We start from the raw sequence: 72,089 nt of genomic DNA, 5'->3' as shown, positions 1-72,089 counted from the left end.
AAAAATGGGTTTGCTAAAATGATGCGTAGCCTCACCAGAGCAAAGCTGCACAAGTCTAAAGACCATGTACTGTGTGTTGCGGAGTAATAATAATAATAATATGAACTTGGATTATGCCTCGTAGTCAACCACTCAGAACAAACAGCATGATCATCGTCTTTCTCAGCATCACGGCATATGCTTTGGTGTCAGGTAACATCTGTTCATTTATTTAGGTTTTCAAGCCGTTTCATCACCACTTAAACTTCACTTCTTCAGATTAATAGGTATCAACCACCTTTAGAGATACTTACAGTCAGGCTGATAAAGTTTTCCTGACATTCAAATAAAATGTGCTGTTTTACAAATAAATGAGCCAAGATGGCTTGTAATGCCATGTAAACGTTATGCTGTGAAATGTCTCTTCAGTGCCACTATATTCTTCTATTAGGAGAGCTGCGAGGGTAAAGCATGTGACCGTAACGTGCTGAACATGGATCACATACACAACCTGTTGATTTCTGCTCCACAGGTTCCTCTCTGAGGGACCAAGTTCACCAGACTCCAGCTGACATGGTCCTGGACAACAACACAGCACAAACACCCACCATCACCTGTCGACACACTATTGATGGCTACAATGTAATTCTTTGGTACAAACAACTGAAGAATGGAACGATGCAATACCTGGGATACATGAATGTGAACACCGAAAGGGCCGAACCTGGACTCTCTGTTAAACTGGAAGGGAGTGCAAATAAAGACCAAAACTGTTCACTAATAATTGAAGACATCAGGCTGGACAGCAGTGGGGTTTATTTCTGTGCTGCTAGTCTACACAGTGCTCTGCAACACTGTTCTGCAATACAAAAACCTGCTCCGTACATTCTCACATCTCTGGATTGTAGCAAACGACGCCTCACACCTGCATTAAGATGTTATCACCAATAACCCTCTTCCTTCTCATTCGCTGCCAACACACAACTGGTAGATAGATTAAGATGGCAGGTTTCCTTTCTGCATCACAGCAACACTTCCTGTTTATAGTCACCAACCACAGCATCATTATATCTCTCATAGGACCACATTAGGCTTCATCACTGTTGTTTGAGAGGTAAACCATTCTCATATCTGAATACAAAAACAAGCTGTCATTCACCCAGTTCTGCTGGTACTTCTGTCTTATAGCAACAACACATTTCATGCCAAAGTGCAACACATAGAAACATGAAAAGTTGTGAAAAATAACAAGGACTCCAGCACAACATTTCTGCATGTAGCTCCTCATCATGACTTTTCTTTGGGAAGTTATTGGATATTTGTCAACCGTTGCTTGTTTGCACCAATGCATCTAGATTCAGAATCCACATACAGGATTCTTAATGGTGGTCTGGTTAACAACACTTCTATGGCATGACAAGAGCAGAGAAAAGCTTTCAGCAAGTTTCTGGTTTGGTTTTATAAGAGTCCTACAATTTTGTTTTGTTTTTTTTCATCATCATCATCAGGTCGAGTATCCTCGGATGGCTCTGACCCTCTCACGCCACCCGTCTCTATCCTGCAGAGCAGCTGGAAGATCCTCAGATGGATGGTTTTATAAGAGTCCTACTGTTTTGTTTTGTTTTCTTTTTGGTTGTCTAAAATGATTTGCTCATCTGAAGGCTCTTTGTTGAGTAGTCTAATTCTTCATGAAGTGTTATCACGATGATGATGTTACATGGAAAAGCCTATGCTTAATGACAATGAAATCCCATCCGTTTATCTGTACTAACTAGTCGGATGTGTAGCTGAGGAGAAAATGGGCTTTAGGTGAGATGACGGTGATATGACGTCACTCTGTAAGATAGCCAGGTGTTCAAAATGCTGATAAACAGGATAGAGATTAAATGAGTTTACTAAAATATTCTGCATACACCGGATTAAACCACGGCTCGACTTTCACAATGTTTCCATAGAAATGATGAGAGTGTGAACTTGGACCACTCAGAACAAACACCATGATCATGGTTTTATTCAGCTTGACTGCCTTTGCTTTGGTTCCAGGTACCGGTGTAATATAATTTACATTTTCAAGCCAGTTTCTAATTAACTGCACTGAACATTTCTACATTCATATTAACTACAACCTTTAATATTCCAGCCAGGCCCCAGATTTCCTTGGACATGCAATTAAAAATACATGAATAATTTGACATTCAAAGAAAACCAGAATATTTTTTAATGTCATTCTCTATCTAGCTGCAAGAAATCTTATAAGGTTCTCAGTGACTCAGTGTTTGACTTTGTGGAAATCAGAAGAACCAGAGGGCGGCCGAGGATAAAAACCCTCTGACAGTTGCAGCCTACTGCGGATGTGGAGTCATCTAGTTTGGTTAACATGTTTAGTAAGGGAGTTTCTCATAGTATAGACTGACAGCTTGGTGTATAACATGGAGGCCGTCTCCCTACCCTGCTGTATTGCTCCCAAGCTCTCCTCTCCTAAATATGTGAAGCACAATAATCACAATGAAGTTAATGAGACATGTAAGAGTGAGGAGTATTTACTTATTGGGGGAGATTTTAACTGTACTGAGGACAGCATGTTAGACAGGACCAGCCTCAAGCTGCCTCTCCCAGTCATCTGGTTCATCTTATTGAGGCTCCTGAATTGTGTGATGGATGGAGAGGTTTTCATAACAAACAGAGACAATACACCGGGACACATGTTAAGCATAACTTGATATCTAGGGCCAGGCTTGATCGTTTTCATTGTTTTAAACATCAGTTTAATGTATTCAAAAGTTGTGTTATCAGCCCTGCTGGTTTTTCTGATCCCTCACTAGTAATGGTTTCTGTCTTTATAAAATGTGTAAAACCCAATAGTGTTTATTGGCATTTTAGCACGGCCCCACTTGAGGATAAAAACTTCCAAGGACGAGTTTGTTTGTTTTTGGACAAAACCAGCAAGGTAAAAAATCTGATTTTGTGTCTGTGCAACAGTGGTGGGATATTGGAAAAGTCCAAATAACACAACTGTGTCAACACTACACTCTGTATGTCACACAAACCTTAATGAGTTCAGTGATTACTCTAGAGTCTGAAGTAGAGGACCTCCAAGACTTAGCTGAGGCCACAGGAGACCAGCACCATACTGAGGCACTCGCAGTGAAAGGGTCTCGTTTAAACACCCTGCTGGGTGTTTCAGCTCAGGGGGCTTTGGTCAGGTCCCGCTTTCCCATGTAGCCCAGATGGATGACCCATCACACTTTTTCTTTGGCCTGGAGCGTAAGAATGGACAGAAGAGGTTCACTCACAGATTAAACAGACAGAAAGCGGGAATCCTGGGGTGGGTTTTGATACAAAATGAAATGCATTAATTCAGTGTAGCCTAGCAATCCAAATGCATTCATGTACATATTCCTTGATCAATCTATGAAATTAAAAGTTGTGTGTAAACTGCGTGGTAGAAAGAAATGTCATGTCCTTTCAAACTCAATGAAATTGTTAATGTTACTTTGATTGCTCGTCACCATTTTGTTGGAGGCTTTCGGCAACCTCCATAATGTTCCTTCCTTTGCACAGGTGCAGGGATAGCAGCTATGGGATTCGGATAATCAGGTGTAGGCTGTCCATTCACAAAATGCTAAAATATAGTAACATTTGATAGTTAAGAGCGTGCATACCTTCGCAACCAATGTTACCAGCTAGTTTCTTTTATGTGCTAAATTTGCTATGATACTTCCCCTTTCTCTGAACTAGCTAGCTAGCAGCGCTATCGGCGTCTGTATAAGAGACTAGGGTTGTCAGATGTAATGTTAGCTGGCAACTTCTCTACATTTGAAAAGATGTTGCTGATTGAGATGATGGAAGAGTTTGGGGCACTGAGATGATAACATAACTCATAACATACAAAGTTAGGTATAAGGTTTGGTGGAACCGGACTAAAATGTAATGAGCATTGTTAGTACTAGATAGCTAACCTAGCTAGCAAGGCTAGCTAACGTTAGCAAGCTTACCTTGGAGAGAACAAATGTGTTTTTGTTTATCCTCGATGGATTCAGCTGTGAGTGAGGTCGTCCACACTGTTTGATCCACATTGGACATTTTTCCTCTTGTGTTTTAGGCTTAGGAAAAGCCCAAAATACGACCCCACCCTCCAAACTTTTAGGATATCTGCTGTCTGATTTGCAGGTACCGTAAGCACATCGCTTCGGCATTTCCTCGATAGCTTGCCAGGCCTCCCCTGCTTAGTAACGGTTACTAACGTAGCATTGGACAGTGGCTGTTCTAGGGCGGGGCTTAGCGAAGGGTCAATTGGCCAGCTACAAACTGGGGAGAAAAAGGGGGAAAAGTGGAAGGGACAAAAAAGAAAGAAAAAACAATTACAATTCCTACAAAAAGAAAAAAACTGGGCATACAAAAACAACAATTCTCTTCCAGTAACTCCAGAGCAATATGGAAAAAAACTTAAGGAAATGACAGATTATAAAAAAAGCCCCTGCTCCCCTCCAGTTAATGACCATAACATCCTAAATAAATTAAATTAAATACGTTTTATGCAAGGTTTGAAAAACCTATTCCACCAGCCATCCCCCCTACTCCTACTTCAATGTCAACCTTCTGCATCCAGGAGGATGAGGTGACAGCAACATTCAAAAAGCTGAACATTAGGAAAGCAGCAGGGCCAGACAGCATCAGTGCTGCTTTGTTGAGCCACTGTGCAGCACAATTGGCCGCAATATTTTCCACCATATTTAACACCTCTCTAAGTCAATGTACAGTCCCACAGTGCTTCAAACTCTCTACCGTCATTCCTGTGCCAAAGTCCTCCAAGATCACCTGCCTCAATGACTTCAGACCGGTTGCCCTAACATCTGTGCCCATGGAAGCATTTGAGCGCATCATTTTGTCACACTTGAAATCTTGCACCTCCCCAGTGATGGACCCATATCAATTCACCTATCAAGCCAACCGGTCTGTCGAGGATGCAGTTAGCATAACCCTGCACCATGCCCTGCAACACCTGGAATCACCAAACACCTACGCACGCATCCTGTTCATAGACTTTAGTTCCGCCTTCAACTCCACCAACCCACTCAAACTCTTTACATACTCTTGGATATGAACATCGACCCCACCATATGCCACTGGATTCGGAGCTTCCTGTGGAACAGGCCACAGAGGGTGAAGGTTAATAACCTAACATCACACCCTCTTACCCTCAGTACAGGTGCTCCTCAGGGCTCTGTTCTCTCCCCCTGGCTCTGCTCACTTTACACCACCCACCTCACATCCACGGATAGCGCTGTGAAAATAATAAAATACGCAGACAACAGAACCATTGTAGGCCTCATCTCCATTTATCAAAGAGTATGCTAAAGGCGTGTAAAAAAGTCTCCAACATGAAGGAGCTTCAGAATGATGTTATAAAAGAATGTGGGTGTATTTTTAAAGATTTTTCCTCAAACAAAGCTTAAGTAAAAATTACACACCTTTTTCATGGAATTGCAGAAAGTCAAACTGTCCCTCAACCTCCTCCAACTTCACGTACTTCTGTTGTTGGCTGTTCTTCACCTGGACCAGCATTTTTACTGGGACGTGCAAGAAAGAAAGGGGGAAAAATACAAATTAAAAAAAAAAAAGTGGACAACTACAGACACGTGTAACGCGTGTGCGTGATGGCACACAGTAGTTGCGGTCACGTTGACTTTGAAGCGCCATGAAAGAAACACACAGCGCGACCCTTCAGCTCCAGCAAAACCAAGATTTCTACAGTAAAAACACAGCTTTGCTTTTCCACAGCCATGAGCTTGACGGCAACTGTTGTTCCATCGTCACTGAAGAAGCTGGAGACGGTTTTACTAGCTAATGGCTAGCAAGTGTAACCGGTTATTTTCTTGCCCGGTGCGGGATTCGACACGAGGTGTACTGCACCACAAGGCGACGTCACTAACCGCTCGGCTAAAAGGGTCAGACCCGTTAGCTAGGGGCTAACGTGTCTTATTAATAGTTTACATTAGCTAGCTAGCTGACGTTTGCTAGCCTTGAAGATACGGCTGCATGGAGATAATGTGTGTATAGCTAGACTAGAGTCGACTACTCTGAATAAATGTTAGCTGGCTAGTTTTCTCAAATGTATCGAACCGCTTTGTTTTATTTAAGGTGTTTGTGAATTAATGTAATGTGGTGGACACGTATTGGGGACAGAATTCAACCCAGGAACTAAGGGTTAAGTCATGGTTGCCCTGGCAGGTTAACGCAGGGTTAAGTTATGGTTGTCCAGCCAGTTTTCTGATTATTCTTGCCACCTCCGCTCAGTCGAGCTGTGGTTTGGTTGCTCTCTGATTTACCGTGGATTAAAGAAAGTTGCCTACACGGCTAAAGTGTGAACCTACGGTCTTCTCCGTTCCTTCGGCTCTACACTGGTGACCCCGACGTGATTTTCGGATAAGTTTTCTGAAACCACACACATTATGGCTACGAACGCCGTTGCAATTAAACTGCCGGAGTTTTGGGAGTCTTCCGCGGCTACATGGTTCGCGCAGGCTGAGGCACAGTTCGCGCTCAGAGACATAACAGCAGACGAGACCAGGTACTACTACGTATTGGCAGCGCTGGGGTGCGCTACGGCTTCCAGGATAAGCGGTTTCATAACCAACCCACCGGCCGATGGTAAATACGCCGCACTTAAACATCTCCTCCTTGAAACTTTTGAACTGTCAACAACGGAGAGAGCACGTCGCCTCTTCGCAATTCAGGGCTTGGGAGATGGCAAACCATCGGAGCTAATGAGCAGGATGTTAAACCTACTGGGTCAAGAAAAGCCATGTTTCCTGTTTATGGAGCTGTTTCTGCGCAACATGCCGCCCCACGTCCAGACTGCGCTCGCTAACTCCACCATCACTGATCCCCGTGAGCTGGCAAAGGAGGCTGACCGATTCTTCGTCGCTACACAACGTTCCTCCCATGCCGGGGTGCTGGCTCCTACCTTCACTGGCCCCCCGCCGACATCGCGGGCGTGGCCCGACGGTGGCGCCACAGCATCAGACCGCTACAAGCCCTCTGGACTCTGTATGTACCACGCTCGATTTGGTGCGAAAGCTAAACGGTGCCGTTCCCCCTGCAACTACAGGCCGACGGGAAACGAGAGGGCCAACACTCAGTAGTGGCCATGAGTGTTGGCGATACGAGCAGGCTACTCTTCATCCTCGACACCATCTCCGGTCGGCGATTTCTTTGTGACACGGGCGCACAGAGAAGCGTGCTCCCTGCTACTGACGTCGACATCATGGGCGGGGAGCGGGGCCCCCAGTTGGCGACGGCTGACGGCAGCCCTATCCACACCTACGGCGTGCGGTCTGTAGAACTGTGTTTTGGTGGACAACGTTTCACGTGGGAGTTCGTCATGGCCAATGTAACGCTTCCCCTCCTCGGAGCTGATTTTTTGTGCGCTTACGGTTTGCTAGTGGACATTCAGAACAGCCGTCTGGTCGATGCCTTAACCTTCTCCTCCTTCGCATGTACGCGGAGGGAAGCGGCCTATGCAGGTCTAGCCAACTCTCTCTCAGAGGCAGACAAGTTCACCCGCCTCCTCGCTGAGTTCCCTGACCTCACCCAGCCTACCTTCTCTGCACCCACCGCTAAGCATGGGGTGGAGCATCACATTGCTACGAAGGGGCCCCCGGTCTACGCCAGAGCCAGGCGTCTCGACCCCGCCAAACTCGCCATTGCCAAGTCTGAGTTCGAGCACCTGGAACGCATGGGGATCATCCGCCGCTCTGACAGCCCGTGGGCGTCCCCACTCCACATCGTCGCTAAGCCTGATGGAGGTTGGCGCCCATGCGGGGACTACCGCCGACTAAATGACGCCACCACGCCCGACCGCTATCCTGTCCCGCATATCCAGGACTTTTCTGCAAACCTGTCTGGCAAATGCGTCTTCTCAAAAGTCGACCTGGTCCGTGGTTATCATCAAGTTCCCGTGCACCCCTCAGACATCCCCAAGACAGCGGTGACTACCCCATTCGGCCTATTTGAATTCCTACGAATGCCATTTGGACTCAAAAACGCGGCCCAGTCCTTTCAGCGGCTGATGGATTCAGTGCTCCGTGGCCTTCCTTTCCTCTTCGTCTATTTGGACGACATACTCATCGCCAGCGCCTCCAAGGAAGAACACCTGTCCCATCTTCATGCCCTCTTCACACGCCTCAGCCAGCATGGGCTGATCGTCAACCCGGCGAAGTGCCGGTTCGGGCTGACAGCCATTGATTTCCTCGGGCATCGCATCACTGGGGACGGGGCAGTCCCCCTGCCCTCAAAGGTGGAAGCGGTGGCGGCCTTTCCGCGCCCCCAAACAGCTCGTGCGCTCAGGGAGTTCATTGGGATGGTGACATTCTACCACCGCTTCATTCCCCGAGCCGCCTTTATCATCCGGCCACTGTACGAGGCGCTGAAAGGCATGTCCCCCAACCAGGCGGTCGACTGGACAGCAGAGCGGGACCGTGCGTTCACCGAGACTAAAGCTGCGCTCTCCCAGGCTACCCTGCTAGCGCATCCTTCACCTACAGCGCCTATTTCCATAACCACGGATGCATCGGACTATGCTGTTGGTGCGGTTCACGAACAGTGGGTGGGGGGGGCTTGGCAGCCTTTGGCCTTTTTCAGTCGCCAGCTTACACCCCGAGAGCGCAAGTATAGTACTTTTGACAGGGAACTCCTCGGTCTCTGGCTCGCTGTCCGGCATTTCCGTTTCCTGCTAGAGGGCCGCGAGTTTACTGCGTACGTGGACCACAAGCCCCTCACGTTTGCCATGTCCAAGACGGCCGAGCCATGGTCCGCTCGCCAGCAGCGACAACTCTCCTACATTTCGGAATTCACTACCGACATCCAGCACGTCGCTGGTAAGTCTAACCAGGTAGCTGACTGCCTCTCTAGGGCAGTGATTGGAGCGGTCCACCTAGGCCTTGACTATGCACAGATGGCCGTTGACCAGGCCACGGACCCGAGCATCCTCCGTCTCCGGGCCTCCGACACGGGGCTCCGCCTGCAGGACGTTCCTTTCAGCGACACAGGTGCCACCCTCCTGTGTGACGTCTCCACAGGACAGCCCAGGCCCATCGTCCCGCACAGCTGGAGACGCCCCGTATTTGAAGCTGTGCACGGCCTCTCTCATCCAGGCGGTAAGCCATCCGTGCGCCTGACCTCTGCTAAGTTTGTGTGGGAGGGACTTAAGAGAGACGTGAAAGCGTGGGCCGACTCGTGTGTTGCCTGTCAGCGGGCTAAGATACACCGCCACATTAAGGCGCCCCTGGAACGCTTCGCAGTGCCGGAGAGACGATTTGACCATGTCCACGTCGACCTGGTTGGTCCCCTACCCCCCTCCCATGGGTTCACCTACCTCTTCACTGTGGTGGACAGGACTACGCGCTGGCCTGAAGCTGTTCCCCTGGCATCCACGACGTCTGCTGATGTGGCCCGGGCTTTTATTGGGTCGTGGGTCTCACGTTTCGGTACGCCTTCCGACCTTTCATCTGACCGCGGGCCACAGTTTACCTCAGAGCTATGGAGTGCTGTGGGTGAGGCTCTGGGCGTCAAGCTTCATCGCACTACCGCCTACCACCCTCAGGCGAACGGCCTATGTGAGCGCTTCCACCGGTCCATGAAGGCTGCGCTTCGGGCTACTCTCAAGGACTGCAACTGGGTCGACAAGCTCCCATGGGTCATGCTGGGCCTGCGGACCGCCCCGAAGGAAGACCTACAAGCCTCCTCTGCGGAGCTGGTGTACGGCACGCCGCTGCGAGTCCCAGGCGATTTCATGCCCAATGCAACGCGTCCCTGGTCAGCTGTGGACCAACGAGCCTCCTTGCTGGACGGGGTCAGAGCTTTCACACCCGTCCCTACCGCCCAACACGGCGCGCCGGTGTCCCAGGTGCCCCCAGGTCTGCAGTCAGCGGACTACGTGTTCATCCGTCACGACGCACACCGCCCCCCTCTGCAACCCCCTTATGACGGCCCCTTCCGCGTCCTGGAACGGGGAACTAAGCACCTGGTGGTGGATTTTGGGGGCACGGCCGAGCATGTTTCAGTGGACCGAGTTAAACCCGCACACCTGGACTTGACGCAGCCGTTGGAGTTAGCCCAACCTCCTCGTCGCGGTCGTCCCCCGGCTCCGCCTCCTCCCCCCGTGGAGGCCCGAGCTGCCTCTTCTGCTCCTCAGGCCGACCTCCACAGGCCCGCGTCAATGCCTCCCAGAGACACTCCGGCCCCTGTTATCCGGAGCCGCCGCGGACGGCCTGTTGTCCCCCCGCGCCTGCCTGACTTCGATTACTAGGGCGAATTCTGGGGGGGCTCATGTGGTGGACACGTATTGGGGACAGAATTCAACCCAGGAACTAAGGGTTAAGTCATGGTTGCCCTGGCAGGTTAACGCAGGGTTAAGTTATGGTTGTCCAGCCAGTTTTCTGATTATTCTTGCCACCTCCGCTCAGTCGAGCTGTGGTTTGGTTGCTCTCTGATTTACCGTGGATTAAAGAAAGTTGCCTACACGGCTAAAGTGTGAACCTACGGTCTTCTCCGTTCCTTCGGCTCTACAGTAAAAACGTTCCCCATTTACCTTGGAGCGAATCGAAAACGAGCACCCAAGCTACGACAGCAGCAAGCGACGACTGCTGAGCGAGGGAGCGAAAGTGAGACAGACTGGAGCAGGGGGAGGAGGAACGATCCTGTTTAATACGAAATTTTCTTATCATTACGGGTTCATGTCTTGATTGGCTCGTCTAAAATTATGATCAGTTTAATAATTAAAAAAAGATGTAGCCGGTCATTTCCCTGCCCGGTGCGGGATTCGTTATGAAGTGTACTGCACCACAGGGCCACATCACTAACCGCTCGGCTAAAGGATCACACCTGTTAGCTCGGGACTAACGTATCTTATTAGTAGTTTACATACATTTCAAAGGCAGCTCTTTTGCGTATTTTAGATGATCAACTCGTAGTCGCGCATTTTGGTCTCAAAAGGCGGAGCGGCTACGCAGAATGCGTTGAGGTTGGCAGGTCTGCGATATGTTGGGCAAATGAAATTTACAACATCTCAGGAAGGAGACACCGCCCTCTTGTGGCTACGAATTGAAACTACAGCCGTAAAAAACTTGCCATTTGTATTCCACTTTTCCCCCAAGACAGAATCCCCTGATAAATTGATTGGTAATGATTTTATTGTAAGAAACTGTCTTGGGATTCTGAATCAGATCAGAAGTGTTAACAAACTGCCTAATGTCTCAATATACACCCCTATATGTAATAACCATTCCTTTTTGCCATCACAGACGGATGGGGCGTTTGCTTTCTGGAGGGACAGGGGTATTGCGACCCTTGCAGATTTACATATAGATAAAAAGTTTGCAACATTTAATCAGTTGAAAACAAAATTTAACATCCCTAACACCCACTTCTTTCATTATCTCCAAATTAGGCATTATGTCAAAGACAAAATTCCAAATTTTAGAAAACAGGCCAGAGAGTTGCCCATTCTCTGACCTCCTGCAGCTTCCTCCGGACTCCAAACACCTGATATCTCACGTTGTGTGTCTGTTTACCACCTCTGTATCTACTAACCATCAATGCGTATTCTCTCCATCTGTATGATCATAATCATACAGATGGAGAGAGTACGCTTCCATACGTCTAAAGCACCCAATAGATTCCTGAGCATATGGGGTTCATTCATTGACGTTCTTAAAGAAAGATAATTGTTAATTAACAGTCTGTAGTGATGCAACCCGGTACTCTTTACATTTTATCTGCACTCTTGTAATACATGTGTAATTTCTTTAAAACTGCTGTGAGCCAAATTATATTACATACCATAGGCGTTTCTAGCCCATTTTTGGGGGTGCTGCAGCACCCCTAAATTGAACCCCAGCACCCCTAAAATTGAAGATATTTTTTATTTTTTCCTGTATGTCCATGATTAATAAGCTGAAGAAATGTCAAAACCATATCCAGTATATGGTTTAAACGTAATATTTTAACAACAAAAAATACAGCACCCCCCATACTTCGAAAATGGTTTGATCCACCCCCCCCAAATTGATCTTGCCTGGCCGGCCAGCACTCTGGGTGCTCAGCACCCCTAAAGCTCTGATCCTAGAATCGCCCCCGTTACATACCTATATATGTCTGGCAGCTTTTTTTCTCCCTTTTCTTTTTGTTGCTTTTGTAAACTACAAATAACACACGTTAGCCCCTAGCTAACGAGCCGACCCTTTAGCCGAGCGATTAGTGACGTCGCCTTGTGGCGCAGTACACCTCGTATCGAATCCCGCACCGGTCAAGAAAATAACCGGTTCCACTTTTATGTTATTTTTTTGTTTTGTTTTATCGTGTGTGTGTCTTGAATATAAAACCGAAAAAAAAAAAAATATATAAAGAAAACACAGTACTCTTCATTACAGTCCACTTGACAATACTCTACGAGAGCTACGGCAAGTTTTCAGCAAATGTACCGTTTGTTGTTTAAGTGAGGGGACTTTTGGTTGTCTTACAAAATGAAACGTGGACCTCAAATCTTTGTTGTTGTGTAATCCTCCATTAAATTCTATCACTATGATGCTGTTCCATGGCGTAGCCTAAGCCTAACCACAATAACATCCATTCCTGTACTGTATATGTCAACTCAGCAGCCCGAGTTGGAGGGGTAGCTGAGGTGTGTATGGGGGGTAGGGAGGTGGTTTGATGACGTCACTCTCTAAGATAGTCACGTGTTCAACATTCACATAAATGTGTTGGAAAGAAAAATGGGTTTGCTAAAATGATGCGTAGCCTCACCAGAGCAAAGCTGCACAAGTCTAAAGACCATGTACTGTGTGTTGCGGAGTAATAATAATAATAATATGAACTTGGATTATGCCTCGTAGTCAACCACTCAGAACAAACAGCATGATCATCGTCTTTCTCAGCATCACGGCATATGCTTTGGTGTCAGGTAACATCTGCTCATTTATTTAGGTTTTCAAGCCGTTTCATCACCACTTAAACTTCACTTCTTCAGATTAATAGGTATCAACCACCTTTAGAGATACTTACAGTCAGGCTGATAAAGGTTTCCTGACATTCAAATAAAATGTGTTGTTTTACAATTAAATGAGCCAAGATGGCTTGTAATGCCATGTAAACGTTATGCTGTGAAATGTCTCTTCAGTGCCACTATATTCTTCTATTAGGAGAGCTGCGAGGGTAAAGCATGTGACCGTAACGTGCTGAACATGGATCACATACACAACCTGTTGATTTCTGCTCCACAGGTTCCTCTCTGAGGGACCAAGTTCACCAGACTCCAGCTGACATGGTCCTGGACAACAACACAGCACAAACACCCACCATCACCTGTCGACACACTATTGATGGCTACAATGTAATTCTTTGGTACAAACAACTGAAGAATGGAACGATGCAATTCCTGGGATACATGAATGGAGACAGTGCAAATCCCGAACCTGAACTCTCTGTTCAACTGCAAGGGAACGCAAATAAAGACCAAAACTGTTCACTAATAATTGAAGACATCAGGCTGGACAGCAGTGGGGTTTATTTCTGTGCTGCTAGTCTACACAGTGCTCTGCAACACTGTTCTGCAATACAAAAACCTGCTCCGTACATTCTCACATCTCTGGATTGTAGCAAACGACACCTCACACCTGCATTAAGATGTTATCACCAATAATCCTCTTCCTTCTCATTCGCTGCCAACACACAACTGGTAACGTCTTTCACAGACAGGTGAAGTTTATGGTTCATGGTTCTTCGGGGCATTCCTATTTCTAACTTCTATAAATAAAACAATATCACTACTTGCTTTTAGTCACGTATTTTCTCAAAAAAATCTGACACAATCATGTGTGTAAATTAAATAACTGTTAAGCAGTTTGAGTGGCTGTTGCAGCTTGAAAAGTGCTATACAAAATGCAACTTGATTGATTAAGATGGCAGGTTCCCTTTCTGCATCACAGCAACACTTCCAGTTTATAGTCATCAACCACAGCATCATTATATCTGTCATAGGACCACATTATTCTTCATCACTGTTGTTTGAGAGGTAAACAATTCTCATATCTGAATACAATAACAGGCTGTCATTCACCCAGTTCTGCTGGTACCTCTGTCTTATAGCAACAACACATTTCATGCCAAAGTGCAACACATAGAAACATGAAAAGTTGTGAAAAATGACAAGGACTCCAGCACAACATGTCTGCATGCAGCTCCTCATCATGACTTTTCTTTGGGAAGTTATTGGATATTTGTCAACCGTTGCTTGTTTGCACCAATGCATCTAGATTCAGAATCCACATACAGGATTCTTAATGGTGGTCTGGTTAACAACACTTCTATGGCATGACAAGAGCAGAGAAAAGCTTTCAGCAAGTTTCTGGTTTGGTTTTATAAGAGTCCTACAATTTTGTTTTGGGTTTTTTTTTCTTTCTTTTTTTTCTGGTTGTCATCTGGAGACTTTTTTGTTGTGTTGTCTAATTCTTCATGAAGTGTTATCACGATGATGTTGTTACATGGAAAAGCCTATGCTTAATGACAATGAAATCCCATCCGTTTATCTGTACTAACTAGTCGGATGTGTAGCTGAGGAGAAAATGGGCTTTAGGTGAGATGACGGTGATATGACGTCACTCTGTAAGATAGCCAGGTGTTCAAAATGCTGATAAACAGGATAGAGATTAAATGAGTTTACTAAAATATTCTGCATGCACCAGATTAAACCACGGCTCGACTTTCATAATGTTTCCATAGAAATGATGAGAGTGTGAACTTGGACCACTCAGAACAAACACCATGATCATCGTTTTATTCAGCTTAACTGCCTTTGCTTTGGTTCCAGGTACCGGTGTAATATAAGTTACATTTTCAAGTCAGTTTCTAATTATTTAACTGAACTTTTCTACATTCATATTAACTACAACCTTTAATATTCCAGCCAGGTTCAAGTTTTCCTTGGATATGCAACTAAAAATACATGAATAATTTGACATTCAAAGGAAACCAGAATCTTTGCATTTTCATTCACATTTTATCAGTCCGAGGGTAAAACATGTCACCATAATGTGCTGAACATGGATCACATACAGACCTGTTGATTTCTTCTGTTTTTGGAATACCTCGCAAGACTAAAAAGCCCTGCAGAGAGTGGTACGGTCGGCTGAGTGGACCACACTCCTCCCACTACACAACTTAAACAGCAGATGGTGCAGGACCAGGGCTAGACCAGGGCTAGAAGGATTATTGTGCATCCCCATCATCCCAATAATGGACTGTTTTCAGCCGTTGCAATTTGGCAGATGCCTCCGTAGACACAAGGCCAAGACAGAGAGACTTAGAGGTTTCTTTACCAAAGCCATAAGGGCACTAAACACCAAATAACAGTAACATTAATAACTTATAATGTGTACACATTACTTATGACTGTCATTACTTTCACTCTGACACTTTCCTTCAGACAGACTTGCACTTTTGTAGATTATTTTTAACAGTTGTATATATATAGATATGTATCAGAGTATACCTTCTGTATACTCCCTGGATTTTTAACCTTTTAAAATTTCATTCGTATTTACTTGTTCTACTTCTTCCTGTTGCACCGTTCAGTTTGCCAAAAAAGCATTTCACTACTTGCTGTACTTGTATGTGAAGTATGTGACAAATAAACATTTGAAGCTTTGAAAATCCACAGGTTCCCCTCTGAGTGATAAGTGGAACTTGTTGGTGATGTTCCCTCCCTTCTGTATTAGGGACTTGAATTATTCAGGATTGAAGCAATGACTCTCTCCAAGTCCTGGAGGATCCATCTGCACCCCAGCACTGATGTTGTCGTAACAGTCAGGTCATCAATGTAGGCTCTGATGAGGGCTGCCGGACTCTGGCCTTGGTCAGAGGGGTTCTGCACTCTACCTCTTCTGACCTGACCAGCATGTCCATGCCTAGGGCAAAGAGGTTCACTGAAATGATGCATCCAGTGATGAGCCTTTCTTCCAGCCAGCGCCACTCTGATGAGATTGCACCAAAGCCGACTCTCAGAATGAAACTGTTGCAATCATCCAAAACGAGGTCCCTGAACTTGCCTGGGATATGGTATTGCTCCAGTGCATTTCCACCAACTTGTGGGGTATCAACATGAACGCATCGATGAGGTCCAGCCACAGCACTGCTAAGTCACCTTTCCCTTCTCTTGCCTCACTGACCAGCTGCATGACCACGCCTTTCAGGTTCAAAGCATCTGTGCGTCTTTGGTATCCCACCCTTCTGTACACAGGTGTTGATGTACTCGTTCTTCAGGAGGTAATCAGTCAGATGATGGGCAACAATATTGAAAAATACATTCCCCTCGACGCTGACCAGCGAGATGGTCCTGAACTGCTCGTTGTTCCTCAAGTTCTCCTCCTTGGGAATCCAGACACCTTCCATGAATCTCCACTGTTGGGCTACCTTCCCCCTCCTTCAGATAACCGTCAGGATGTTCCACAGCTGGTGCAGGAGCCTGGGACACCTCGTGTAAACTACGTAGGGCACTCCAGGGCACTCCGTGGCTGAACTGGCTCTGGCAGCCTTGAAGACCTCCTGGGTCAACAGTGATGAAGGACCTGAGGACGTTGATGCATCACTGTTGATGATGTATATATTCTACATTACCTCTCTCTCTGTGTGTGTAATGTCTGGATGGACATTATAATCCTATTATTTTTGTGTACGATGTCCATTTGACACCTATTGCATGTCTTTCATTGAAGAATAATCCTTCGTCTTTTGCTCTTCCTGAGGTTTCTTCCATTTTTTATTCATGAGGCTTTTCTTATGGAGTTTTCCTCATCGGAGTCGAGGGTCTTATGATCGGGGCTTTTGTTCACTGCAGTGTTTACAAAGCCTGTTGGGACTACTTTGTGATTTTTAGACTACACAAAAACGTTTGACTTGACTTGACTTGACAATATGGCTGCAAGCAGAGCAAGTCCATCCATCCATCCATTATCCAAACCGCTTATCCCGCTCTCAGGGTCGCGGGATGCTGGAGCCTATCCCAGCAGTCATTGGGCAGCAGGCGGGGAGACACCCTGAACAGGCCCTCAGGCCAACACAGGGCCACACTGTGTGTGTGTATATATATATATATTACAAAATTATATACCACGACATGTGAAACAGAAGTGGGTATATAATGGCAGTATAGGATAAGCTTTATGAACATTATCAATGATGAAAGGCACTGTGATAATATAATATAACTGTGGTCATTTTCATGTCAAAGCTAGTATAAACAGCAGGTTATAATTATTTAATTTCAAGACATTACAAGATGTAACGACACTCCCATTATCTTAAATTGCTGTTTTGTTTTTGTTGTGTTTTTTTTTTCTTTTCTTGACGAACAGAACGCTGGGACACTCCCACCACCTGTTCTACCAGCTAGAGTCTATGACACCTCTTCATATCACTGACTAGAGAAACAGTGTATGACTCTATAATAAGCCTGCTGGTCTCTGTCTTCCAGCACATGGACATTATCATCATCCAACATGGCCTCCTCAGCTTGTCAGTATTACTGCTCTGGAGTACAGGTAATGTACAGTATCATCACCTCTCTGTAGCAGAGATGGACACATCATCTAAAGAATAAGTCTTACTTTTAAAAAAGGGTGATTTCATTGTTAATCTTATTTGCTTGTTCCTATTCTTTTTCATTTAAACCTTCTATTGTTTGCTGTTGTGTTACGTTCATTGTCACACATGTGAAGAACCCACAGAGTCAAAGTTGTATGTGCAAATGTGTTTTGTCAATAAATCTGATTTTATCTCACTGAAAAAAAGTTATGTAATGATTTCAAACCACAATTGTAACTTGAAACAATTTTTTTCATGTGTAACATTTTCAATACAGGTTTTACTGATGGAGGAATTAGAACACTAAAAGTCAATGGTGGAAATGGTTTTAAGCAAATGTCTTTGTGAATTGGAATAACTGTCTTGACTAACCTTTGCTGCACATATAAACAGGTTTTATGGATGGGAGTGATGTCATCCAGACCCCTGTACTGTGGAGAAACAAGGGTGAATCTGCCACAATGAACTGCAGTCATACCAAGGGTGTTGCCTACAGCGAAATGTACTGGTACAGACAGCTTCCAGGGGAAGGAATGAAACAAATAGTCCTTACAACTCCAAGCAGTAAACCTGCGTATGAAAATGACTTCAGTCAGGAGAAATTCCCCACCACCAAGCCAGACGCTCACAGTGGAAGTGTGACGGTGAAGGAGTTGGAACCAGAGGATAAAGGCTTGTATTTCTGTGCTGTCAGCCAACACAGTGATGCAGACATCCTCCATAGCTGAACAAAAACCCTCATATACTGTAGCATCTAACTGCTGCCAACTGCATGGCTGTATTCTCTCATCCACTGTAGGGGGCGTCTTCCTCTAATTCTCCCATCTACAGTTTGATTCACTCTGTGGACTCTGATCCATGTGCGTACAGGATCACACCACATCACAGACCTGTGGGACCCTCCCTCCACCTGTTGTACCAAATATAAAGCCACTGTGATAACTCCTCACATCACTGTGACCAACCTAACAGTCACATATGAGGCTCTGGTTTCCTTTGTGTTGTGGTGTTTACTTCTAAAGAACTAGCACACACAGCTGCTGAGACGAAGAATGAAGGAAATGCAACACACATTTCACCACCTAAAAGACTTTACTTTTACTATTTCACATCCCTACCAACATAACTGTCTAGACATTTTTTTAGGATTTTGGTTTTTCAATATTATCTGTGATCATCATAGCTGGACAATATGGCTGCCAACTACGTCAGATCACATGTCACATGTTACTCTACAGGTAACTATTTCTGAGAACATTAAATATCATTATTACATGGCTTTGATGAATACTGGATTCTGATTGGTCAGTTACGGCATTCTGCGATGTTATTTCACAGACCGTTGCTATGGAGACAGTTCTAACAGACTAACGGAGTATTTTTAGCAGAAGCAATAAAATATTTTTAAATCAAATTACAGGATAAATTAATATTGTGCTGCCATTCATGTATTATTTTAATCCACATATACGTGTCTGTTGGTCACCAGCCAGGTTATGTGGATACCAGACAAATTAAACATTATATGTAACACAAGAAAGACTTTAAATACTGTCTACCATTACCACCAGTAGCTTTATAAGACCATGTCACATTCAGAAAACACAGGACTCTTCATTACAGTCCACTTGACAATACTCTACGAGAGCTATGACAAGTTTTCAGCAAATGTACCGTTTGTTGTTTAAGTGAGGGGACTTTTGGTTGTCTTACAAAATGAAACGTGGACCTCAAATCTTTGTTGTTGTGTAATCCTCCATTAAATTCTATCACGATGATGCTGTTCCATGGCGTAGCCTAAGCCTAACGACAATAACATCCATTCCTGTACTGTATATGTCAACTCAGCAGCCCGAGTTGGAGGGGTAGCTGAGGTGTATATGGGGGGTAGGAAGGTGGTTTGATGACGTCACTCTCTAAGATAGTCACGTGTTCAACATTCACATAAATGTGTTGGAGAGAAAAAAGGGTTTGGTAAAATGATGCGTAGCCTCACCAGAGCAAAGCTGCACAAGTCTAAAGACCATGTACTGTGTGTTGCGGAGTAATAATAATAATAATATGAACTTGGATTATGCCTCGTAGTCAACCACTTAGAACAAACAGCATGATCATCGTTTTTCTCAGCATCACGGCATATGCTTTGGTGTCAGGTAACATCTGCTCATTTATTTAGGTTTTCAAGCCGTTTCATCACCACTTAAACTTCACTTCTTCAGATTAATAGGTATCAACCACCTTTAGAGATACTTACAGTCAGGCTGATAAAGTTTTCCTGACATTCACGTAAAATGTGTTGTTTTACAATTAAAAGAGCCAAGATGGCTTGTAATGCCATGTAAACGTTATGCTGTGAAATGTCTCTTCAGTGCCACTATATTCTTCTATTAGGAGAGCTGCGAGGGTAAAGCATGTGACCGTAACGTGCTGAACATGGATCACATACACAACCTGTTGATTTCTGCTCCACAGGTTCCTCTCTGAGGGACCAAGTTCACCAGACTCCAGCTGTCATGGTCCTGGACAACAACACAGCACAAACACCCACCATCACCTGCCGACACACTATTGAGAGCTACAATCTAATTCTTTGGTACAAACAACTGAAGAATGGAACGATGCAATTCCTGGGATACATGAATGTGAACACCGAAAGGGCCGAACCTGGACTCTCTGTTCAACTGGAAGGGAGTGCAAATAAAGACCAAAACTGTTCACTAATAATTGAAGACATCAGGCTGGACAGCAGTGGGGTTTATTTCTGTGCTGCTAGTCTACACAGTGCTCTGCAACACTGTTCTGCAATACAAAAACCTGCTCCGTACATTCTCACATCTCTGGATTGTAGCAAACGACCCCTCACACCTGCATTAAGATGTTATCACCAATAATCCTCTTCCTTCTCATTCGCTGCCAACACACAACTGGTAACGTCTTTCACAGACAGGTGAAGTTTATGGTTCATGGGTTCTTCGGGGCATTCCCATTTCTAACTTACATAAATAAAACAATATCACTACTTGCATTTAGTCATGTATTTTCTCAAAAAAATCTGACACAATCATGTGTGTAAATTAAATAACTTAAGCAGTTTGAGTGGCTGTTGCAGCTTGAAAAGTGCTATATACAATGGAACTTATGTGATTGATTAAGATGGCAGGTTCCCTTTCTGCATCACAGCAACACTTCCTGTTTATAGTCACCAACCACAACATCATTATATCGCTTATAGGACCACATTAGTCTTCATCACTGTTGTTTGAGAGGTAAACCATTCTCATATCTGAATACAAAAACAAGCTGTCATTCACCCAGTTCTGCTGGTACTTCTGTCTTATAGCAACAACACATTTCATGCCAAAGTGCAACACATAGAAACATGAAAAGTTGAGAAAAATAACAAGGACTCCAGCACAACATGTTTGCATGCAGCTCCTCATCATCACTTTTCTTTGGGAAGTTATTGGACATTTGTCAACCGTTGCTTGTTTGCACCAATGCATCTAGATTCAGAATCCACATACAGGATTCTTAATGGTGGTCTGGTTAACAACACTTCTATGGCATGACAAGAGCAGGGAAAAGCTTTCAGCATGTTTCTGGTTTGGTTTTATAAGAGTCCTACAATTTTGTTTTGGTTTTTTCATCATCATCATCAGGTCGAGTATCCTCGGATGGCTCTGACCCTCTCACGCCACCCGTCTCTATCCTGCAGAGCAGCTGGAAGATCCTCAGATGGATGGTTTTATAAGAGTCCTACTGTTTTGTTTTGTTTTCTTTTTGGTTGTCTAAAATGATTTGCTCATCTGAAGGCTCTTTGTTGTGTAGTCTAATTCTTCATGAAGTGTTATCACGATGATGTTGTTACATGGAAAAGCCTATGCTTAATGACAATGAAATCCCATCCGTTTATCTGTACTAACTAGTCGGATGTGTAGCTGAGGAGAAAATGGGCTTTAGGTGAGATGACGGTGATATGACGTCACTCTGTAAGATAGCCAGGTGTTCAAAATGCTGATAAACAGGATAGAGATTAAATGAGTTTACTAAAATATTCTGCATACACCGGATTAAACCACGGCTCGACTTTCACAATGTTTCCATAGAAATGATGAGAGTGTGAACTTGGACCACTCAGAACAAACACCATGATCATGGTTTTATTCAGCTTGACTGCCTTTGCTTTGGTTCCAGGTACCGGTGTAATATAATTTACATTTTCAAGCCAGTTTCTAATTAACTGCACTGAACATTTCTACATTCATATTAACTACAACCTTTAATATTCCAGCCAGGCCCCAGATTTCCTTGGACATGCAATTAAAAATACATGAATAATTTGACATTCAAAGAAAACCAGAATATTTTTTAATGTCATTCTCTATCTAGCTGCAAGAAATCTTATAAGGTTCTCAGTGACTCAGTGTTTGACTTTGTGGAAATCAGAAGAACCAGAGGGCGGCCGAGGATAAAAACCCTCTGACAGTTGCAGCCTACTGCGGATGTGGAGTCATCTAGTTTGGTTAACATGTTTAGTAAGGAAGTTTCTCATAGTATAGACTGACAGCTTGGTGTATAACATGGAGGCCGTCTCCCTACCCTGCTGTATTGCTCCCAAGCTCTCCTCTCCTAAATATGTGAAGCACAATAATCACAATGAAGTTAATGAGACATGTAAGAGTGAGGAGTATTTACTTATTGGGGGAGATTTTAACTGTACTGAGGACAGCATGTTAGACAGGACCAGCCTCAAGCTGCCTCTCCCAGTCATCTGGTTCATCTTATTGAGGCTCCTGAATTGTGTGATGGATGGAGAGGTTTTCATAACAAACAGAGACAATACACCGGGACACATGTTAAGCATAACTTGATATCTAGGGCCAGGCTTGATCGTTTTCATTGTTTTAAACATCAGTTTAATGTATTCAAAAGTTGTGTTATCAGCCCTGCTGGTTTTTCTGATCCCTCACTAGTAATGGTTTCTGTCTTTATAAAATGTGTAAAACCCAATAGTGTTTATTGGCATTTTAGCACGGCCCTACTTGAGGATAAAAACTTCCAAGGACGAGTTTGTTTGTTTTTGGACAAAACCAGCAAGGTAAAAAATCTGATTTTGTGTCTGTGCAACAGTGGTGGGATATTGGAAAAGTCCAAATAACACAACTGTGTCAACACTACACTCTGTATGTCACACAAACCTTAATGAGTTCAGTGATTACTCTAGAGTCTGAAGTAGAGGACCTCCAAGACTTAGCTGAGGCCACAGGAGACCAGCACCATACTGAGGCACTCGCAGTGAAAGGGTCTCGTTTAAACACCCTGCTGGGTGTTTCAGCTCAGGGGGCTTTGGTCAGGTCCCGCTTTCCCATGTAGCCCAGATGGATGACCCATCACACTTTTTCTTTGGCCTGGAGCGTAAGAATGGACAGAAGAGGTTCACTCACAGATTAAACAGACAGAAAGCGGGAATCCTGGGGTGGGTTTTGATACAAAATGAAATGCATTAATTCAGTGTAGCCTAGCAATCCAAATGCATTCATGTACATATTCCTTGATCAATCTATGAAATTAAAAGTTGTGTGTAAACTGCGTGGTAGAAAGAAATGTCATGTCCTTTCAAACTCAATGAAATTGTTAATGTTACTTTGATCGCTCGTCACCATTTTGTTGGAGGCTTTCGGCAACCCCCATAATATTCCTTCCTCTGCACAGGTGCAGGGATAGCAGCTATGGGATTCGGATAATCAGGTGTAGGCTGTCCATTCACAAAATGCTAAAATATAGTAAAATTTGATAGTTAAGAGCGTGCATACCTTCGCAACCAATGTTACCAGCTAGTTTCTTTTATGTGCTAAATTTGCTATGATACTTCCCCTTTCTTTGAACTAGCTAGCTAGCAGCGCTATCGGCGTCTGTATAAGAGACTAGGGTTGTCAGATGTAATGTTAGCTGGCCACTTCTCTACATTTGAAAAGATGTTGCTGATTGAGATGATGGAAGAGTTTGGGGCACTGAGATGATAACATAACTCATAACATACAAAGTTAGGTATAAGGTTTGGTGGAACCGGACTAAAATGTAATGAGCATTGTTAGTACTAGATAGCTAACCTAGCTAGCAAGGCTAGCTAACGTTAGCAAGCTTACCTTGGAGAGAACAAATGTGTTTTTGTTTATTCTCGATGGATTCAGCTGTGAGTGAGGTCGTCCACACTGTTTGATCCACATTGGACATTTTTCCTCTTGTGTTTTAGGCTTAGGAAAAGCCCAAAATACGACCCCACCCTCCAAACTTTTAGGATATCTGCTGTCTGATTTGCAGGTACCGTAAGCACATCGCTTCGGCATTTCCTCGATAGCTTGCCAGGCCTCCCCTGCTTAGTAACGATTACTAACGTAGCATTGGACAGTGGCTGTTCTAGGGCGGGGCTTAGCGAAGGGTCAATTGGCCAGCTACAAACTGGGGAGAAAAAGGGGGAAAAGTGGAAGGGACAAAAAAGAAAGAAAAAACAATTACAATTCCTACAAAAAGAAAAAAACTGGGCATGCAAAAACAACAATTCTCTTCCAGTAACTCCAGAGCAATATGGAAAAAAACTTAAGGAAATGACAGATTATAAAAAAAGCCCCTGCTCCCCTCCAGTTAATGACCATAACATCCTAAATAAATTAAATCAAATACGTTTTATGCAAGGTTTGAAAAACCTATTCCACCAGCCATCCCCCCTACTCCTACTTCAATGTCAACCTTCTGCATCCAGGAGGATGAGGTGACAGCAACATTCAAAAAGCTGAACATTAGGAAAGCAGCAGGGCCAGATGGCATCAGTGCTGCTTTGTTGAGCCACTGTGCAGCACAATTGGCCGCAATATTTTCCACCATATTTAACACCTCTCTAAGTCAATGTACAGTCCCACAGTGCTTCAAACTCTCTACCGTCATTCCTGTGCCAAAGTCCTCCAAGATCACCTGCCTCAATGACTTCAGACCGGTTGCCCTAACATCTGTGCCCATGGAAGCATTTGAGCGCATCATTTTGTCACACTTGAAATCTTGCACCTCCCCAGTGATGGACCCATATCAATTCACCTATCAAGCCAACCGGTCTGTCGAGGATGCAGTTAGCATAGCCCTGCACCATGCCCTGCAACACCTGGAATCACCAAACACCTACGCACGCATCCTGTTCATAGACTTTAGTTCTGCCTTCAACTCCACCAACCCACTCAAACTCTTTACATACTCTTGGATATGAACATCGACCCCACCATATGCCACTGGATTCGGAGCTTCCTGTGGAACAGGCCACAGAGGGTGAAGGTTAATAACCTAACATGACACCCTCTTACCCTCAGTACAGGTGCTCCTCAGGGCTCGGTTCTCTCCCCCTGGCTCTGCTCACTTTACACCACCCACCTCACATCCACGGATAGCGCTGTGAAAATAATAAAATACACAGACAACAGAACCATTGTAGGCCTCATCTCCATTTATCAAAGACTATGCTAAAGGCGTGTAAAAAAGTCTCCAACATGAAGGAGCTTCAGAATGATGTTATAAAAGAATGTGGGTGTATTTTTAAAGATTTTTCCTCAAACAAAGCTTAAGTAAAAATTACACACCTTTTTCATGGAATTGCAGAAAGTCAAACTGTCCCTCAACCTCCTCCAACTTCACGTACTTCTGCTGTTGGCTGTTCTTCACCTGGACCAGCATTTTTACTGGGACGTGCAAGAAAGAAAGGGGGAAAAATAGAAAATTTAAAAAAATAAAAAGTGGACAACTACAGACACGTGTAACGCGTGTGCGTGATGGCACACAGTAGTTGCGGTCACGTTGACTTTGAACCGCCATGAAAGAAACACACAGCGCGACCCTTCAGCTCCAGCAAAACCAAGATTTCTACAGTAAAAACACAGCTTTGCTTTTCCACAGCCATGAGCTTGACGGCAACTGTTGTTCCATCGTCACTGAAGAAGCTGGAGACGGTTTTACTAGCTAATGGCTAGCTAGTGTAAATGGTTATTTTCTTGCCCGGTGCGGGATTCGACGCGAGGTGTACTGCATCACAAGGCGACGTCACTAACCGCTCGGCTAAAGGGTCAGACCCGTTAGCTAGGGGCTAACGTGTCTTATTAGTAGTTTACATTAGCTAGCTAGCTAGCTAGCTGACGTTTGCTAGCCTTGAAGATACGGCTGCATGGAGATAATGTGTGTATAGCTAGACTAGAGTCGACTACTCTGAATAAATGTTAGCTGGCTAGTTTTCTCAAATGTATCGAACCGCTTTGTTTTATTTAAGGTGTTTGTGAATTAATGTGAAAACGTTCCCCATTTACCTTGGAGCGAATCGAAAACGAGCACCCAAGCTGCGACAGCAGCAAGCGACGACTGCTGAGCGAGGGAGCGAAAGTGAGACAGACTGGAGCAGGGGGAGGAGGAACGATCCTGTTTAATACGAAATTTTCTTATCATTACGGGTTCATGTCTTGATTGGCTCGTCTAAAATTATGATCAGTTTAATAATTAAAAAAAATGTAGCCGGTTATTTCCCTGCCCGGTGCGGGATTCGTTATGAAGTGTACTGCACGACAGGGCCACATCACTAATCGCTCGGCTAAAGGACCACACCTGTTAGCTCGGGACTAACGTGTCTTATTAGTAGTTTACATATATTTCAAAGGCAGCTCTTTTGCGTATTTTAGATGATCAACTCGTAGTCGCGAGGCGGAGCGGCTACGCAGAATGCGTTGAGGTTGGCAGGTCTGCGATATGTTGGGCAAAGGAAATTTACAACATCTCAGGAAGGAGACACCGCCCTCTTGCGGCTATGAATTGAAACTACAGCCGTAAAAAACTTGCCATTTGTATTCCACTTTTCCCCCAAGACAGAATCCCCTGATAAATTGATTGGTAATGATTTTATTGTAAGAAACTGTCTTGGGATTCTGAATCAGATCAGAAGTGTTAACAAACTGCCTAATGTCTCAATATACACCCCTATATGTAATAACCATTCCTTTTTGCCATCACAGACGGATGGGGCGTTTGCTTTCTGGAGGGACAGGGGTATTGCGACCCTTGCAGATTTACATATAGATAAAAAGTTTGCAACATTTAATCAGTTGAAAACAAAATTTAACATCCCTAACACCCACTTCTTTCATTATCTCCAAATTAGGCATTATGTCAAAGACAAAATTCCAAATTTTAGAAAACAGGCCAGAGAGTTGCCCATTCTCTGACCTCCTGCAGCTTCCTCCGGACTCCAAACACCTGATATCTCACTTTGTGTGTCTGTTTACCACCTCTGTATCTACTAACCATCAATGCGTATTCTCTCCATCTGTATGATGGAGAGAGTACGCTTCCATACGTCTAAAGCACCCAATAGATTCCTGAGCATATGGGGTTCATTCATTGACGTTCTTAAAGAAAGATAATTGTTAATTAACAGTCTGTAGTGATGCAACCCGGTACTCTTTACATTTTATCTGCACTCTTGTAATACATGTGTAATTTCTTTAAAACTGCTGTGAGCCAAATTATATTACATACCATAGGCGTTTCTAGCCCATTTTTGGGGGTGCTGCAGCACCCCTAAATTGAACCCCAGCACCCCTAAAATTGAAGATATTTTTTATTTTTTCCTGTATGTCCATGATTAATAAGCTGAAGAAATGTCAAAACCATATCCAGTATATGGTTTAAACGTAATATTTTAACAACAAAAAATACAGCACCCCCCCATACTTCGAAAATGGTTTGATCCACCCCCCCCAAATTGATCTTGCCTGGCCGGCCAGCACTCTGGGTGCTCAGCACCCCTAAAGCTCTGATCCTAGAATCGCCCCCGTTACATACCTATATATGTCTGGCAGCTTTTTTTCTCCCTTTTCTTTTTGTTGCTTTTGTAAACTACAAATAAGACACGTTAGCCCCTAGCTAACGAGCCGACCCTTTAGCCGAGCGATTAGTGACGTCGCCTTGTGGCGCAGTACACCTCGTATCGAATCCCGCACCGGTCAAGAAAATAACCGGTTCCTCTTTTATGTTATTTTTTTGTTTTGTTTTATCGTGTGTGTGTCTTGAATATAAAACCGAAAAAAAATATATATATAAAGAAAACACAGTACTCTTCATTACAGTCCACTTGACAATACTCTACGAGAGCTACGGCAAGTTTTCAGCAAATGTACCGTTTGTTGTTTAAGTGAGGGGACTTTTGGTTGTCTTACAAAATGAAACGTGGACCTCAAATCTTTGTTGTTGTGTAATCCTCCATTAAATTCTATCACTATGATGCTGTTCCATGGCGTAGCCTAAGCCTAACCACAATAACATCCATTCCTGTACTGTATATGTCAACTCAGCAGCCCGAGTTGGAGGGGTAGCTGAGGTGTGTATGGGGGGTAGGGAGGTGGTTTGATGATGTCACTCTCTAAGATAGTCACGTGTTCAACATTCACATAAATGTGTTGGAAAGAAAAATGGGTTTGCTAAAATGATGCGTAGCCTCACCAGAGCAAAGCTGCACAAGTCTAAAGACCATGTACTGTGTGTTGCGGAGTAATAATAATAAAAATATGAACTTGGATTATGCCTCGTAGTCAACCACTCAGAACAAACAGCATGATCATCGTCTTTCTCAGCATCACGGCATATGCTTTGGTGTCAGGTAACATCTGCTCATTTATTTAGGTTTTCAAGCCGTTTCATCACCACTTAAACTTCACTTCTTCAGATTAATAGGTATCAACGACCTTTAGAGATACTTACAGTCAGGCTGATAAAGTTTTCCTGACATTCAAATAAAATGTGTTGTTTTACAATTAAAAGAGCCAAGATGGCTTGTGATGCCATGTAAACGTTATGCTGTGAAATGTCTCTTCAGTGCCACTATATTCTTCTATTAGGAGAGCTGCGAGGGTAAAGCATGTGACCGTAACGTGCTGAACATGGATCACATACACAACCTGTTGATTTCTGCTCCACAGGTTCCTCTCTGAGGGACCAAGTTCACCAGACTCCAGCTGACATGGTCCTGGACAACAACACAGCACAAACACCCACCATCACCTGTCGACACACTATTCAGAGCTACAATCAAATTCTTTGGTACAAACAACTGAAGAATGGAACGATGCAATACCTGGGATACATGGATGGAGACAGTGCAAATCCCAAACCTGGAGTCTCTGTTAGACTGGAAGGGAGTGCAAATAAAGACCAAAACTGTTCACTAATAATTGAAGACATCAGGCTGGACAGCAGTGGGGTTTATTTCTGTGCTGCTAGTCTACACAGTGCTCTGCAACACTGTTCTGCAATACAAAAACCTGCTCTGTACATTCTCACATCTCTGGATTGTAGCAAACGACCCCTCACACCTGCATTAAGATGTTATCACCAATAATCCTCTTCCTTCTCATTCGCTGCCAACACACAACTGGTAACGTCTTTCACAGACAGCTGAAGTTTATGGTTCATGGTTCTTCGGGGCATTCCCATTTCTAACTTCTATAAATAAAACAATATCACTACTTGCTTTTAGTCACGTATTTTCTCAAAAAAATCTGACACAATCATGTGTGTAAATTAAATAACTGTTAAGCAGTTTGAGTGGCTGTTGCAGCTTGAAAAGTGCTATACAAAATGCAACTTGATTGATTAAGATGGCAGGTTCCCTTTCTGCATCACAGCAACACTTCCAGTTTATAGTCATCAACCACAGCATCATTATATCTGTCATAGGACCACATTATTCTTCATCACTGTTGTTTGAGAGGTAAACAATTCTCATATCTGAATACAATAACAGGCTGTCATTCACCCAGTTCTGCTGGTACCTCTGTCTTATAGCAACAACACATTTCATGCCAAAGTGCAACACATAGAAACATGAAAAGTTGTGAAAAATGACAAGGACTCCAGCACAACATGTCTGCATGCAGCTCCTCATCATGACTTTTCTTTGGGAAGTTATTGGATATTTGTCAACCGTTGCTTGTTTGCACCAATGCATCTAGATTCAGAATCCACATACAGGATTCTTAATGGTGGTCTGGTTAACAACACTTCTATGGCATGACAAGAGCAGAGAAAAGCTTTCAGCAAGTTTCTGGTTTGGTTTTATAAGAGTCCTACAATTTTGTTTTGGGTTTTTTTTTCTTTCTTTTTTTTCTGGTTGTCATCTGGAGACTTTTTTGTTGTGTTGTCTAATTCTTCATGAAGTGTTATCACGATGATGTTGTTACATGGAAAAGCCTATGCTTAATGACAATGAAATCCCATCCGTTTATCTGTACTAACTAGTCGGATGTGTAGCTGAGGAGAAAATGGGCTTTAGGTGAGATGACGGTGATATGACGTCACTCTGTAAGATAGCCAGGTGTTCAAAATGCTGATAAACAGGATAGAGATTAAATGAGTTTACTAAAATATTCTGCATGCACCAGATTAAACCACGGCTCGACTTTCATAATGTTTCCATAGAAATGATGAGAGTGTGAACTTGGACCACTCAGAACAAACACCATGATCATCGTTTTATTCAGCTTAACTGCCTTTGCTTTGGTTCCAGGTACCGGTGTAATATAAGTTACATTTTCAAGTCAGTTTCTAATTATTTAACTGAACTTTTCTACATTCATATTAACTACAACCTTTAATATTCCAGCCAGGTTCAAGTTTTCCTTGGATATGCAACTAAAAATACATGAATAATTTGACATTCAAAGGAAACCAGAATCTTTGCATTTTCATTCACATTTTATCAGTCCGAGGGTAAAACATGTCACCATAATGTGCTGAACATGGATCACATACAGACCTGTTGATTTCTTCTGTTTTTGCAATACCTCGCAAGACTAAAAAGCCCTGCAGAGAGTGGTACGGTCGGCTGAGTGGACCACACTCCTCCCACTACACAACTTAAACAGCAGATGGTGCAGGACCAGGGCTAGACCAGGGCTAGAAGGATTATTATGCATCCCCATCATCCCAATAATGGACTGTTTTCAGCCGTTGCAATTTGGCAGATGCCTCCGTAGACACAAGGCCAAGACAGAGAGACTTAGAGGTTTCTTTACCAAAGCCATAAGGGCACTAAACACCAAATAACAGTAACATTAATAACTTATAATGTGTACACATTACTTATGACTGTCATTACTTTCACTCTGACACTTTCCTTCAGACAGACTTGCACTTTTGTAGATTATTTTTAACAGTTGTATATATATAGATATGTATCAGAGTATACCTTCTGTATACTCCCTGGATTTTTAACCTTTTAAAATTTCATTCGTATTTACTTGTTCTACTTCTTCCTGTTGCGCCGTTCAGTTTGCCAAAAAAGCATTTCACTGCTTATTGCACTTGTACGTGAAGTATGTGACAAATAAACATTTGAAGCTTTGAAAATCCACAGGTTCCCCTCTGAGTGATAAGTGGAACTTGTTGGTGATGTTCCCTCCCTTCTGTATTAGGGACTTGAATTATTCAGGATTGAAGCAATGACTCTCTCCAAGTCCTGGAGGATCCATCTGCACCCCAGCACTGATGTTGTTGTAACAGTCAGGTCATCAATGTAGGCTCTGATGAGGGCTGCCGGACTCAGAGGGGTTCTGCACTCTACCTCTTCTGACCTGACCAGCATGTCCATGCCTAGGGCAAAGAGGTTCACTGACATGATGCATCCAGTGATGAGCCTTTCTTCCAGCCAGCGCCACTCTGATGAGATTGCACCAAAGCCGACTCTCAGAAGGAAACTGTTGCAATCATCCAAAACGAGGTCCCTGAACTTGCCTGGGATATGGTATTGCTCCAGTGCATTTCCACCAACTTGTGGGGTATCAACATGAACGCATCGATGAGGTCCAGCCACAGCACTGCTAAGTCACCTTTCCCTTCTCTTGCCTCACTGACCAGCTGCATGACCACGCCTTTCAGGTTCAAAGCATCTGTGCGTCTTTGGTATCCCACCCTTCTGTACACAGGTGTTGATGTACTCGTTCTTCAGGAGGTAATCAGTCAGATGATGGGCAACAATATTGAAAAATACATTCCCCTCGACGCTGACCAGCGAGATGGTCCTGAACTGCTCGTTGTTCCTCAAGTTCTCCTCCTTGGGAATCCAGACACCTTCCATGAATCTCCACTGTTGGGCTACCTTCCCCCTCCTTCAGATAACCGTCAGGATGTTCCACAGCTGGTGCAGGAGCCTGGGACACCTCGTGTAAACTACGTAGGGCACTCCAGGGCACTCCGTGGCTGAACTGGCTCTGGCAGCCTTGAAGACCTCCTGGGTCAACAGTGATGAAGGACCTGAGGACGTTGATGCATCACTGTTGATGATGTATATATTCTACATTACCTCTCTCTCTGTGTGTGTAATGTCTGGATGGACATTATAATCCTATTATTTTTGTGTACGCTGTCCATTTGACACCTATTGCATGTCTTTCATTGAAGAATAATCCTTCGTCTTTTGCTCTTCCTGAGGTTTCTTCCATTTTTTATTCATGAGGCTTTTCTTATGGAGTTTTCCTCATCGGAGTCGAGGGTCTTATGATCGGGGCTTTTGTTCACTGCAGTGTTTACAAAGCCTGTTGGGACTACTTTGTGATTTTTAGACTACACAAAAACGTTTGACTTGACTTGACAATATGGCTGCAAGCAGAGCAAGTCCATCCATCCATCCATTATCCAAACCGCTTATCCCGCTCTCAGGGTCGCGGGATGCTGGAGCCTATCCCAGCAGTCATTGGGCAGCAGGCGGGGAGACACCCTGAACAGGCCCTCAGGCCAACACAGGGCCACACTGTGTGTGTGTATATATATATATATTACAAAATTATATACCACGACATGTGAAACAGAAGTGGGTATATAATGGCAGTATAGGATAAGCTTTATGAACATTATCAATGATGAAAGGCACTTTGATAATCTAATATAACTGTGGTCATTTTCATGTCAAAGCTAGTATAAACAGTAGGTTATAATTATTTAATTTTAAGACATTACAAGATGTAACGACACTACCATTATCTTAAATTCTGTTTTGTTTTTGTTGCGTTTTTTTTTTCTTTTCTTGACGAACAGAACGCTGGGACACTCCCACCACCTGTTCTACCAGCTAGAGTCTATGACACCTCTTCATATCACTGACTAGAGAAACAGTGTATGACTCTATAATAAGCCTGCTGCTCTCTGTCTTCCAGCACATGGACATTATCATCATCCAACATGGCCTCCTCAGCTTGTCAGTATTACTGCTCTGGAGTACAGGTAATGTACAGTATCACCACCTCTCTGTAGCAGAGATGGACACATCATCTAAAGAATAAGTCTTACATTTAAAAAAGGGTGATTTCATTGTTAATCTTATTTGCTTGTTTCTATTCTTTTTCATTTAAACTTTCTATTGTTTGCTGTTGTGTTATGTTCATTGTCAGACATGTGAAGAACCCACAGAGTCAAAGTTGTATGTGCAAATGTGTTTTGTCAATAAATCTGATTTTATCTCACTGAAAAAGAGTTCTGTAATGATTTTAAACCACAATTGTAACTTGAAACATTTATTTTTCCATGTGTAACATTTTCAATACAGGTTTTACTGATGGAGGAATTAGAGCACTAAAAGTCAATGGTGGAAATGGTTTTAAGCAAATGTCTTTGTGAATTGGAATAACTGTCTTGACTAACCTTTACTGCACATATAAACAGGTTTTATGGATGGGAGTGATGTCATCCAGACCTCTGTACTGTGGAGAAACAAGGGTGAATCTGCCACAATGAACTGCAGTCATACCAAGGATGCTACCTACAGCCTTATGTACTGGTACAGACAGCTTCCAGGGGAAGGAATGAAACAAATAGTCCTTACAACTCCAAGCGGTAAACCTGCGTATGAAAATGACTTCAGTCAGGAGAAATTCCCCACCACCAAGCCAGACGCTGACAGTGGAAGTGTGACGGTGAAGGAGTTGGAACCAGAGGATAAAGGCTTGTATTTCTGTGCTGTCAGCCAACACAGTGATGCAGACGTCCTCCATAGCTGAACAAAAACCCTCATATACTGTAGCATCTAACTGCTGCCAACTGCATGGCTGTATTCTCTCATCCACTGTAGGGGGCGTCTTCCTCTAATTCTCCCATCTACAGTTTGATTCACTCTGTGGACTCTGATCCATGTGTGTACAGGATCACACCACATCACAGACCTGTGGGACCCTCCCTCCACCTGTTGTACCAAATATAAAGCCACTGTGATAACTCCTCACATCACTGGGACCAACCTAACAGTCACATATGAGGCTCTGGTTTCCTTTGTGTTGTGGTGTTTACTTCTAAAGAACTAGCACACACAGCTGCTGAGACGAAGAATGAAGGAAATTCAACACACATTTCACCACCTAAAAGACTTTACTTTTACTATTTCACATCCCTACCAACATAACTGTCTAGACATTTTTTTAGGATTTTGGTTTTTCAATATTATCTGTGATCATCATAGCTGGACAATATGGCTGCCAACTAGGTCAGATCACATGTCACATGTTACTCTACAGGTAACTATTTCTGAGAACAATAAATATCATTATTACATGGCTTTGATGAATACTGGATTCTGATTGGTCAGTTAGAGCATTCTGCGGCCTGTTATTTCACAGACCGTTGCTATGGAGACAGTTCTAACAGACTAATGGACTATTTTTATTGGAAGCAATAAAATACTTTTTAAATCAATAAATTCGCTTCTAATTAAATATTTTGGTTAAATGATTGATGTCTTTAGTAAGTAGCTGTGTAATAACAGGGTAATGTATAGTGAGCAGGTCATTATTGTGAAATAATGTCACAATAATGACCTGCTGGCTGTACATTATGCCTTACATATATGTGAAATGGCAGGTCAGTGACTGCAGGGACTGTTGGGCCAAATGTACTTCACAACTGATTTTAAGTGTCAGAAGTTTCACTGAGAAATAAAGGTTATTCCACACTTCACCAGGTTTTTCAGTTTTTAGTTGGTGTGAAATGCCAATTAAAAACTTTTGTCCGTCTGAAAACCGCTAAAATCATTAGCAACTGGTGGTGCATGCTTTCATAACCACCCATGAGGTGGTTTTAGTTCACAACAGACATGTGACGTAAAAAAATTTAGACACACCCACAACTTCAAGTATTGTCTGTTGTGATACACAGCACCACAAATCATATGTGTAAACCATCTATAGAGTGAAGGGTCCTCAACTAGACACAGCCATGATCCATGATGTTTTCCTAACCGTCTCTTTTTCATTGCTTTCTATTAAAGGTAAGATGCAGCCTGCCATATGGGCTGAATAAGGACTTTTATTTATTTATTTTGTTTGTCTATTTGTTTGTTTATCTATTTATTCATATATAATTTCATGCACATTGCAGATTGTATAGATTCTGACACTGATGACAAAACCTGCCATCAGGTCTGGCAGCGGGTAGTGATCCACCAGTCACCCAGACCACGGTGTTGTGGAGAAATGTGAGCCAATCTGCCACAATCGACTGCAACCACACAAAGGGAACAGGCTATAATCAGATGTACTGGTACCAACACGTCCCCGGTGAAGGGATGAAGCTAATCGTGTTCACATCAACCAGCAGAGCCGACCACGACTTTGGAGACAACAGCCAAGAGAAATACTCTGCCACCAAGACTGCAGCTGAGAGGGGGACTTTTACTGTGAAGCACTTGGAGGCGGTGGACAGCGCCTTGTATTTCTGTGCCATCTATGAGCACAGTGGTACAGATGAACTGCAGGGCTTCATCAAAACCTGACAACGTCACATAGACCTCGACGCACCTCTCCGTTTGAGGACTGCAGGGAGAGCGCTCGGTCTGCTGCCCTTTCTTACTATTGTTCCTTATTGGTCCTTCTTTATTTGTGCGCAGGGTTTGAATCAACACACACCAATAAGTCACCAACATTATATAACCGTAAGCATGGTAACTTGTGTTTTGTTTTGTGCTTCTATTCATTTATAAACGTTATGATATTTGCATGTGGGCGTAAAGGATAAAAACACCTGCATCCATTTTAAAGGTGTCCAGTCGTGTTTTCGTGCTGCTGTGAAGCAACGATAAGAAAAGAGTCTGTGTCACTCTTAGTACACAACGAGTACGAGGGGGCAAATTACTATTAGTACTACTACTCTACTACTACTATTGCTACTACTGCAATTCCAACTGTTGCTACTTCCGCTGCTACTGCTACTACCGCAATAATCAGAATATATGTAATGATATGTGCCAACCGGGCCAGCAGGTGGCAGTATTGTTATAGCTTGTTTATTGTAGAGGGTTAATGTTCATGCGCAGAACGTTCTAGGATCAGAACGTGTGTCACCTGTCCCACGTGCTACTTAGATACGTCTCTAGGAGGCGCTCACTTATTTTTGAAACCCACAAAGCAGCACTGTACAGTCACATAACCTACAAACGGACTGGAAGATGAAGCAGAAATGTCCAGCTACGAAATGAAAGTTCAGTTTATTATACATCTGCATGTATGAGGTTATTCTTCTTATGACAAGAATCTTATCACAGCAGCTGGCTCATAACCATTGCCACTCTCTCACCATAACATATATGGGCCCCGATCTTCTTTTACTTATTTCTTTCCTTTTTTTTGTTTTGCCGCGCGCCATTCTTTAGAAAACTGTCGCAGCGACGGTGACGTCAGGGCATGCACAAACCACAGGGTGATTGGGGAGGGGGGGCACCTTATTCAATTTATTATTACGAGCAATTATGTATATCTCGTCACAATCAGAATCAGAGACACTTTATTTTTCGTTTCATTTCATGCACAGCGCACATAAGATGAAACGAAACATCGTTTCCTCCAGCCCACAACAGTGCAACACAAACACAACAACACATCCAAAACTACAAGAGCACACACATCCAGACCGGGCGACACGGGGACGCAGTGGGTAGCGCGTCAAACTCCAAGATTGCAACAACATCCTGAAACTGTGCAATAACACCTGTACATCTGGCATGTGGAGTGAATATGCTGACTCGGGTTAGTGCAAAACACACACTATTTATCTAGTGCAATATATATATATATATATATATATATATATATATATATATATATATATATATATATATATATATATATATATATATATATATATATATATATGCACGCACACACACACGCACACACACACACATATGTATTAGATAATTTTGCCATCTCAAAATCACTGGTATACTTGGGATGTACAAAGGTATTGGTTGTGCAACTATTGACTGGAGTCATAATATTCTTTATTTATATTTCCTTGTTTGGGGTATTGGACATAACTGATAATTGTGCGCCTTTTTGCATTGCTGCTGTCACAACTTTACTTTATTCACATTCCTAAATTCAACACATTACCTGTTTATATAAGGAGGTTGTCTGGTCCAGTTATTTCGTTCTGATTAATAAGTTGAGTTCATTAAGCATAATTTTGCTGGGTATAGTTAACTCTTATTCAGAGTAGTATTTGTATATGAACCCGTAGCCCCACCTACCTAGTTTATTCCCTTTCACGGCGACTATAGACACAGAGTAGGGGGTGGGAACTACATTTGGTTTTTTGTTTGTTAGTTTTTTTTGACGAGCAGAACGCTGGGACACTCCCACCACCTGTTCTACCAGCTAGAGTCTATGACACCTCTTCATATCACTGACTAGAGAAACAGTGTATGACTCTATAATAAGCCTGCTGCTCTCTGTCTTCCAGCACATGGACATTATCATCATCCAACATGGCCTCCTCAGCTTGTCAGTATTACTGCTCTGGAGTACAGGTAATGTACAGTATCATCACCTCTCTGTAGCAGAGATGGACACATCATCTAAAGAATAAGTCTTACATTTAAAAAAGGGTGATTTCATTGTTAATATTATTTGCTTGTTTCTATTCTTTTTCATTTAAACTTTCTATTGTTTGCGGTTGTGTTACGTTCATTGTCACACATGTGAAGAACCCAGAGTCAAAGTTGTATGTACAGATGTGTTTTGTCAATAAATCTGATTTTATCTCACTGAAAAAAAGTTATGTAATGATTTTAAACCACAATTGTAACTTGAAACAATTTTTCCATGTGTAACATTTTCAATACAGGTTTTACTGATGGAGGAATTAGAACACTAAAAGTCAAAGGTGGAAATGGTTTTAAGCAAATGCCTTTGTGAATTGGAATAACTGTCTTGACTAACCTTTACTGCACATATAAACAGGTTTTATGGATGGGAGTGATGTCATCCAGACCTCTGTACTGTGGAGAAACAAGGGTGAATCTGCCACAATGAACTGCAGTCATACCAAGGGTGCTACCTACAACCTAATGTACTGGTACAGACAGCTTCCAGGGGAAGGAATGAAACAAATAGTCCTTACAACTGCAAGTGGTAATCCTGCGTATGAAAATGACTTCAGTCAGGAGAAATTCCCCACCACCAAGCCAGACGCTCACAGTGGAAGTGTGACGGTGAAGGAGTTGGAACCAGAGGATAAAGGCTTGTATTTCTGTGCTGTCAGCCAACACAGTGATGCAGACGTCCTCCATAGCTGAACAAAAACCCTCATATACTGTAGCATCTAACTGCTGCCAACTGCATGGCTGTATTCTCTCATCCACTGTAGGGGGCGTCTTCCTCTAATTCTCCCATCTACAGTTTGATTCACTCTGTGGACTCTGATCCATGTGTGTACAGGATCACACCACATCACAGACCTGTGGGATCCTCCCTCCACCTGTTGTACCAAATATAAAGCCACTGTGATAACTCCTCGCATCACTGTGACCAACCTAACAGTCACATATGAGGCTCTGGTTTCCTTTGTGTTGTGGTGTTTACTTCTAAAGAACTAGCACACACAGCTGCTGAGACGAAGAATGAAGGAAATGCAACACACATTTCACCACCTAAAAGACTTTACTTTTACTATTTCACATCCCTACCAACATAACTGTCTCAACATTTTTTTAGGATTTTGGTTTTTCAGTATTATCTGTGATCATCATAGATGGACAAGAAGGCTGCCAACTAGGTCAGATCACATGTCACATGTTACTCTACAGGTAACTATTTCTGAGAACATTAAATATCATTATTACATGGCTTTGTTGAATACTGGATTCTGATTGGTCAGTTACGGCATTCTGCGGTCTGTTATTTCACAGACCGTTGCTATGGAGACAGGTGTAACAGACTACCGGACTATTTTTAGCAGAAGCAATAAAATATTTTTAAATCAATAAAATCACTTTTAGTTCAACATGTTGGTCAAATTATTGATGTCTTTAGTAAGTAGCTGTGTAATAACAGGATAATGTACAGTCAGCAGGTCATTACTGTGAAATAATGTCACAATAATGACCTGCTGGCTGTACATTATGCCTTACATATATGTGAAATGGCAGGTCAGTGACTGCAGGGACTGTTGGGCCAAATGTACTTCACAACTGATTTTAAGTGTCAGAAGTTTCACTGAGGAATAAAGGTTATTCCACACTTCACCAGGTTTTTCAGTTTTTAGTTGGTGTTAAATGTCTGCACCCACGGCAGGACGGACTACAGACTGATGTGATGGTACCAGCAGTCAGCTGGACATACCGCTCTGAGACTCATTGGACATGTGAACTACAAAGATGTCACCATGGAAACACGGTTTGAGAAGCAGTTCAGAACCATCGGGGATCTGAGTGGGGCAGGAGTGAAGAACGGCTCTCTTCTAGCCGACCTGACGGGACCTGAACACAACGCAGTCTATTACTGTGCAGCCAGCGATGCACGCTGACCAAGATGCAGCTCTGCTCTTTACAAAACCACCTGCACTGGTCTGGATTAAGACCTGCACCAGAGTCTTCCTACAAACCTGCAACAATAAAGTGGCTTTCTTTCTTTCTTCTAATTGTCTATTGTGGAACTAAAGGATAAATTAATACTGTACTGCCATTCATGTAGTATTTTAATCCACATATACGTGTCTGTTGGTCACCAGCCAGGTTATGTGGATACCAGACCAATTAAACATTATATGTAACACAAGAAAGACTTTAAATACTATCTACCATTACCACCAGTAGCTTTATAAGACCATGTCACATTCAGAAAACACAGGACTCTTCATTACAGTCCACTTGACAATACTCTACGAGAGCTACGGCAAGTTTTCAGCAAATGTACCGTTTGTTGTTTAAGTGAGGGGACTTTTGGTTGTCTTACAAAATGAAACGTGGACCTCAAATCTTTGTTGTTGTGTAATCCTCCATTAAATTCTATCACTATGATGCTGTTCCATGACGTAGCCTAAGCCTAACGACAATAACATCCATTCCTGTACTGTATATGTCAACTCAGCAGCCCGAGTTGGAGGGGTAGCTGAGGTGTATATGGGGGTAGGAAGGTGGTTTGATGACGTCACTCTCTAAGATAGTCACGTGTTCAACATTCACATAAATGTGTTGGAGAGAAAAATGGGTTTGCTAAAATGATGCGTAGCCTCACCAGAGCAAAGCTGCACCAGTCTAAAGACCATGTACTGTGTGTTGCGGAGTAATAATAATAATAATATGAACTTGGATTATGCCTCGTAGTCAACCACTCAGAACACACAGCATGATCATCGTTTTTCTCAGCATCACGGCATATGCTTTGGTGTCAGGTAACATCTGCTCATTTATTTAGGTTTTCAAGCCGTTTCATCACCACTTAAACTTCACTTCTTCAGATTAATAGGTATCAACCACCTTTAGAGATACTTACAGTCAGGCTGATACCCCTGACATTCACATAAAATGTGTTGTTTTACAATCAAATGAGCCAAGATGGCTTGTAATGCCATGTAAACGTTATGCTGTGAAATGTCTCTTCAGTGCCACTATATTCTTCTATTAGGAGAGCTGCGAGGGTAAAGCATGTGACCGTAACGTGCTGAACATGGATCACATACACAACCTGTTGATTTCTGCTCCACAGGTTCCTCTCTGAGGGACCAAGTTCACCAGACTCCAGCTGACATGGTCCTGGACAACAACACAGCACAAACACCCACCATCATCTGTCGACACACTATTGAGAGCTACAATCTAATTTTTTGGTACAAACAACTGAAGAATGGAACGATGCAATACCTGGGATACATGAATGGAGACAGTGCATATCCCGAACGTGGACTCAATGTTCAACTGCAAGGGAATGCAAATAAAGACCAAAACTGTTCACTAATAATTCAACACGTCAGGCTGGACAGCAGTGGGGTTTATTTCTGTGCTGCTAGTCTACACAGTGCTCTGCAACACTGTTCTGCAATACAAAAACCTGCTCCGTACATTCTCACATCTCTGGATTGTAGCAAACGACGCCTCACACCTGCATTAAGATGTTATCACCAATAATCCTCTTCCTTCTCATTCGCTGCCAACACACAACTGGTAACGTCTTTCACAGACAGGTGAAGTTTATGTTTCATGGTTCTTCGGGGCATTCCCATTTCTAACTTCTATAAATAAAACAATAACACTACTTGCATTTAGTCATGTATTTTCTCAAAAAATCTGACACAATCATGCGTGTCAATTAAATAACTGTTAAGCATCTGTCTTATAGCAATAATACATTTCATGCCAAAGTGCAACACATGGAAACATGAAAAGTTGTGAAAAATGACAAGAACTCCAGCACAACATGTCTGCATGCAGCTCCTCATCATGACTTTTCTTTGGGAAGTTATTGGATATTTGTCAACCATTGCTTGTTTGCACCAATGCATCTAGATTCAGAATCCACATACAGGATTCTTAATGGTGGTCTGGTTAACAACACTTCTATGGCATGACAAGCGCAGAGAAAAGCCTTCAGCAAGTTTCTGTTTTGGTTTTATAAGAGTCCTACTGTTTTGTTTTGGGTTTTTTTTTACCTTTTTTTCTGGTTGTAATCTGGAAACTTTTTTGTTGAGTAGTCTAATTCTTCATGAAGTGTTATCACGATGATGATGTTACATGGAAAAGCCTATGCTTAATGACAATGAAATCCCATCCGTTTATCTGTACTAACTAGTCGGATGTGTAGCTGAGGAGAAAATGGGCTTTAGGTGAGATGACGGTGATAAGACGTCACTCCGTAAGATAGCCAGATGTTCAAAATGCTGATAAACAGGATAGAGATTAAATGAGTTTACTAAAATATTCTGCATACACCAGATTAAACCACGGCTCGACTTTCATGTTTCCATAGAAATGATGAGAGTGTGAACTTGGACCACTCAGAACAAACACCATGATCATCGTTTTATTCAGCTTAACTGCCTTTGCTTTGGTTCCAGGTACCGGTGTAATATAATTTACATTTTCAAGCCAGTTTCTAATTAACTGCACCGAACTTTTCTACATTCCCATTAACTACAACCTTTAATATTCAAGTCAGGCTCCAGTTTTCCTTGGACATGCAACTAAAAATACATGAATAATTTGACATTCAAAGAAAACCAGAATATTTTTTAATGCCATTCCCTATCTAGCTGCAAGAAATCTTATAAGGTTCTCAGTGACTTGGTGTTTGACTTTGTGGAAATCAGAAGAACCAGAGGAGGCCGAAGATAAAAACCCTCTGACAGTTGCAGCCTACTGCGGATGTGGAGTCATCTAGTTTGGTTAACATGTTTAGTCAGGGAGTTTCTCATAGTATAAACTGACAGCTTGGTGTATAACATGGAGGCCGTCTCCCTACCCTGCTGTATTGCTCCCAAGCTCTCCTCTCCTAAATATGTGAAGCACAATAATCACAATGAAGTTAATGAGACATGTAAGAGTGAAGAGTATTAACTTATTGGGGGAGATTTTAACTGTACTGAGGACAGCATGTTAGACTGGACCAGCCTCAGGCTGCCTCTCCCAGTCATCTGGTTCATCTTATTGAGGCTCCTGAATTGTGTGATGGATGGAGAGGTTTTCATAACAAACAGAGACAATACACCGGGACACATGTTAAGGATAACTTGATGTCTAGGGCCAGGCCTGATCGTTTCCATTGTTTTAAACATCAGTTTAATGTATTCAAAAGTTGTGTTATCAGCCCTGCTGGTTTTTCTGATCCCTCACTAGTAATGGTTTCTGTCTTTATAAAATTTGTAAAACCCAATAGTGTTTATTGGCATTTTAGCACGGCCCTACTTGAGGATAAAAACTTCCAAGGACAAGTTTGTTTTTGGTCAAAACCAGCAAGGTAAAAAATCTGATTTTGTGTCTGTGCAACAGTGGTGGGATATTGGAAAAGTCCAAATAACACAACTGTGTCAACACTACACTCTGTATGTCACACAAACCTTAATGAGTTCAGTGATTACTCTAGAGTCTGAAGTAGAGGACCTCCAAGACTTAGCTGAGGCCACAGGAAACCAGCACCATACTGAAGCACTCGCAGTGAAAGGGTCTCGTTTAAACACCCTGCTGGGTGTTTCAGCTCAGGGGGCTTTGGTCAGGTCCCGCTTTCCCATGTAGCGCAGATGGATGACCCATCACACTTTTTCTTTGGCCTGGAGCATAAGAATGGACAGAAGAGGTTCACTCACAGATTAAACAGACAGAAAGCGGGAATCCTGGGGTGGGTTTTAATACAAAATTAAATGCATTAATTCTGTGTAGCCTAGCAATCCAAATGCATTCATGTACATATTCCTTGATCAATCTATGAAATTAAAAGTTGTGTGTAAACTGCGTGGTAGAAAGAAATGTCATGTCCTTTCAAACTCAATGAAATTGTTAATGTTACTTTGATTGCTCGTCACCATTTTGTTGGAGGCTTTCGGCAACCTCCATAATGTTCCTTCCTTTGCACAGGTGCAGGGATAGCAGCTATGGGATTCGGATTATCAGGTGTAGGCTGTCCATTCACAAAATGCTAAAATATAACAGTTGATAGTTAAGAGCATGCATACCTTCGCAACCAACGTTACCAGCTAGTTTCTTTTATGTGCTAAATTTGCTACGATACTTCTCCTTTCTCTGAACTAGCTAGCTAGCAGAACTATCGGCGTCTGTATAAGAGACTAGGGTTGTCGGATGTAACGTTAGCTAGCAACTTCTCTACATTTGAAAACATGTTGCTGATTGAGATGATGGAAGAGTTTGGGGCACTGCGATGATTACATAACTCATAACATACAAAGTTAGGTATAAGGTTTGGTGGAACCGGACTAAAATGCAAGGAGCATTGTTAGTACTAGATAGCTAACTTAGCTAGCAAGGCTAGCTAACGTTAGCAAGCTTACCTTGGAGAAAACAAATGTGTTTTTGTTTATCCACGATGGATTCAGCTGTGAGTGAGGCCGTCCACACTGTTTGATCCACATTGGACATGTTTCCTCTTGTGTTTTAGGCTTAGGAAAAGCCCAAAATACGACCTCATCCTCCAAACTTTCAGGATATCTGCTGTCTGATTTGCAGGTACCGTAAGCGCATCACTTCGGCATTTCCTCGATAGCTTGCCAGGCCTCCCCTGCTTAGTAACGGTTACTAACGTAGCATTGGACAGTGGCTGTTCTAGGGCGGGGCTTAGCGAAGGGTCAATTGGCCAGCTATAAACTGGGGAGAAAAAAGGGGGAAAAGTGGAAGGGACAAAAAACAATTACAATTCCTACAAAAAGAAAAGAACTGGGCATGTGAAAAAACAACAATTCTCTTCCAGTAACTCCAGAGCAATATGGAAAAAAACTTAAAGAAATTACAGATTATAAAAAACGCCCCTGCTCCCCTCCAGATAATGTCCATAACATCCTAAATAAATTAAATTAAATAAGTTTTATGCAAGGTTTGAAAAACCTATTCAACCAGCCATCCCCCCTATTACTACTTCAATGTCAACCTTCTGCATCCAGGAGGATGAGGTGACAGCAACATTCAAAAAGCTGAACATTAGGAAAGCAGCAGGGCCAGACGGCATCAGTGCTGCTTTGTCGAGCCACTGTGCAGCACAATTGGCCGCAATATTTTCCACCATATTTAACACCTCTCTAAGTCAATGTACAGTCCCACATTGCTTCAAACTCTCTACCATCATTCCTGTGCAAAAGCCTCCAAGATCACCTGCCTCAATGACTTCAGACCGGTTGCCCTAACATCTGTGCCCATGGAAGCATTTGAGCGCATCATTTTGTCACACTTAAAATCTTGCACCTCCCCAACGATGGACCCATATCAATTCACCTATCAAGCCAACCGGTCTGTTGAGGATGCAATTAGCATAGCCCTGCACCATGCCCTGCAACACCTGGAATCACCAAACACCTACGCACGCATCCTGTTCATAGACTTTAGTTCCGCCTTCAACTCCACCAACCCACTCAAACTCTTTACATACACTTGGATAGGAACATTGATCCAGCCATATGCCACTGGATTCGGAGCTTCCTGTGGAACAGGCTACAGAGGGTGAAGGTTAATAACCTAACCTCACACCCTCTTACCCTCAGTACCGGTGCTCCTCAGGGCTCTGTTCTCTCCCCCTGGCTCTGCTCACTTTACACCACCCACCTCACATCCACGGATAGCGCTGTGAAAATAATAAAATACGCAGACAACAGAACCATTGTAGGCCTCATCTCCATTTATCAAAGAGTACGCTAAAGGCGTGTAAAAAAGTCTCCAACATGAAGGAGCTTTAGATTGATGTTATAAAAGAATGCGGGTGTATTTTTAAAGACTTTTCCTCAAACAAGCTTTAGTAAAAATTACACACCTTTTTCATGGAATTGCAGAAAGTCAAACTGTCCCTCAACCTCCTCCAACTTCATGTACTTCTGCTGTTGGCTGTTCTTCACCTGGACCAGCATTTTTACTGGGACGTGCAAGAAAGAAAGGGGGAAAAAATAAAAAAATACAAATATAAAATAAAAAGTGGACAACTACAGACAAGTGTAACGCGTGTGCGTGATGGCACGCAGTAGTTGCGGTCACGTTGACTTTGAACCGCCATGAAAGAAACATACAGCGCGACCCCTCAGCTCCAGCAAAACCAAGAGTTATACAGTAAAAACACAGCTTTGCTTCTCCACAGCCATAAGCTTGATGGCAACTGTTGTTACATCGTCACTGATGAAGCTGGAGACGGTTTTACTAGCTAATGGCTAGCTAGTGTAACCGGTTATTTTCTTGCCTGGTGCGGGATTCGATACAAGGCGACATCAATAACCGCTCGACTAGCTACCATACAGTGCTAGCTAGCTAATCAGCTGTACAAATTTGTTGTACAGTTCTGGCAACAAACAGCTTTGTAAAGCAAATATTATCCGTAGGTGTTTTATTGAACACGCCATCGTTTTATAATTGTTTCAGTAAGTTTAACGTAATTGCGCTTTCCCTGTAGAACTGCATGGAGGAGGAGAATGGAGCCGACTTGTCTCCTCGTCTCCGACCGAACAGGTGAAATACGTGGGAGCTGAATTACATCTCTGCGGAGTTGGAATAACAGCGGATAACGCTGATGTGATCAACTCTGCCACATAAACACCCAACACCTTTTAAATCACCACGTGTTACATTAATACTTGACCGCTGAGGAAAGAGCAACCGCAGCCAGCTTTAACTTCTCAAAGGGATTCCTACCGTCTGAGGTTACACAGTGCAGGTACACAACTTGCCACTAGGGGCCTTTATTACGCCGTTATAGCAAGTGCTATGAAAGCTGAATATATATAGTAGACATAAAAATAATAAAATATGGAACGCTTCACGGATTTGCGTGCCATCCTTGCGCAGGGGCCATGCTAATCTTCTCTGTGTCGTTCCAATTTTAGTATGTGTATTGCCGGAGCAACACATATTTGATGTGAGTCTGGGCGCTATATAAAGCCCGCTAAATCCAAAGGAATCCCCGTGAGGTTGTCAATCTTTTCAAGTATGTACAAAACACAACACAGTCAACACAAGACGTAGCAAATGGGATTTGGATTGGTTTAAAATGTTTATAATGATTTTAAACGTATTTGTTTTAACACTTTTTCTATGCGAGAAAGCCGCGAAGAATTCTGGGAGTTATTGCGTCAGTCAGCCAGGACTGGTGTAGCGGTGAGGAGACACGGCGATGGATAAACCCGCTCCCACGAGGAACAGCAGGCAGACCATGTAGAATCTCACACCACAGAAATGACAGAGGACTGCGAGCATTAATAATAATAATAATAATAATAATAATAATAATAATAATAATAATAATAAAATACACGTATATAGCGCTTTTCTAACACTCGAAGTCGCTTTAAAAATGATGATGGCCCAAAGAGGGATAGCGTCCACTGCCGAGGGGAAACAAAATAAAAACATCCAGCTGGAGTTGAGGGACGGAGCCAGATGTGCGAGCTAGCGTGCAGAGCCAGGAGGCCAGAGGTCACGTAAAGCTAACGTTAGCCGAGCGCTAGTTAGCCAGTTAGCTAGTTAGGCGGCTAGCACGGAGGGCCGAGAAAACGGAGACAGAGAGGGGAAAGACAAGATGGTGTGAGAAGCGGAAACCACACACGACGCCGGCAGTACTCTCCGATTTAAACAACAAACAGACACACAAATAGCGAGGAAGACAAAAAACACACACACACAACAGCAAATCCAGCCGACAACAGACGTGCAGCGGCAAAGTGCGTCTGCTCATGCCGCCATCTTGGGCGGATGGTGCATGAGCATTAGTCGACGTATCCCCGGTCCGTCATAAATCGTTGCGATCGTAATCTGACTACCGTGGGTTCGTATGGTGGAAGTGAATAACAAAACTGAATTCATCAGTTTGAAATGCAGACCATAGTATCTTCCCAGAGAATTCACTTCAACTGTATTAGTTGGTGTTTACATGCCACCACAAGCTAATGCTAACACAGCCATTAGCGAACTTTCGCAATACATTTCCCATGGTGGAAACTCCAACCCTGACACGTCAGTCATCGTGTTAGGTGGTTTCAACCATACGAATCTTTCCCTCGAATGACAGATATTCCAGGTGAATTGACATCCAATTTCTGGAAAAGCAAGGAGATATCAGAGAGAAGTAGACAGAAAGGCTTGCAATATGCATTTGAAAGCTACATCCGTGATATAATTTGTCAGCGTGTGAATGAAGAGGAAATAAAAATCGAGGCTGTAGCCTACAGGTCCCAATATAAGACCCAGGCACCCCACGTCTTAACTATTCACGTTAAGGACAAGGAGATAAATGAACAACAATACTCGTGTACAGCAGGGTATTTTAAGTTGTATTTTAAGCTGACATTTAGTTATGAGTCCATATAGCCCACTAGCTAGCTTTCACATCTAGCTAACATTAGGCTATGTTTTAGCTAGCCAGGCTAGCCAGCAGGATCAGGGGAGCTCACATGCACTTTCCCGTTTGTTTAAAGTGCACCAGGATATTGCTCACACATCGTGGGCTTGATCCATACACTGGATCTCATAAAGGCAAGAACAGAAGAGTCAGCTAAGTCCTGCACAAGTTTGCCACAACAATGGCACAAACCAAGAGGTGGTAAAATAAAGGCTGTGCCCGTATCATCGGTGGTGGTCGCAAAGGCTAGACAGGATCGAAAGCGGAGACCAGTTGACTGTCACTACACCGGGAGCAGGTAAGTTAACTGGATTGTCACTGACTACCTGGAATGACCTGTCATATTCCCCCCAAAATGACATACTTTACATATTCAGCAGTAGTCCATATTGATATTAATAATGTTTTCATATTATTTCCCAAGGACCCCCTCAATAACGGACGAGGACTTGGCACCACTGAGACAGCAGACGGGAGCACCCATCAGCTACTTGGCGAACAGACCGCCTATCGATATAACTATGGGGGAAAACAAGTACCCCCTTGGAAGTGGTTTGAGCCAACAGGTAAATGAAAAAGGATTTGACTCAGTCAACATAAGTATTTATTTTGTATCCAAAAGTCACTTGTTACATAGGCAATAGTGTACAAGTAATTTCAAGTAGGTTAGTATCATACAATATTACATAGGACTAATATGACTAAAGACACATGAAAAAGGATTTAATGGACATGTACCTGTATTATAGGACAGTAATACACCTTGTAGACAGAAAGGTACGAGAGGAGGGGACCCTTAGCCACCAGGGCGCCTCCTGATCACTGGTCTTTGATGATGTGTGGTTGGAAGTTGGACAGCATGCTAACCACGTACCATATCTGATTTATGTTGGAAAGTCGGGACATTGGTATTCTACCAGAAACAATCTTAAACTTTTTAATTTTGGCAATTGCCCTTTCCACATGAACTCTGTGTTTGGCGATTTTTTTGGTCATCTCAACATCTGCATGTGGCATCTGACGGCGCTGCCGACGTCCGACCACAAACATAATCAAGGACTCATCTCACCCAGGCAACCACCTTCTCACTCTGCTGCCCTCTGGGGGGCGCTATAGGTCTTTCAAGACCCGTACTTCCAGACTTTTGAAAAGTTTCACCCCAAGAGTCATTAAAGAACTGAACTCTGTTAAAAAAAACTCCATGGTTGCAATAACATCCTGAAACTGTGCAATAACACCTGTACATCTGGCATGTGCAGTGAATATGCTGACTGGGGTTAGTGCAATACACAGACTATTTATCTAGTGTAATAGATATTACACTTTAGACACATAGGCATACATTATCTATATGTTGATTGTGCTGCATATGTGTGTCTATTTGTATTTTGACTATTTGTGTGTGTGTGTATAATATATATCGTGCACACACACACACACATATATATATATATATATATATACACACATATACTACACACACACACACACACACACACACACACATATATATATTTATTCATTTATTTTGTACCACTGGGGGAGTTGCACTTAATTTTGTAGTACAGCTGTGCAATGACAAATAAAGGCATTCATTCATTCATTCATTCAAAATCTGACACTGGGCAGGTGCTGAGTGACCATACTGCAGTTCGTCAGTGTGCTGTCTATTTTTACAGTAATCTGTTTAAATGTGAGCATAGAGAGCAGCAGTCAGTGTCTCAGAGTTTTTATACCGATCTCCCTCAGGTTGAACAGCAGAGTAATGTAGAGTTGGAAGCAGCTCTCTCCTCTGATGAACTCTATGCTGCTCTGCAGAGCACGCAGAGTGGGAAAGCTCCGGGAGTTGATGGTCTACCTGTTGGTTTTTACAAATCTTTCTGGTCGGTAGTTGAAGGGGATCTGCTGGCAGTGCTAAATTATAGTCTCACCAGAGGGCATCTGCCATTAAGCTGCAGAAGGGTGGTTCTCACCTTACTGCCTAAGAAAGGTGACCTACAGTCCATTAAAAACTGGAGGCCTGTGCCTCTGCTTTGCACAGATTATAAGGTCCTGTCAAGTGTTAGCAACCAGGCTGAGGGAAGTGATGGAACAAGTGATTCATTCTGACCAGACCTACTGTGTACCTGGCAGGTTGATTTCAGAAAACATCATTCTGATTCGAGACTTTTTAGAGATCTGTAAACTGTTTGGCCTCCAAGCTGGCATCCTATCAATTGATCAAGAACAAACTTTTGATCGTGTTGAGCATGAATATTTATAGCTCACATCGAGTGCCTTTGGTTTTGGTCCTGGTTCATTAACAAAATTAAGGTTCTGTATTGTGACATTCACAGTGGGCTGAAACTTAATGGTGGTTTGAGTGCTCCTTTTCAAATCCAAAGGGGAATTAGACAAGGCTGTGCCCTCTCAGGCATGTTGTATTCCCTAGCATTTGAGTCTCTGTTACATAAACGTAGATCTGAACTTCAGGGGTATAACTATCACAGGTTGTAGTGCACCCTTAAAACTGTCAGCCTGTGCAGATAATTTAGTAGTTCTGGTGAACAGTCAGCAGGAAATTGACATGTTGGTGAGGGACATCATCCTGCTTGGCTTAAATAAAAACTGTAGTTTATAATTATTTAAGTTCAAGACGTTACAGGATGTAATGAAACTGCCATTAACTGACACTACTGTTTTTTTTTTGACGAACAGAACGCTGGGACACTCCCAACACCTGTTCTACCAGCTAGAGTCTATGACACCTCTTCATATCACTGACTAGAGAAACAGTGTATGACTCTATAATAAGCCTGTTGGTCTCTGTCTTCCAGCACATGGACATTATCATCATCCAACATGGCCTCCTCAGCTTGTCGGTATTACTGCTCTGGAGTACAGGTAATGTACAGTATCATCACCTCTCTGTAGCAGAGATGGACACATCATCTAAAGAATAAGTCTTACTTTTAAAAAGGGGTGATTTCATTGTTAATCTTATTTGCTTGTTCCTATTCTTTTTCATTTAAACATTCTATTGTTTGCTGTTGTGTTACGTTCATTGTCACACATGTGAAGAACCCACAGAGTCAAAGTTGTATGTGCGAATGTGTTTTGTCAATAAATCTGATTTTATCTCACTGAAAAATAGTTTTGTAATGATTTTAAACCACAATTGTACCTTGAAACAAATTTTCCATGTGTAACATTTTCAATACAGGTTTTACTGATGGAGGAATTAGAACACTAAAAGTCAATGGTGGAAATGGTTTTAAGCAAACGTCTTTGTGAATTGGAATAACTGTCTTGACTAACCTTTACTGCACATATAAACAGGTTTTATGGATGGGAGTGATGTCATCCAGACCTCTGTACTGTGGAGAAACAAGGGTGAATCTGCCACAATGAACTGCAGTCATACCAAGGGTGCTTTGTACAACCAAATGGACTGGTACAGACAGCTTCCAGGGGAAGGACTGAAACAAATAGTCCTTACAACTGCAAGTGGTAAACCTGCGTATGAAAATGACTTCAGTCAGGAGAAATTCCCCACCACCAAGCCAGACGCTCACAGTGGAAGTGTGACGGTGAAGGAGTTGGAACCAGAGGATAAAGGCTTGTATTTCTGTGCTGTCAGCCAACACAGTGATGCAGACGTCCTCCATAGCTGAACAAAAACCCTCATATACTGTAGCATCTAACTGCTGCCAACTGCATGGCAGTATTCTCTCATCCACTGTAGGGGGCGTCTTCCTCTAATTCTCCCATCTACAGTTTGATTCACTCTGTGGACTTTGATCCATGTGTGTACAGGATCACACCACATCACAGACCTGTTGGACCCTCCCTCCCTCCACCTGTTGTACCAAATATAAAGCCACTGTGATAACTCCTCACATCACTGTGACCAACCTAACAGTCACATATGAGGCTCTGGTTTCCTTTGTGTTGTGGTGTTTACTTCTAAAGAACTAGCACACACAGCTGCTGAGACAAAGAATGAAGGAAATGCAACACACATTTCACCACCTAAAAGACTTTACTCTTACTATTTCACATCCCTACCAACAGAACTGTCTAGACATTTTTTTAGGATTTGGTTCTTCAATATTATCTGTGATCATCATAGCTGGACAATATGGCTGCCAACTAGGTTAGATCACATGTCACATGTTACTCTACAGGTAACAATTTCTGAGAACATTAAATATCATTATTACATGGCTTTGTTGAATACTGGATTCTGATTGGTCAGTTACAGCATTCTGTGGTTTGTTATTTCAAAGACCGTTGCTATGGATACACTTCTAACGGACAAATGGACTATTTTTAGCGGAAGCAAGAAATATACTTTTTAAATCAAATTACAGGATAATTAATACTGTGCTGCCATTCATGTAGTATTTTAATCCACATATACGTGTCTGTTGGTTACCAGCCAGGTTATGTGGATACCAGACAAATTAAACATTATATGTAACACAAGAAAGACTTTAAATACTATCTACCATTACCACCATTAGCTTTATAAGACCATGTCACATTCAGAAAACACAGGACTCTTCATTACAGTCCACTTGACAATACTCTACGAGAGGTACGGCAAGTTTTCAGCAAATGTACCGTTTGTTGTTTAAGTGAGGGGATTTTTGGTTGTCTTACAAAATGAAACGTGGACCTCAAATCTTTGTTGTTGTGTAATCCGCCATTAAATTCTATCACTATGATGCTGTTCCATGACGTAGCCTAAGCCTAACGACAATAACATCCATTCCTGTACTGTATATGTCAACTCAGCAGCCCGAGTTGGAGGGGTAGCTGAGGTGTATATGGGGGGTAGGAAGGTGGTTTGATGACGTCACTCTCTAAGATAGTCACGTGTTCAACATTCACATAAATGTGTTGGAGAGAAAAATGGGTTTGCTAAAATGATGCGTAGCCTCACCAGAGCAAAGCTGCACAAGTCTAAAGACCATGTACTGTGTGTTGCGGAGTAATAATAATAATAATATGAACTTGGATTATGCCTCGTAGTCAACCACTCAGAACAAACAGCATGATCATCGTCTTTCTCAGCATCACGGCATATGCTTTGGTGTCAGGTAACATCTGTTCATTTATTTAGGTTTTCAAGCCGTTTCATCACCACTTAAACTTCACTTCTTCAGATTAATAGGTATCAACCACCTTTAGAGATACTTACAGTCAGGCTGATAAAGTTTTCCTGACATTCAAATAAAATGTGCTGTTTTACAATTAAATGAGCCAAGATGGCTTGTAATGCCATGTAAACGTTATGCTGTGAAATGTCTCTTCAGTGCCACTATATTCTTCTATTAGGAGAGCTGCGAGGGTAAAGCATGTGACCGTAACGTGCTGAACATGGATCACATACACAACCTGTTGATTTCTGCTCCACAGGTTCCTCTCTGAGGGACCAAGTTCACCAGACTCCAGCTGACATGGTCCTGGACAACAACACAGCACAAACACCCACCATCACCTGTCGACACACTATTGATGGCTACAATCGAATTCTTTGGTACAAACAACTGAAGAATGGAACGATGCAATTCCTGGGATACATGAATGTGAACACCGAAAGGGCCGAACCTGGACTCTCTGTTAAACTGGAAGGGAGTGCAAATAAAGACCAAAACTGTTCACTAATAATTGAAGACATCAGGCTGGACAGCAGTGGGGTTTATTTCTGTGCTGCTAGTCTACACAGTGCTCTGCAACACTGTTCTGCAATACAAAAACCTGCTCCGTACATTCTCACATCTCTGGATTGTAGCAAACGATGCCTCACACCTGCATTAAGATGTTATCACCAATAATCCTCTTCCTTCTCATTCACTGCCAACACACAACTGGTAGATAGATTAAGATGGCAGGTTTCCTTTCTGCATCACAGCAACACTTCCTGTTTATAGTCACCAACCACAGCATCATTATATCTCTCATAGGACCACATTAGGCTTCATCACTGTTGTTTGAGAGGTAAACCATTCTCATATCTGAATACAAAAACAAGCTGTCATTCACCCAGTTCTGCTGGTACTTCTGTCTTATAGCAACAACACATTTCATGCCAAAGTGCAACACATAGAAACATGAAAAGTAGGGAAAAATGACAAGGACTCCAGCACAACATGTTTGCATGCAGCTCCTCATCATGACTTTTCTTTGGGAAGTTATTGGACATTTGTCAACCATTGCTTGTTTGCACCAATGCATCTAGATTCAGAATCCACATACAGGATTCTTAATGGTGGTCTGGTTAACAACACTTCTATGGCATGACAAGAGCAGAGAAAAGCTTTCAGCAAGTTTCTGGTTTGGTTTTATAAGAGTCCTACAATTTTGTTTTGGTTTTTTCATCATCATCATCATCAGGTCGAGTATCCTCAGATGGCTCTGACCCTCTCACGCCACCCGTCTCTATCCTGCAGAGCAGCTGGAAGATCCTCAGATGGACATCCTCTGTAGTTGACAAGTCGATTGATGTAATTTCTTGCAGGCCTTCCCACACATGTCTTTCCACGTGTGAGTGACCAAAGCAGAGGGTCGCTTTCAAGTTCTTCCTTGTTGCTCCAGCAATGACCAGCAAATCTACTCCTTTGTTCTCGGATAGTGTTTGAGATGGCAGGTATAAGGTGATGCAGTGGTTAGTGCTGTCGCCTCACAGCAAGAAGGTCCTAGGTTCGAACCCCGGGGTTGTCCAACCTTGGGAGGTCATCCCAGGTCCTTTCTGTGTGGAGTTTGCATGCTGCCCCCGTGTATGCGTGGGTTTTCTCCGGGTGCTCCGGTTTCCCCCACCATCAAAAAGACATGCATGTTAGGGTTAATACTCCTGTCTGTGCCCCTGACCGAGGCATGGCAAAATGAAATGGAGTTGGCCCCCAAGCACGGCACAGCAGCTGCCCACTTCTCCTGGCTACACAGCTAGGATGGGTTAAATGCAGAGGAAGAATTTCCCCAAGGGGCAAAATAAGTAGTAAAATACTACTACTACTACTACCACTACTGCTAAACTGCTACTACTTCAATAACCAGCACAGTATATGTAATGATATGTGCCCACTGGGCCAGTAGGTGGCAGTATTGGTATATCTAGTTTGGTTGAAGTTCATGCGCAGAACGTTCTGGGATCAGAACACGTGACAGCCATGTCCCATGTGCTACATAGATATGTCTCTAGAAGGCGCTCACTTATTTTTGAAACCCACAAAGCAGCACTGTACAGTCACATAACCTACAAACGGATTGGAAGATGAAGCAGAAATGTCCAGCTACGAAAGGAAGGTTCAGTTTATTATACATCTGCATGTGTAAGGTTATTCAGAGCCGGCCCAGGGCATAAGCCAACTAAGCACTCACTTATATTTGTGTGTGTGATCTATCATATCAGTAGTAATCACCAGAAAACAAAAGCTAAATATTGTGATATCATGTGTTTTTGTTTATCCTCGATGGATTCAGCTGTGAGTGAGGTCTTCCACACTGTTTGATCCACATTCGACATTTTTCCTCTTGTGTTTTAGGCTTAGGAAAAGCCCAAAATACGACCCCACCCTCCAAACTTTTAGGACATCTGCTGTCTGATTTGCAGGTACCGTAAGCGCATCGCTTCTGCATTTCCTTGATAGCTTGCCAGGCCTCCCCTGCTTAGTAACGGTTACTAACGTAGCATTGGACAGTGGCTGTTCTAGGGCGGGGCTTAACGAAGGGTCAATTGGCCAGCTACAAACTGGGGAGAAAAAGGGGGAAAAGTGGCTGAAAAAAAAGAAAAAGAAAAAAGAATTACACTTCCTACACAAAGAAAAGAACTGGGCATACAAAAACGGAAACAGGGATCAGTACAGAGCAGCCAAGTGTAAGTTGCGAGGTGCAATAAGAAAAGCAAAGTCCAGCTACGCAACAAAACTCGAACAACAATTCTCTTCCAGTAACTCCAGAAAAATATGGAAAAAACTTAAGGAAATGGCAGATTATAAAAAACGCCCCTGCTCCCCTCCAGATAATGACAATAACATCCCAAATAAATTAAATTAAATACGTTTTATGCAAAGTTTGAACAACTTATTCCACCAGCCATCCCCCCTACTCCTACTTCAATGGCAACCTTCTGCATCCAGGAGGATGAGGTGACAGCAACATTCAAAAAGCTGAACATTAGGAAAGCAGCAGGGCCAGATGGCATCAGTCCTGCTTTGTTGAGCCACTGTGCAGCACAATTGGCCCCAATATTTTTCACCATATTTAACACCTCTCTAAGTCAATGTACAGTCCCACAGTGCTTCAAACTCTCTACCGTCATTCCTGTGCCAAAGTCCTCCAAGATCACCTGCCTCAATGACTTCAGACCGGTTGCCCTAACATCTGTGCCGATGGAAGCATTTGAGCGCATCATTTTGTCACACTTGAAATCTTGCACCTCCCCAATGATGGACCCATATCAACTCGTCTATCAAGCCAACCGGTCTGTTGAGGATGCAGTTAGCATAGCCCTGCACCATGCCCTGCAACACCTGGAATCACCAAACACCTACACACGCATCCTGTTCATAGACTTTAGTTCCGCCTTCAACTCCACCAACCCACTCAAACTCTTTACATACTCTTGGATATGAACATTGACCCCGCCATATGCCACTGGATTCAGGGCTTCCTGTAGAACAGGCCACAGAGGGTGAAGGTTAATAACCTAACCTCACACCCTCTTACCCTCAGTACAGGTGCTCCTCAGGGCTCTGTTCTGTCCCCCTGGCTATGCTCACTTTACACCACCCACCTCACATCCACGGATAGCGCTGTGAAAATAATAAAATACACAGACAACAGAACCATTGTAGGCCTCATCTCCATTTATCAAAGGGTATGCTAAAGGCGTGTAAAAAAGTCTCCAACATGAAGGAGCTTCAGAATGATGTTATAAAAGAATGTGGGTGTATTTTTAAAGACTTTTCCTCAAACAAGCGTAAGTAAAATTACACACCTTTTTCATGGAATTGCATAAAGTCAAACTGTCCTTCAACCTCCTCCAACTTCACGTACTTCTGCTGTTGGCTGTTCTTCACCTGGACCAGGATTTTTACTGGGACGTGCAAGAAAGAAAGGGGAAAAAAGAAAAAAATACAAATACAAAAAATAAAAAGAGGCCAACTACAGACACGTGTAACGCGTGTGCGTGATAGTTGCGGTCACGTTGACTTTGAACCGCCATGAAAGAAACATACAGCGCGACCCTTCAGCTCCAGCAAAACCAAGATTTGTACAGCAAAAACACAGCTTTGCTTTTCCACAGTCATGCGCTTGATGGCAACTGTTGTTACATCGTCACTGATACAGCTGGAGACGGTTTTACTAGCTAATGGCTAGCTAGTGTAAACTACTAATAAGACACGTTAGCCCCTAGCTAACGGGTCTGACCCTTTAGCCGAGCGGTTAGTGATGTCGCCTTGTGGTGCAATACACTCCGTCTCGAATCCCGCACCGGGCAAGAAAATAACCGGCTACACTAGCTACCATACAGTGCTAGCTAGCTAATCACCTGTACACATTTGTTGTACAGTTCTGAAAACAAACATCTTTGTAAAGCAAATATTATCCTTAGTTGTTTTATTGTACACGCCATCGTTTTATAATTGTTTCAGTAAGTTTAACGTAATTGCGCTTACCCTGTACAACTGCATGGAGGAGGAGAATGGAGCCGACTTGTCTCCTCGTCTCCGACCGAACAGGTGAAATACGTGGGAGCTGAATTACATCTCTGCGGAGTTGGAATAACAGCGGATAACGCTGATGTGATCAACTCTGCCACATAAACACCCAACACCTTTTAAATCACCACGTGTTACATTAACACTTGACCGCTGAGGAAAAAGCAACCGCAGTCAGCTTTCACTTCTCAAAGGGATTCCTACCGTCTGAGATTACACAGTGCAGGTACACAACTCGCCACTAGGGGTCTTTTTTTACGCCGTTATAGCAAATGCTATGAAAGCTGAATAAATATTATAGACATAAAAATTAAAAAAAAATATGGAACGCTTCACGAATTTGCGTGTCATCCTTGCGCAGGGGCCATGCTAATCTTCTCTGTATCGTTCCAATTTTAGTATGTGTATTGCCGGAGCAACACGTCTATGGGATGGGTCTGGGCGCTATATAAAGCACGCTAAATCCAAAGGAATCCCCGTGAGGTTGTCAATCTTTTCAATATGTACAAAATACAACACAGTCAACACAAGACCTCGCAAATGGGATGTGGATTGGTTTTGAAATGTTTATAATGATTTTAAACGTATTTGTTTTAACACTTTTTCTGTGCGAGAAAACCGTGAAGAATTCTGGGAGTTATTGCGTCAGTCAGCCAGGATTGGTGTAGCGGTGAGGAGACACGGCGATGGATAAACCCGCTCCCACGAGGAACAGCAGGCAGACCATGTAGAATCTCACACCACAGAAATGACAGAGGACTGCAAGCATTAATAACAACAATAATAATAATAATAAATTACACGTACATAGCGCTTTTCTAACACTCGAAGTCGCTTTAAAAAATGATGGCGACCCAAAGAGGGATAGCGTCCACTGCCGAGGGAAAACAAAATAAAAACATCCAGCTGGAGTTGAGGGACGGAGCCAGATGTGCGAGCTAGCGTGCAGAGCCAGGAGGCCAGAGGTCACGTAAAGCTAACGTTAGCCGAGTGCTAGTTAGCCAGTTAGCTAGTTAGGCGGCTAGCACGGAGGGCCGAGAAAACGGAGAGAGAGGGGAAAGACAAGATGGTGGGAGAAGCGGAAACCACACACGACGCCGGCAGTACTCTCCGATTTAAACATCAAATAGACACACAGAAAGCGAGGAAGATTAAAAAAAAAACACACACAACAGCAAATCCAGCCGACAACAGACGTGCAGCGGCACAGTGTGTCTGCTCAGGCCGCCATCTTGGGCGGATGATGCATGAGCATTAGTCGACGTATCCCCGGTCCGTCATAAATCGTTGCGATCGCAATCTGACTACCGTGGGTTCGTTTGGTGGAAGTGAATAACCAAGACGTTTCTAACGGTAATAAGTGTAAACTATTAATAAGATACTGACCCTTTAGTCGAGCGGTTAGTGATGTCGCCTTGTGGCGCAGTAAACCTCGCATTGAATCCCGCACCGGGCAAGAAATATAACCGGTTACATAAGCAATGTGCAGTGTAACTTGAATAGATAAGTAGACACGCTAGCCGCTGGCTACCGTGTCAGACCCTTTCGCCGAGCGGTTAGCGATGTCTCCTGCGGTGCGAGCGATATGGGTTCGCGTCTCGGCCGCGGCAGGTTCTGTGGTTGCGTGGCCCCCTCGAATTCGCTACAGTAGCAACAACAGTCATATAGTTGCCAAATACAAACCCCAATTCCAATGAAATTGGGACGTTGTGTAAATAAAAACAGAATACAATAATTTGCAAATCTTTTTCGACCTATATTCACTTGAATACACTACAAATACAAGATATTTAATGTTCAAACTGATCAACTTTATTGGGGTTTTTTTTTGTAAATATTCACTTATTATTAACTTGATGTCTACAACACATCCCAAAAAAGCTGGGACAGGGGCATGTTCACCACTGTGTTACATCACCTTTCTTTTTAACAACACTCAATAAGCCTTTGGGAACTGAGGACACTAATTGTTGAAGCTTCGTAGGTGGAATTCTTCCCCATTCTTGCTTGATGTGCGACTTCAGTTGCTCAACAGCCCGGGGTCTCCGTTGTCGTATTTCGTGCTTCATAATGCGCCACACATGTTCAATGGGAGACAGGTCTGGACTGCAGGCAGGCCAGTCCAGTACCCGCACACTTTTACTACGAAGCCCCGCTGTTGTAACACGTGCAGAATGTGGCTTGGCATTGTCTTGCTGAAATAAGCAGGGACGTCCCTGAAAAAGGCGTCGCTTGGATGGCAGCACATGTTGCTCCAAAACCTGTATGTACCTTCCAGCAGTAATGGTGCCTTCACAGATGTGCAAGCTACCCATGATGCCATGGGCACTAACACCCCCCCATACCGTCACACATGCTGGCTTTTGCGGCCTGTTATTTCACAGACCGTTGCTATGGATACAGGTCTAACAGACTAATGGACTATTTTAGCGGAAGCAAGAAAATACTTTAAATCAATAAAGTCACGTTTAATTCAACATGTTGGTCAAATGATTTATGTCTTTAGTAAGTAGCTGTGTAATAGCAGGATAATGTATAGGGAGCAGGTCATTATTGTGAAATAATGTCACAATAATGACCTGCTGGCTGTACATTATGCCTTACATATATGTGAAATGGCAGGTCAGTGACTGCAGGGACTGTTGGGCCAAGTGTACTTCACAACTGATTTTAAGTGTCAGAAGTTTCACTGAGGAATAAAGGTTATTCCACACTTCACCCTGTTTTTCAGTTTTTAGTTAGTGTGAAATGCCAATTAAAAACTTTTGTCCGTCTGAAAACTGCTAAACTCATTAGCAACTGGTGGTGCATGCTTTCATAACCACCCATGAGGTGGTTTTAGTTCACAACAGACATGTGACGTAAAAACACTTACAGACACACCCACAACTTCAATTCTAGTCTGTTGTGATACACAGCACCACAAATCATATGTGTAAACCATCTATAGAGTGAAGGGTCCTCAACTAGACACAGCCATGATCCATGATGTTTTCCTAACCGTCTCTTTTTCATTGCTTTCTATTAAAGGTAAGATGCAGCCTGCCATATGGGCTGAATAAGGACTTTTATTTATTTATTTGTTTGTCCATTTGTTTGTTTATCTATTTATTCATATATAATTTCATGCACATTGCAGATTGTATAGATTCTGACACTGATGACAAAACCTGCCATCAGGTCTGGCAGCGGGTAGTGATCCACCAGTCACCCAGACCACGGTGTTGTGGAGAAATGTGAGCCAGTCTGCCACAATCGACTGCAACCACACAAAGGGAGCAAGCTATAATCAGATGTACTGGTACCAACACGTCCCCGGTGAAGGGATGAAGCTAATCGTGTTCACATCAACCAGCAGAGCCGACCACGACTTTGGAGACAACAGCCAAGAGAAATACTCTGCCACCAAGACTGCAGCTGAGAGGGGGACTTTTACTGTGAAGCACTTGGAGGCGGTGGACAGCGCCTTGTATTTCTGTGCCATCTATGAGCACAGTGGTACAGATGAACTGCAGGGCTTCATCAAAACCTGACGTCACATAGACCTCGACGCACCTCTCCGTTTGAGGACTGCAGGGAGAGCGCTCGGTCTGCTGCTCTTTCTTACTATTGTTCCTTATTGGTCCTTCTTTATTTGTGCGCAGGGTTTGAATCAACACACACCAATAAGTCACCAACATTATATAACCGTAAGCATGGTAACTTGTGTTTTGTTTTGTGCTTCTATTCATTTATAAACGTTATGATATTTGCATGTGGGCGTAAATGATAAAAACACCTGCATCCATTTTAAAGGTGTCCAGTCGTGTTTTCATGCTGCTGTGAAGCAACGATAAGAAAATAGGTACTGTACTGTATATGTCAACTCAGCAGCCCGAGTTGGAGGGGTAGCTGAGGTGTATATGGGGGGTAGGAAGGTGGTTTGATGACGTCACTCTCTAAGATAGTCACGTGTTCAACATTCACATAAATGTGTTGGAGAGAAAAATGGGTTTGCTAAAATGATGCGTAGCCTCACCAGAGCAAAGCTGCACAAGTCTAAAGACCATGTACTGTGTGTTGCGGAGTAATAATAATAATAATATGAACTTGGATTATGCCTCGTAGTCAACCACTCAGAACAAACAGCATGATCATCGTTTTTCTCAGCATCACGGCATATGCTTTGGTGTCAGGTAACATCTGCTCATTTATTTAGGTTTTCAAGCCGTTTCATCACCACTTAAACTTCACTTCTTCAGATTAATAGGTATCAACCACCTTTAGAGATACTTACAGTCAGGCTGATAAAGGTTTCCTGACATTCAAATAAAATGTGTTGTTTTACAATTAAAAGAGCCAAGATGGCTTGTAATGCCATGTAAACGTTATGCTGTGAAATGTCTCTTCAGTGCCACTATATTCTTCTATTAGGAGAGCTACGAGGGTAAAGCATGTGACCGTAACGTGCTGAACATGGATCACATACACAACCTGTTGATTTCTGCTCCACAGGTTCCTCTCTGAGGGACCAAGTTCACCAGACTCCAGCTGTCTTGGTCCTGGACAACAACACAGCACAAACACCCACTATCACCTGTCGACACACTATTCAGAACTACAATCTAATTCTTTGGTACAAACAACTGAAGAATGGAACGATGCAATACCTGGGATACGTGTATCAAGACAATGCAAATCCCAAACCTGGAGTCTCTGTTAGACTGGAAGGGAATGCAAATAAAGACCAAAACTGTTCAATAATAATTGAAGACATCAGGCTGGACAGCAGTGGGGTTTATTTCTGTGCTGCTAGTCTACACAGTGCTCTGCAACACTGTTCTGCAATACAAAAACCTGCTCCGTACATTCTCACATCTCTGGATTGTAGCAAACGACCCCTCACACCTGCATTAAGATGTTATCACCAATAATCCTCTTCCTTCTCATTCGCTGCCAACACACAACTGGTAACGTCTTTCACAGACAGGTGAAGTTTATGGTTCATGGGTTCTTCGGGGCATTCCCATTTCTAACTTCTATAAATAAAACAATAACACTACTTGCTTTTAGTCATGTATTTTCTCAAAAAATCTGACACAATCATGTGTGTAAATTAAATAACTGTTAAGCAGTTTGAGTGGCTGTTGCAGCTTGAAAAGTGCTTTACAAAATGCAACTTGATTGAGTGATTGATTGATTAAGATGGCAGGTTCCCTTTCTGCATCACAGCAACACTTCCTGTTTATAGTCACCAACCACAGCATCATTATATCTCTCATAAGACCACATTATTCTTCATCACTGTTGTTTGAGAGGTAAACCATTCTCATATATTGAATCCAATAACAGGCTATCATTCACCCAGTTCTGCTGGTACTTCTGTCTTATAGCAACAACACATTTCATGCCAAAGTGCAACACAGAGAAACATGAAAAGTTGTGAAAAATAACAAGGACTCCAGCACAACATGTTTGCATGCAGCTCCTCATCATGACTTTTCTTGGGGAAGTTATTGGATATTTGTCAACCATTGCTTGTTTGCACCAATGCATCTAGATTCAGAATCCACATACAGGATTCTTAATGGTGGTCTGGTTAACAACACTTCTATGGCATGACAAGAGCAGAGAAAAGCTTTCAGCAAGTTTCTGGTTTGGTTTTATAATAGTCCTACAATTTTGTTTTGGTTTTTTTCATCATCATCATCAGGTCGAGTATCCTCGGTTGGCTCTGACCCTCTCACGCCACCCGTCTCGATCCTGCAGAGCAGCTGGAAGATCCTCAGATGGACATCCTGTGTCGTTGACAAGTTGATTGATGTAATTTCTTGCAGGCCTTCCCACACATGTCTTTCCACGTGTGAGTGACCAAAGCAGAGGGTCGCTTGCAAGTTCTTCCTTGCTCCTCCAGCAATGACCAGCAAATCTACTCCTTTGTTCTCGGATAGTGTTTGAGATGGCAGGTATAAGGTGACGCAGTGGTTAGCGCTGTCGCCTCACAGCAAGAGGGTCCTAGGTTCGAACCCCGGGGTTGTCCAACCTTGGGAGGTCATCCCAGGTCCTTTCTGTGTGGAGTTTGCATGTTCTCCCCGTGTCTGCGTGGGTTTTCTCCGGGTGCTCCGGTTTCCCCCACCATCAAAAACACATGCATGTTAGGGTTAATACTCCTGTCTGTGCCCCTGACCGAGGCATGGCAAGATGAAATGGAGTTTGTCCCCAAGCACGGCACAGCAACTGCCCACTTCTCCTGGCTACACAGCTAGGATGGGTTAAATGCAGAGGAAGAATTTCCCCAAGGGGCAAAATAAATAGTAAAATACTACTACTACTACTACTACTACTACTACTACTGAACTGCTACTACTTCAATAACCAGCACAGCATATGTAATGATATGTGCCTACCGGGCCAGTAGAGGGCAGCATTGGTATATCTTGTTTATTGTAGAGGGTTAACGTTCATGTGCAGAACGTTCTAGGATCAGAACACGTGACAGCCATGTCCCATGTGCTACATAGATATGTCTCTAGAAGGCGCTCACTTATTTTTAAAACCCACAAAGCAGCACTGTACAGTCACATAACCTACAAACGGATTGGAAGATGAAGCAGAAATGTCCAGCTACGAAATGAAGGTTCAGTTTATTATACATCTGCATGTGTAAGGTTATTCAGAGCCGGCCCAGGGCATAAGCCAACTAAGCACTCACTTATATTTGTGTGTGTGATCTATCATATCAGTAGTAATCACCAGAAAACTAAAACTAAATATTGTGATATCATGTTGTTAACAGACTGACAAATTAATGCTACTGGTTTAATCATTTCCGCTGCCTATGTCAGAGCTGGGGTCAGGTTCATGTGCATTATAACTGTAAGCAAGTACATCACGACAGTATGTCACCTAAAAGGGTTTAGTTTACTTAGTTGGTGAGACTTGTTGTTTTGGGTGTTGCTTTGATTGTTTGCTCTGAGTTATTTGAGTTTGCTATAAGTTATGGTAATAAAATAAACTCAGATTTTAAGGAGACAAAACAAAGATTTTAAGGAGAATGATAAATTAAAGCACTTTATTTTGGGATATTTTCTGAACCATTTGCACACCTTTGAACACCACAGTTTTCCAAAACGTTTTTATTCATCTACATATTCTTTAATATCTATTGTTATAATGTTAGATGTTAGCAGTTCCTCTGTTCATTGTATGTCATTATTTAACTTTTTATTTAATATATTTAATAATGTGTTTTTACATTTGCATTTTATATAAGAATATAATTTATTTCTTTGCTACTGTTCTGCACTTTTGCACAGTTCAAAAGCAAGTAAAGTAGTTAACTTGTTCAGTAAATGCATTGTCTGCTGGTTTATTTTAAGACTTTCCAGCACAGTAGTAAGTCATGACAATGGTATGGAAACGATCAAGCATGGACATAATGCTGTCCGTGGTGGGAGGTGGGTTTAGGGTGGGAGGGGGGGGAGCACCTTATTCAATTTATTATGACCAGCAGTTAGTATGTACTATATCTCGTCAGAATCAGAGACACTTTATTTGTCGTTTCATTTCATGCACTGCGCACATAAGATGAAACGAAACATCGTTTCCTCCAGCCCACAACAGCGCAACACAAACACAACACCACATCCAAAACTACAAGAGCTACAAGAACACACACATCCAAACTAACACACATCCAAACTAACACATATATCTAAACTGAAAAAAAAATCAGTGTCCGGGAGAGCAAATGAGTCTGGATGACTGTCGGAACTGCCGGTCAGCATGGGCTAGCAGTTAGCTTAGCCTGCCCCACTACCATGTCCTGTCAGACCAGCCTCGGTCTTACCTCTTGGGGCGCAGCTCCAGGTCCACAGGACGCAGCAGACAAAGCTGTCCCAGCCGGTCCAGCGCCAGCTCTCCCAGCCATCAAACAAAGACAAACTTAGACGGAGACGAGGACAAAGACACTGCTTGGATCGTCAGACATAAACTGATCCAATTCAAAGTCATCCATAGACTCCACTATTGAAAGACCAGACTACATAACATTTACCCGTCCGTTTCTCCTCTGTGTGATGGAAGCAAAGTTGAAGAAGGTTCTCTCGCGCATCTTTTCTGCCTCTGTCCTCACAGATGTTGGTGTGAAATATTCCAGTGGTTCTCCAGAGTCTATGAAAGGGACGTTCCTGCTGATCCAGAGCTGCCACTCTTTGGATGCTCAGAGTCTGCTTTAAGCCATACACCTGAGGAGCAATCGGCATTGATGGCTGGCGTGGTAGCTGCAGAGAAAACGATCCTAACAGATTGGAAATCACCTGCACCCCCCTGCTTTCAGAAATGGCTCAATGCGTATTCTCTCCATCTGTATGAGCATAATCACACAGATGGAGACAATACGCTTCCATACATCTAAAGCAGGGTTTCCCAACCCAGTCCTCAAGGACCCCCTATCCTGCAGATTTTCTTTGCGACCCTGAATAGGTACCTGTTTGTAGTCATTCAACCAATCAGCAATGAAGTATGTCAGATGTTGCACACCTTGCATAATTAAGTGCTGTGACATGATTGGTTGAGTAAGTACAAGCAGGGCTACCTATGCAGAGTTACAATGGACATCTGCAGGGCAGGAGGTCCTTGAGGACTGGGTTGGGAAACGCTGATCTAGATTCCTGAGCATATGGGGTCCATTCACTGACATTCTAAAAGAAAGATAATTGTTAATTACAGTCTGTAGTGATGCAACCCGGTACTCTTTACCTTTTATCTGCACTCTTGTAATATCTGTGTAATTTCTTGAAAACTGCTGTGAGCCAAGTGATATTATATACCTACATACGTATGTCTGGCAGCTTTTTTTCTATTCCTTTTCTTCTTTTTGTTTTTTTTTTTGTTTAATATTTTTTTGTTTTGTTTTATCTTGTGTGTGTCTTGAATATAAAACAGAAGAACTAAAAAAGAAAAAACAAAAAGAAAACACAGGACTCTTCACTACAGTCCACTTGACAATACTCTACGAGAGCTACGACAAGTTTTCAGCAAATGTACCGTTTGTTGTTTAAGTGAGGGGACTTTTGGTTGTCTTACAAAATGAAACGTGGACCTCAAATCTTTGTTGTTGTGTAATCCTCCATTAAATTCTATCACTATGATGCTGTTCCATGGCGTAGCCTAAGCCTAACCACAATAACATCCATTCCTGTACTGTATATGTCCACTCAGCAGCCCGAGTTGGAGGGGTAGCTGAGGTGTATATGGGGGGTAGGAAGGTGGTTTGATGACGTCACTCTCTAAGATAGTCACGTGTTCAACATTCACATAAATGTGTTGGAGAGAAAAATGGGTTTGCTAAAATGATGCGTAGCCTCACCAGAGCAAAGCTGCACAAGTCTAAAGACCATGTACTGTGTGTTGCGGAGTAATAATAATAATAATATGAACTTGGATTATGCCTCGTAGTCAACCACTCAGAACAAACAGCATGATCATCGTTTTTCTCAGCATCACGGCATATGCTTTGGTGTCAGGTAACATCTGCTCATTTATTTAGGTTTTCAAGCCGTTTCATCACCACTTAAACTTGACTTCTTCAGATTAATAGGTATCAACCACCTTTAGAGATACTTACAGTCAGGCTGATAAAGGTTTCCTGACATTCACATAAAATGTGCTGTTTTACAATTAAAAGAGCCAAGATGGCTTGTGATGCCATGTAAACGTTATGCTGTGAAATGTCTCTTCAGTGCCACTATATTCTTCTATTAGGAGAGCTGCGAGGGTAAAGCATGTGACCGTAACGTGCTGAACATGGATCACATACACAACCTGTTGATTTCTGCTCCACAGGTTCCTCTCTGAGGGACCAAGTTCACCAGACTCCAGCTGACATGGTCCTGGACAGCAACACAGCACAAACACCCACCATCACCTGTCGACACACTATTGATGGCTACGATCGAATTTTTTGGTACAAACAACTGAAGAATGGAACGATACAATATCTGGGATACATGTATGAAGACAGTGCATATCCCGAACGTGGACTCAATGTTCAACTGCAAGGGAACGCAAATAAAGACCAAAACTGTTCACTAATAATTGAAGACATCAGGCTGGACAGCAGTGGGGTTTATTTCTGTGCTGCTAGTCTACACAGTGCTCTGCAACACTGTTCTGCAATACAAAAACCTGCTCCGTACATTCTCACATCTCTGGATTGTAGCAAACGACGCCTCACACCTGCATTAAGATGTTATCACCAATAATCCTCTTCCTTCTCATTCGCTGCCAACACACAACTGGTAGATAGATTAAGATGGCAGGTTCCCTTTCTGCATCACAGCAACACCTCCTGTTTATAGTCACCAACCACAGCATCATTATATCTCTCATAGGACCACATTAGGCTTAATCACTGTTGTGTGAGAGGTAAACCATTCTCATATCTGAATACAAAAACAAGCTATCATTCACCCAGTTCTGCTGGTACTTCTGTCTTATAGCAACAACACATTTCATGCCAAAGTGCAACACATAGAAACATGAAAAGTTGTGAAAAATGACAAGGACTCCAGCACAACATGTTTGCATGCAGCTCCTCATCATGACTTTTCTTTGGGAAGTTATTGGATATTTGTCAACCATTGCTTGTTCGCACCAATCCATCTAGATTCAGAATCCACATACAGGATTCTTCATGGTGGTCTGGTTAACAACACTTCTATGGCATGACAAGAGCAGGGAAAAGCTTTCAGCAAGTTTCTGGTTTGGTTTTATAATAGTCCTACAATTTTGTTTTGGTTTTTTCATCATCATCAGGTCGAGTATCCTCGGACGGCTCTGACCCTCTCACGCCACCCGTCTCTTATCCTGCAGAGCAGCTGGAAGATCCTCAGATGGACATCCTGTGTCGTTGACAAGTTGATTGATGTAATTTCTTGCAGGCCTTCCCACACATGTCTTTCCACGTGTGAGTGACCAAAGCAGAGGGTCGCTTGCAAGTTCTTCCTGGCTCCTCCAGCAATGACCAGCAAATCTACTCCTTTGTTCTCGGATAGTGTTTGAGATGGCAGGTATACGGTGACGCAGTGGTTAGCGCTGTCGCTTCACAGCAAGAAGGTCCTAGGTTCGAACCCCGGGGTTGTCCAACCTTGGGAGGTCATCCCAGGTCCTTTCTGTGTGGAGTTTGCATGTTGTCCCCTTGTCTGCGTGGGTTTTCTCCAGGTGGTCTTGTTTCACCCACCATCAAAAACACATGCATGTTAGGGTTAATACTCCTGTCTGTGCCCCTGACCGAGGCATGGCAAGATGAAATGGAGTTTGTCCCCGGGTGCGGCACAGCAGCTGCCCACTTCTCCTAGCTACACAGCTAGGATGGGTTAAATGCAGAGGGAGAATTTCCCCAAGGGGATCAATAAGTAGTAAAATACTACTACTACTACTACCACTACTGCTACTGCAGCAAGTACAACTGCTACTGTTACAACTGCTAAATCTGCTACTACTACTACTACTACTACTGCTAAACTGCTGCTACTTCAATAACCAGCACAGTATATGTAATGATATGTGCCTACCGGGCCAGTAGAGGGCAGCATTGGTATATCTTGTTCATTGTAGAGGGTTAACGTTCATGCGCAGAACGTTCTAGGATCAGAACACGTGACAGCCATGTCCCACGTGCTACATAGATATGTCTCTAGAAGGCGCTCACTTATTTTTGAAACCCACAAAGCAGCACTGTACAGTCACATAACCTACAAACGGATTGGAAGATGAAGCAGAAATGTCCAGCTACGAAAGGAAGGTTCAGTTTATTATACATCTGCATGTGTAAGGTTATTCAGAGCCGGCCCAGGGCATAAGCCAACTAAGCAGTCACTTATATTTGTGTGTGTGATCTATTATATCAGTAGTAATCACCAGAAAACAAAAACTAAATATTGTGATATCATGTGTTTTTGTTTATCCTCGATGGATTCAGCTGTGAGTGAGGTCTTCCACACTGTTTGATCCACATTGGACATTTTTCCTCTTGTGTTTCAGGCTTAGGGAAAGCCCAAAATACGACCCCACCCTCCAAACTTTTAGGATATCTGCTGTCTGATTTGCAGGTACCGTAAGCACATCGCTTCGGCATTTCCTCGATAGCTTGCCAGGCCTCCCCTGCTTAGTAACGGTTACTAACGTAGCATTGGACAGTGGCTGTTCTAGGGCGGGGCTTAGTGAAGGGTCAATTGGCCAGCTACAAACTGGGGAGAAAAAGGGGAAAATTGGAAGGAAAAAAAAAAGAAAAAAGAATTACACTTCCTACACAAAGAAAAGAACTGGGCATACAAAAACGGAAACAGAGATCAGTACAGAGCAGCCAAGTGTAAGTTGCGTGCTGCAATAAGAAAAGCAAAGTCCAGCTACGCAACAAAACTCGAACAACAATTCTCTTCCAGTAACTCCAGAGCAATATGGAAAAAAACTTAAGGAGATTACAGATTATAAAAAACGCCCCTGCTCCCCTCCTGCTAATGACCATAACCTCCCAAATAAATTAAATTAAATACGTTTTAAATTTGAAAAACTTATTCCACCAGCCATCCCCCCTACTCCTACTTCAATTCCAACCTTCTGCATCCAGGAGGATGAGGTGACAGAACATTCAAAAAGCTGAACATTAGGAAAGCAGCAGGGCCAGACGGCATCAGTCCTGCTTTGTTGAGCCACTGTGCAACCCAATTGGCCGCAATATTTTCCACCATATTTAACACCTCTCTAAGTCAATGTACAGTCCCACAGTGCTTCAAACTCTCTACCGTCATTCCTGTGCCAAAGCCTCCAAGATCACCTGCCTCAATGACTTCAGACCGGTTGCCGTAACATCTGTGCCCATGGAAGCATTTGAGCGCATCATTTTGTCACACTTGAAATCTTGCACCTCCCAAAAGATGGACCCATATCAATTCGCCTATCAAGCCAACCGGTCTGTTGAGGATGCAGTTAGCATAGCCCTGCACCATGCCCTGCAACACCTGGAATCACCAAACACCTACGCACGCATCCTGTTCATAGACTTTAGTTCCGCCTTCAACTCCACCAACCCACTCAAACTCTTTACATACTCTTGGATATGAACATTGACCCCGCCATATGCCACTGGATTCGGAGCTTCCTATGGAACAGGCCACAGAGGGTGAGGTTAATAACCTAACATGACACCCTCTTACCCTCAGTACAGGTGCTCCTCAGGGCTCTGTTCTCTCCCCCTGGCTCTGCTCACTTTACACCACCCACCTCACATCCACGGATAGCGCTGTGAAAATAATAAAATACGCAGACAACAGAACCATTGTAGGCCTCATCTCCATTTATCAAAGACTATGCTAAAGGCGTGTAAAAAAAGTCTCCAACATGAAGGAGCTTCAGAATGATGTTATAAAAGAATGTGGGTGTATTTTTAAAGACTTTTCCTCAAACAAGCTTAAGTAAAAATTACACACCTTTTTCATGGAATTGCAGAAAGTCAAACTGTCCCTCAACCTCCTCCAACTTCACGTACTTCTGCTGTTGGCTGTTCTTCACCTGGACCAGGATTTTTACTGGGACGTGCAAGAAAGAAAGGGAAAAAAAAAAAGTGGACACCTACAGACACGTGTAACGCGTGTGCGTGATGGGACGCAGTAGTTGCGGTCACGTTGACTTTGAACCGCCATGAAAGAAACACACAGCGCGACCCTTCAGCTCCAGCAAAACCAAGATTTCTACAGTAAAAACACAGCTTTGCTTTTCCACAGCCATGAGCTTGATGGCAACTGTTGTTACATCGTCACTGAAGAAGCTGGAGACGGTTTTACTAGCTAATGGCTAGCTAGTGTAAACTACTAATAAGACACGTTAGCCGCTAGCTAACGGGTCTGACCCTTTAGCCGAGCGGTTAGTGATGTCGCCTTGTGGTGCAATACACTTCGTTTCGAATCCCGCACCGGGCAAGAAAATAACAGGTCACACTAACTACCATACAGTGCTAGCTAGCTAATCACCTGTACAAGTTTGTTGTACACTTCTGGCAACAAACAGCTTTGTAAAGCAAATATTATCCGTAGGTGTTTTATTGAACACGCCATCGTTTTATAATTGTTTCAGTAAGTTTAACGTAATTGCGCTTACCCTGTACAACTGCATGGAGGAGGAGAATGGAGCCGACTTGTCTCCTCGTCTCCGACCGAACAGGTGAAATACGTGGGAGCTGAATTACATCTCTGCGGAGTTGGAATAACAGCGGATAACGCTGATGTGATCAACTCTGCCACATAAACACCCAACACCTTTTAAATCACCACGTGTTACATTAACACTTGACCGCTGAGGAAAAAGCAACCGCAGCCAGCTTTCACTTCTCAAAGGGATTCCTACCGTCTGAGATTACACAGTGCAG

At 43.1% G+C, this 72,089-nt stretch overlaps 1 protein-coding gene, 1 long non-coding RNA gene and 2 other non-coding genes across 4 annotated transcripts; 1 reads left to right on the top strand and 3 right to left on the bottom strand.

Moving 5' to 3' along the window:
- Positions 1 to 41,077: 41,077 nt before the first annotated feature.
- Positions 41,078 to 44,256, bottom strand: LOC130126809 (uncharacterized). Its single transcript, XR_008811735.1, has 4 exons — positions 43,945 to 44,256; positions 43,462 to 43,574; positions 43,000 to 43,209; positions 41,078 to 41,178 (listed from the first exon to the last, which is right to left on the bottom strand). It is a non-coding gene; the product is annotated as an uncharacterized LOC130126809 (long non-coding RNA).
- Positions 44,257 to 46,384: 2,128 nt separating this feature from the next.
- LOC130126925 (U6 spliceosomal RNA) lies at positions 46,385 to 46,490 on the bottom strand. The gene has a single exon (XR_008811774.1). It is a non-coding gene; the product is annotated as a U6 spliceosomal RNA (small nuclear RNA).
- Positions 46,491 to 52,983: 6,493 nt separating this feature from the next.
- On the top strand, positions 52,984 to 61,218 carry LOC130126086 (uncharacterized). Its single transcript, XM_056295450.1, has 4 exons — positions 52,984 to 53,062; positions 53,382 to 53,529; positions 60,636 to 60,715; positions 60,866 to 61,218. The coding sequence occupies exons 1-4, from the start codon at positions 52,984 to 52,986 to the stop codon at positions 61,216 to 61,218; spliced, it is 660 nt and encodes a 219-aa protein (XP_056151425.1).
- On the bottom strand, positions 58,002 to 58,107 carry LOC130126907 (U6 spliceosomal RNA). Its single transcript, XR_008811757.1, has one exon. It is a non-coding gene; the product is annotated as a U6 spliceosomal RNA (small nuclear RNA).
- Positions 61,219 to 72,089: the final 10,871 nt, after the last annotated feature.

The sequence above is a fragment of the Lampris incognitus genome, chromosome 16 (genome assembly GCF_029633865.1).
Source record: "Lampris incognitus isolate fLamInc1 chromosome 16, fLamInc1.hap2, whole genome shotgun sequence".
NCBI lineage: Eukaryota > Metazoa > Chordata > Actinopteri > Lampriformes > Lampridae > Lampris > Lampris incognitus.
This window is presented reverse-complemented; position numbering and strand designations above follow the sequence as displayed.

Bases quoted from the DNA above. Each gene is read 5' to 3' on its own strand.
- LOC130126086 (XM_056295450.1), top strand. From the start codon at position 52,984: ATGCCTCGTAGTCAACCACTCAGAACAAACAGCATGATCATCGTCTTT. The intron at 53,063-53,381 runs GTAACATCTGTT...TCTGCTCCACAG, and splicing joins GGCATATGCTTTGGTGTCAG to GTTCCTCTCTGAGGGACCAA. The intron at 60,716-60,865 runs GTAAGATGCAGC...ACCTGCCATCAG, and splicing joins TTCATTGCTTTCTATTAAAG to GTCTGGCAGCGGGTAGTGAT.